This window comes from Quercus robur, chromosome 12, assembly GCF_932294415.1.
Source record: "Quercus robur chromosome 12, dhQueRobu3.1, whole genome shotgun sequence".
Classification (NCBI taxonomy): domain Eukaryota; kingdom Viridiplantae; phylum Streptophyta; class Magnoliopsida; order Fagales; family Fagaceae; genus Quercus; species Quercus robur.
Window position 1 is genome coordinate 10913307 of NC_065545.1, and position 72089 is coordinate 10985395.

The 72089-nt window shown below is 33.4% G+C and overlaps 3 protein-coding genes, 1 long non-coding RNA gene and 2 other non-coding genes across 9 annotated transcripts; 4 read left to right on the plus strand and 2 right to left on the minus strand.

Moving 5' to 3' along the window:
• Positions 1-4441: 4441 nt before the first annotated feature.
• Positions 4442-6388, minus strand: LOC126710150 (uncharacterized). The gene is made up of 2 exons (XR_007649584.1): positions 6297-6388; positions 4442-4629 (listed from the first exon to the last, which is right to left on the minus strand). It is a non-coding gene; the product is annotated as an uncharacterized LOC126710150 (long non-coding RNA).
• A 23607-nt stretch (positions 6389-29995) lies between these two features.
• Positions 29996-33143, plus strand: LOC126708834 (BTB/POZ domain-containing protein At1g63850). Its single transcript, XM_050408797.1, has 2 exons — positions 29996-31234; positions 31927-33143. Exons 1-2 carry the CDS (start codon positions 30284-30286, stop codon positions 32863-32865), a joined length of 1890 nt encoding a protein of 629 aa, XP_050264754.1. The 5' UTR covers positions 29996-30283; the 3' UTR covers positions 32866-33143.
• A 3843-nt stretch (positions 33144-36986) lies between these two features.
• Positions 36987-37059, plus strand: TRNAA-AGC (transfer RNA alanine (anticodon AGC)). The gene has a single exon. It is a non-coding gene; the product is annotated as a tRNA-Ala (tRNA).
• A 3933-nt stretch (positions 37060-40992) lies between these two features.
• Positions 40993-41065, plus strand: TRNAA-AGC (transfer RNA alanine (anticodon AGC)). Its single transcript has one exon. It is a non-coding gene; the product is annotated as a tRNA-Ala (tRNA).
• Positions 41066-48418: 7353 nt separating this feature from the next.
• Positions 48419-57089, plus strand: LOC126708973 (uncharacterized). Of its 3 annotated transcripts, none has more exons than XM_050409027.1 (6): positions 48419-48951; positions 50149-50219; positions 50369-50692; positions 50808-53458; positions 53570-54828; positions 55775-57089. In XM_050409027.1, the coding sequence occupies exons 2-5, from the start codon at positions 50217-50219 to the stop codon at positions 54825-54827; spliced, it is 4236 nt and encodes a 1411-aa protein (XP_050264984.1). In that variant the 5' UTR covers positions 48419-48951; positions 50149-50216; the 3' UTR covers position 54828; positions 55775-57089. The 3 variants fall into 3 exon arrangements, with proteins under 3 accessions (XP_050264984.1, XP_050264983.1, XP_050264985.1); XM_050409026.1 differs by lacking the exon at positions 55775-57089 and adding an exon at positions 54927-55163; XM_050409028.1 differs by lacking the exons at positions 50149-50219; positions 55775-57089 and having other exon boundaries at positions 53570-55163.
• On the minus strand, positions 56063-57897 carry LOC126708974 (phosphoglycerate mutase-like protein AT74H). 2 transcript variants are annotated; one of them, XM_050409030.1, is made up of 5 exons: positions 57283-57897; positions 56969-57088; positions 56680-56893; positions 56502-56576; positions 56063-56388 (listed from the first exon to the last, which is right to left on the minus strand). In XM_050409030.1, the coding sequence occupies exons 1-5, from the start codon at positions 57836-57838 to the stop codon at positions 56295-56297; spliced, it is 1059 nt and encodes a 352-aa protein (XP_050264987.1). In that variant the 5' UTR covers positions 57839-57897; the 3' UTR covers positions 56063-56294. The 2 variants fall into 2 exon arrangements, with proteins under 2 accessions (XP_050264987.1, XP_050264986.1); XM_050409029.1 differs by having other exon boundaries at positions 56502-56582; positions 57283-57893.
• Between the last annotated feature and the right edge of the window lie 14192 nt (positions 57898-72089).

Genomic DNA, 72089 nt, shown 5'->3' on the forward strand with positions numbered 1-72089 from the left:
GTAACTCACAAAAGACTTGAGAGGGTGTCTGATGGGACAAACATTCGAGTAGTGGCCTGCATAATCAACAAATTGAGGGCTAAGATTAGCCAAAAGAGGCTATATAATGTGAGAGATCCTCTAGGGAAAGGGGGAGGTTCATCTGAGAATCTGAAAAATACTGGAACACACTAAGAAGAATATACTTAAGAGCTACTTTCTTCGGACTTTGCCGAGGAAGGATTTTTTTGCATAAAACCTGTTTTTCTGTGTTTTATTTCAATCTTTAATCCATTATAAGTGTTGTCCAACTCACCGAAACCTAGTTTTCAGCCCACTCTCTAAAAATTCTTTGTATTGGGCTCTTTGGACCTTAATCCTATTACCTTGTGGGCTTAGGATCCAAAACCTGCCTTTACAGATATAATATCTAAAACAACTAGAAATAGCTATGTTATTTCTAATACACCCCCCCCCCCCCACACACACACACAAACGTGTACATCTACCCATTTAACCTTAAAAATATAAGCAACATCAAAGCCAAATCTGATCTCACCAATTAATCATGGGGTTAATGTCAATTAGCTTATTAATTAGTTTATGATTGTAAATGTTACCAAGAAAAGGAAAAAAAAAAAGAGGAAAGTTTGTTTTGCTAACTATAAGGTGAGATGGGGGATTTGAAACTAGTTTTCCCTTCATGATAGAATTGGATAATGTAACTAAAAGTTATAAGGCTTTAGACTATAATAATGGAAGTTGAACTACCTCACCGTTTTGGGGAGTTAGAATACTAAGAGCTTATGAAGCAAAGGTAGGGGGTTGATAGAATGTTTAGTTGGTTTTAATTGTAATGTAATTCTTGTGGAGTGGGGGGGTTATGAACCCATGAGTAGAACTCACTCTTGAAAACCGGTTTATAAGGGAATGGTGCCCAAGAGCTTATAAACACATGGTTGAGCTTACACTTAATTCATGTGGGGCACTAAAATCATAACATATCACCACACTTCACAGCTGATGTCCATGATGGCCCACTCTAGTGACATTGACCCGTAATTTTAATCTAACCTTTAGGTCGCCCCTTTCGGGATTCGACCACAAAGCTATGCTTGCTTAATTAGGGTGGTGGTTGGCTCTAATACCAAATGTTACAAACTCATGGGTAGAACTTACACTTGAAAACTAGCTTACAAGAGAAGGATGTCCAAGAGCTTATAAACACATAGTTAAGTTTACACTTAATACATGTGAGACACTAGGACTGTAACAGGGGGGGGGGGGGAGGGGGAGCCGAGATTCAAGTGTTTAGAAAGGAGTTTCACGCATATATACCCTTATATTAGGTTAGGGTAGAATTTCTATCTTATATAAAAAAAAATGTTATTGCACAAATTTAAATTTTCCTAAAAAGTAAAAGGAAGTAGCCTTAATTTGTTTACAAATGCTTCTACTAGGTCATAGGTCGTATTCATTTGATTGATTTTTTATTTTTTTTGAAACAAGATAGAATTCTACTTTAGTCTAATCTAAATGTATATGTGTGTGAAACTTCCTTCTGGAGACTTGAACCCCGGCCCTTACCCCCCACACCCTACAAGTACTTATACTTGTGGAGTGATCGTCGCACCAAGAGTGTGCGGTGGTTTGATTGATTTAATTTAGCAGTAAACACTCACTTAATTAAGTTTAATTACTTAACGCTCAAGTTTATTGTCATCATACAAAAGATAAAAGTCTTATATCACACATTTAATGTTATATGTTATACTCTATGTATTGAAATATGCCATGTTTGGCAACATAACTCCTAAAGGTTCAAGCTTAATTAAGGATTCATTTTAAGTTCACTACTAAAGAAGATTAGAAAAATCCTCAATCTAGCTAGTCCGCGATTGTAAATAAACAAAGTTGTCTAAGAATAACTCATATTTAGTTTTTTTAATAAAAATTATTTATATTTGCATATTTGCTTATTTAACTATTACACAAGAAGGAGTCATTTTAAGTTCACTACTAAAGAAGATTAGAAAAATCGTCAATCTAGCTAGTCCGCGATTGTAAATAAACAAAGTTATCTATGAATGACTCAGATTTAATTTTTTTAATAAAAATTATTTATATTTTCTTATTTGCTTATTTAACTATTACACAAGTTGAGAACAAACATAATAATGCAAAAAGGGTAAAATAATAATAATAACTAGCCTCTGAGCACGCGCTCACGCGCGTGCTCAGAGGCTCTTCTATTTTTTGGGTAAGGATTAAATTAGAGCATTTATTATAATTTGGAATTATTATATTTTTCAATCACAAAAAAAAAACCTAGGAGTGTGATGAGTGTCATGTGTGGGAAAATCATTTTCCAATCACACCCCTAGATTTTTTTGTGATGAAAAATTATTGTGATTGGAAAATGATTTTTCCACACATGACACTCATCACACTCCCAGGTTTTTTTTTTGTGATTGAAAAATATAATAATTCCAAATTATAATAAATGCTCTAATTTAATCCTTACCCAAAAAATAGAAGAGCCTCTAAGCACGCGCGTGAGCGCGTGCTCAGAGGCTAGTTTAAATAGTACCTTTTCCATGTACTATTTAAAAAAATCGCACTTTAAATTTAGACCAAAGCATTAAACTAAGTATATTCTCCTCTCTTAACTTAATCTTTAATTTACTTTTTGAAGTAAATAATACGTTATTTGGTAATGAAAAATATAATCATTTTTACTGTTTTATCTTTTTCGAAAATTCAAAGTATTTACATCTTGTACTTTGTTTTTTTTTTTTTTTTAAATAAATATATATATATACATCTATCCATGAACTATTTTAAAAATCCTTTTTTTTTTTTAATCTCTTCCATATTTTGGAAAAAAAAAGACTCCTACAATAAAACTACTACTATAATTTCGCCTTCCATATCCTTATATTTAGGCACTAACATAATTGATTTTGAAAGAAAATAAAATGCTAAATTTTAGGGAAAAAAATTTTAAATCTAATATTCCATTCTTGTAAAGTCTCTCACGTTCTCTCTCTCTATCTATGTACTACTTTATGCCATAATATAATTTTTGTAACAATATGAAGTTCCATACATATATTTATACCATTCATAAATGTATATCATTCTATTTTATTGATTTATTGAAGACTATATTTTATTTCGTTTGAATTTTTGGCAAGATTTGTAATCACTAATTTTAAAATTTTTTAACTTTATTTTTTCACGTAAAATGTTTTTAATAATTTTCAATGATATTTGTTTAGTCCATCTTATAAATATGGGATGTAGACATGTGGTATTCTTAACGTTCATTTATGATTAAAAATAATAAAAAACCTGATCTTCTATTATAACCGTTTGTATCCATCACCACATTATGAAAAAAAAATAGAATCAAAAAATTATTCTTGGTTTATTTTGGATATAAATATGTTTCTATTATTATTATTATGAAAATGCGCAAGTTTAATTAAAGCATAAGTTTAACTGATAGGTTCGAGTAGAGAGTATTGTCAGATATTTACAGACTACTTATTAATTGCATAAGTTAAATAGTTTTTCTTTTTCTTCACGTATGATAGCATTCTCCATTCATTGGATGCCTCCCTTGATCAAGTTAATTGCAATTTTTGAGCTGAAGTGAAAGAGAAGAAGCAAACTTGTCTTATTTATTTATTTTTCCATATTCTCTGTGTTGGCTTTATTCTCTGTGTTCTCTTTCTTCAGTTTCTCTGTTTCCGTTCTTATTAGTCTTTGTACTTTGTGTCCTTTTACTTCGATTTTTCTGTTCTCTTCTTCTATAGTTTTCTTTCTAGTTTTAAACCCACACTTACAATGTCTCTCTTCTTCTCTCACGTTCTCTCTCTCTATCTATGTTGTTGTTGTTGTTGTTGTTTTTTTTTTTTTTTTTTTTTTTTAAATTTTATGTATGACAGTTATCATTTTTTGTCTTTTCCTAAAATGTAGTTTTTTTTAATCCTAAAATTTAGTCATTTACAACACATCCATAACATAAGTAAATAAAACTTAAATTGGAAATTTTATGTGAAGAGATACATGTTAATTGTATACAAAATAAATCTCACGTTTTTCTCTTTTTTTTTTTTCTTTTTTTTTTAATGTCGTCCATATTTCTCCATCCATATCCTTATATTTAGGCACTAACATATCTGATTTTGAAAAAAAATAAAATGCTAAATTTTAGGGAAAAAAAATTAAAAGTCTAATATTTCATTCTTGTAAAGTCTCTCACGTTCTTGGTGTTGTTGATGTGGGTTTTTTTTTTTTTTTTTTTTTTCAAATTTTATGTATGACAGTTATCATTTTTTGTCTATTCGTAAAATGTAGTATTTTTAATCCTAAAATTTAGTCATTTACTACACATCCATAACATAAGTAAATAAAAGCTTAATTTGAAAATTTTATGGCAAAAGATACACGTTAATTGTATACAAAAGAAATATAGTTTCTATTACAAAAGAAATTTTTTTACAACAGTTTCTTAGATAACAACCACTTTATGTGAGGTTTAATACATATAATAATTCTTGTAAAGTCTCTCACCCGAACTTATCTAATATTCCATTCCAATGACTCCTCAATGCAATCCAAAAAGTTTGTGCGTACGTGAACCTGAGAGAGATAAAAGAATTAGGGTTAAACTAAGTATTTTTTTCTTTTGCTTATCCAGTTTTTATTTTATTTTATTTTATTTAAGTTTCATGTTATATCCTCCTTCCTTTTCATCTTCTTCTTCTTCTAGATATATCTAAATTATCCAACGTGCATGTTATTAAAGAGAAGTTAAAATTTTTAAATTTGATAGTAAAGTAGTTTCTTAGGAGTAAAACATGGGAGAGTGGAATTCAAACAATTTGTTAGGAGTAAAATGTGGGAGTGGAATTCAAACGTGTTAAGGGTTTTTTTTTTTTTTTTTTTTGAATTTGAAAAGAAAAAGGGTCGGCCATAGTTTTTTTTTTTTACAAAACGTAGGATTCTTTTTCTTTTTTTTATACAACGTGGCTTTTTTTTGTTTTTAGTCACCACCAACATTTCAAAATTAAATTTAAAAAAAAAAAAAAAAAAAAAGTAAAGCAGTTTCTTAGGAGTAAAACATGGGAGAGTGGAATCCAAACAATTTGTTAGGAGTAAAATGTGGGAGTGGAATTCAAACGTGTTAAGGGTTTTTTTTTTTTTTTTTTTTTGAATTTGAAAAGAAAAAGGGTCGGCCATAGTTTTTTTTTTTTAGTGGAATTCAAACAATTTGTTAGGAGTAAAATGTGGGAGTGGAATTCAAACGTGTTAAGGGTTTTTTTTTTTTTTTTTTTTTTGAATTTGAAAAGAAAAAGGGTCGGCCATAGTTTTTTTTTTTTACAAAACGTAGGATTTTTTTTTTTTTATACAACGTGGCTTTTTTTTTGTTTTTAGTCACCACCAACATTTCAAAATTAAATTTTAAAAAAAAAAGAAAAAAAAAAAGTAAAGCAGTTTCTTAGGAGTAAAACATGGGAGAGTGGAATCCAAACAATTTGTTAGGAGTAAAATGTGGGAGTGGAATTCAAACGTGTTAAGGGTTTGTTTTTTTTTTTTTTTTTGAATTTGAAAAGAAAAAGGGTCGGCCATAGTTTTTTTTTTTTTTACAAAACGTAGGATTTTTTTTTTTTATACAACGTGGCTTTTTTTGGTTTTTAGTCACCACCAACATTTCAAAATTAAATTTAAAAAAAAAAAAGAAAAAAAAAATTAAAGCAGTTTCTTAGGAGTAAAACATGGGAGAGTGGAATTCAAACAATTTGTTAGGAGTAAAATGTGGGAGTGGAATTCAAACGTGTTAAGGGTTTTTTTTTTTTTTTTTTTGAATTTGAAAAGAAAAAGGGTCGGCCATAGTTTTTTTTTTTTACAAAACGTAGGATTTTTTTTTTTTTTTTTATACAACGTGGCTTTTTTTTGTTTTTAGTCACCACCAACATTTCAAAATTAAATTTAAAAAAAAAAAGAAAAAAAAAAAGAAAGAGTTAACGTGATACATATATATATATATAAAAAAAAAAAAAGTAGAACTCAAATTTAGTGCAAATGCAGTTAGAAATAGATAATTGTGGTTAACCTTTTGATAAAATGAAAAACCTTTTTTTTTTTTTTTAAAGAAATAATAAAATTAAAAACCTAATAAGAGAGTGATGGACATTGTTGACCTTATTTTTTTTAAAAAAAACTCACTATCTATTCATGAGGTGATCATGGTTATAATTTCTTAAAATGTAAACAAATGCTATTAAAAGAGGTAAGGGAAGTCACACTGTTTAACTGTTGGAGAATGATTTTGAATACTTCTTTTGTAGCATAAGACAACCCTGTCTTTGGATCACAATACCTACAACATGAAATGACAATTCATTAAGAAGTACAATAGTGGAGTATATGAAGGAACCATTTATTTCAAAATTACATTTTTTTAAAATAAAGAAGAAGGGGAAAAAAAAAAAAAGAGTTAACGTGATACATATAAGGAAAAAAAAAAAAGTAGAACTTAAAGAAAGTGAATCATAAACAAAAGAAAAGAAAACAAACAGGAACTTGCAAAAGATAGAACCTGAAAATTTGTTGAAGCCTCTGACAGTAAATATCTTTAATATGAAGAAAAAGAGAAGATGATGTAGAGCTAAACTAAATGTCTTTAATTTGAAGAAGAATAAGAGAGAGAAAGTGAGATAGAAACTGTAAAGCGTACGTGAGTTTGTGGTTTTAAAGTGTAGGAGATTTAATTTACATATCTATCCTCGGTGGTTGAAAACTTGTAAGTGGGTATGATGAGGGTATCTTAGGCATGAAAAATGTGGAATCCAAACAGGGGAAGCCCCTTAAATAGTAGTATAGATAATTACATAGTTCGTAAACAACTTTGAGCTACTTAATTAATCAAATTATATAATTTTTATTACAATTTAGCTATTGATTATTACGCTTTGTTTGTTTCATTGGAAAACCTTCTATAAAGATAGTTTTTCACATTTTTCAGTATTTGGTAGTACAAAAAAAATTGGTCAACGGAAAACTATCTTTAGTTAATGGAAACCTCTAATAAAAATAAGACTTATTTTCTATAGGTTGTTTTCCAAAAAAAAAAAAAAAAAAAAAAATTGGAAAACAATCTCTCTCTTAGGCCTCTCATCTCCTATAAATATTACATTCTTCTTTAGCTGCATGAAACATAAATTTTTTGCCGCCTTATTGTCATCTTTAATTATTTATCATTCTATTATTATTTTGATTTTGTAATCTATTGTTAGTTCTTATCGTTGTTATCACCATACTCATAGGAGTGGTTGGTTAGTTGCCGAATAAGTTTCCAATTGAGAGATAATTGTTTAGCTCTAAATATTAGGATCTAAGCCATTAGGAGGTCATGGGATGAATTTCAGATTGTACTGTGGGATGAATCTCTGTTCTTTATCTTTTATGGACAAAATATAGCTTTTAATTATTATTATTATTATTATTATTTTTAATTCATGTATGCATGACACAGGCATATATAAGCTTGATTTCTTGTTCCAAAGGACTTAGAACCATCTAATAAAATTTGGTCATCAAACTAGAATAGACTGTGCAAGCATAAATTTCCTTCTGTCTGAAACATGTATAATAAAGTGATATGTATCCCTGTGTAAAAACTAAATCAATGGTAACAAGTCCATTTCCAATCTTCGTCCTGGTATACATAGTGAGAAGAAGTATATTGTGGGTACTCTTCTTTCATCCACTAAATATATACTATTTGAGATATTTCTGTCCACAAGACAGATAATAGGCTGTTCTCCAAAAATGTTGATTCAATCAACCACAAATATATGTTAAGAATATATATGCATCCCCAGGTAAGTTTCCCATGTGTCTGACATTTAAGTTTAACCTCTATTTACTTCCTAATTGCAGATTACTAAATTGCCCATTAGTCCAATATCTAATAAGTGTAAGTTATACTTATACATTAATGTTGAAAAATGACAAACTTCGTAGACAATGGCTGAACTTCTTTAACAACTATTCAAGCCAATTTTGATTATGTAGGTGAATTTTGTTAGAATTTGGACGTGTCAATTTGGACAATTTGGCATTTTGGTGGTTATCAAATTATTTGTACTAGATTATTTTGTAGCTTAAACTATTTGGCCTATGTGGCGTTTTGAACTATTTAAAATGGAGCTTATGGTTATTTTGAATTATGAGAATTACTGTTCATATATATAAGCAAGATGATTGGTAGAGATCATGAAAATTGAACAACTATTTTTTATGTATTTATTGTCAAAATTTTAGTATGAAAACCAAATTCATTCTTGGTTTTTTATTTATATTGATTACATTAGTTGGTTTACATAATACACATGTTTTAAATTATACATGAAATGTTATAGAAATTTTATGCATACCAAACACCAGAAAATATTCTCAAGCACATTTTCAAGCTTGTTACTAAACACCAGAAAATAAGATAGTTTTTTAGAAAATGTTCTTTGGGAAATAAACCATTTTCAAGAAAACGTTAATATTGAAACAAACAGAACGTTATAATAGATTTATGAAAGGGGTAATTTTTTTTGTTGTTGTACTATTTATTATTGTAGGGTCTCGTTCCGCGACGAACCGCAGTAGTGTTGGGTTCGCACGTGAATGGGCCCAAACAATATCATTTGTAGAGAGTGGGTTCGAAAGGCTAGGCCTTAGTTACCCAGCGGTGGGTTTTGTGGTGTTCATATGTGATTAAAGTGCCTTCACCCTTGGAGTCTTTCTCCTGAAGGTGGACTGGAAGCCCTTCCTTCTTGGCCAGTCTTCCCAGCCCCTCTTTTTAGATTACTTATTTTTTCTTTTATATTAGCCTGCATTCACTTTCCTTCGTCCACGTGTAGGGTTAACATTTCCAACACTGATACTTGTCCCGTTAGTCCAAGACAAAAATCGTAGGGAGTGGTTGATAAAGCTAAAGCATACGGCTCTGTTAGGTGCAGAGCTAGGTATGGGGCAGGTAGTAAGGGCAGCCTTTCCTAGATATTTTAGATTTTCTTTCAAGTTTGTCCCTATACCGTTTTTGCCCTTCTTCTTGGTGGAGCTTTGGGTCAGCCGAGGACTGCACTGTCCTCGGCTGCTTCTCCGGGCCAATTTGTGCTTCACGTTATTGAATTTGGATTGTAACCCTCTTCGGCTTGGGCCATAGGGCTCCCCATGAATAAATGGGCTCGGCCCATAAACTGCTGGGCCCCACAATTATATATATGGAAAAAAATAAATTAATCAAATAACTTGTGAATAAGCTTATGTAGCTTGTTTGAAGAAAACTTAAACAAAGCTTGAATATGTAATCTAATTTGATGATAAGCTTAAGCTCAACTCTTGTAAATAATAATAATAATATGGACAAAATTTAGCTACAAAATTGGTTGTAGCCTAAGACTACAACTTTAGTCAATAAAATAAATATTGCTATATATTTTGAAAATCTAACCGTTAAATTGCATGTTTTTTATGCTTTTAATACACATGTCAAATTTTGTGTCATTTAGATATTATTTACTATATTATCTATAAGCTTATATTTTATGCATAATTTTAAATCACAAAAACTTGCAATTTAAAAAATTTATTGATGATATAGCTATTGATCTTTAATTTTCTAGTAATTTTGTAAGTATGAAGGATATAAGAAGAAAATGTAATCCAATGGTAGATTTGTTAAAATTCACATCTAATAAAAAGATATTGAGTAAGGTTGTAGTCTTAGGCTATAATCAATTTTGTAGTAAAACTTTATCCTTTTTAATATTCGACTTGGCTGGATCAACTTATTTACTATCCTAATCTGGTAAAAAAAAGAAAAAAGAAAAAAAGAGGAGACATATAGGGATTCATCATAGCCTTCCTAATTAGTACCAAGTGCATTTGTCAGATCCACAGGTGACAAAATTGTTATACAAATTATCCCAAAACTCTTCCATTTAACTAACTTATTAACCATTAGCATTTGACAAATCCAAAGGTGACAAAAATTTTCTTGGAATACAAAGTACAAACGGCTTCGATGATTTTTTTTTTTTTTTTTTTGGTGTGACTAATTATCACGTAAATAATTAGATCCTATTCGGTGGCTTAATTTGTCGATAGGGTCCATGTTATTAATTCAAAAAATAAAACTATGATCCCTTGAAAAAGAAGTCAGTAACAACCGAATCGTTCGTTTAATCAAGACATAGGTATATATATATCCTAAGTAATAATTGAAAGTTGTAAAAATGGACAGGACAGCCGAAGATTAATTATTAGCTAGGGATCAATCATCAAATAAAGTAGTGGGAAAAAGAGAGTCATGGTGTTGAAAATGAAATGTCCTAAACATGAAGTGTGGGGGCTGATAGTTCCACCAAAAGAAGCTACACATATATAAAAGAAAACAATGGCAAAAGGAGGGCCTGGTTATATTATGGCTATTGGGTGATACTAATTTGGTGTCTTCTGACATATCATGGTGCCATTGCCCATTCTTAATAAGTTGGGGGCACCACTTTTGAACATAGCAAATGGCTTTTATAAGCTTGTTTGAGACAACGTTTTTAGGTCTCTCAATTATAGATTGAATCACCACTAGACATGTCAAATTGCACTTCTTTATTTGCTGAATCAAATAGCCTAATTTGAGAGAGAGACACACACACACAACAGTTGCAAAGAAAATTGAGGTGCACAAAACTTAAAAATGCGAGTCATTAAAGAACACTAATTGATTAGAACTTCCCACATGATACTATGTTAATTTAAGAAAAGATTACCCAAGTGTTTTGATCTATGATAAGGATTAAAGAACCTTTGGACCCTAAAAAAAAGTGCATTATGCATGGCTTTCAAATCATAATACATTGATTAATGCAGGTGATGACTGGATATTTATACACAAAACAAAGATACGAAGTTCATTTACAAGTCAATTTTATGAATAATGTCACGAAAAGCATTTATATACAAATGATGCTGACCATTTTTTTTTGCTTTACTAACTTTTACGTACTAAAGTGAAAAGTGGATGTAGCGACCCTCAAACGAAAAGCATCTAACAATATTAATGGTAGTGGTAGACATAAAACATGTTCTCATGAAAACAAATAGTTCATGAATAATTGATTTCTCCCAAAAAAAAAAAAAAAAGTTCATGAATAATTAATACCTCTCACGACTTACGTTTGATTTATGGGGCAATTTGAAAATTTAAAAGAACATTTTTAAAACTTAAAATTTTGTTGTGCAACCGCAACTCTTTATAGTTTTTATTATTGTTTTTTTATTTGTTTTTAAAAATTCATTTTAAACTCAAAATATCGCTTCCAACAGTTTATACAATCGCACCCTTAGTTCTAATTCAATCACTATATATAATTACATATAGATTACCATTTTACAAATGAAGATGAACATCAACGCTCTCATTAATGACAATCATGAGAACTCTGACTCAAGACCTAATATATATATATATATATATATATATATATATTTTTTTTGTATAGTTTTGAACCAATCAACAATTTGAACGAGAGAGATTGGTGAGGCCTAGCCAAAACAAGAAAGGAGTATGGATTAGAAGTTGGAAGAAGAGAAGGGCGTGGCAATATGTGTGAGCACAACGTGGGTAGCGAGTGGCATATACATATATATGCTTAGTTGATGCTGATCATCACCATGCAGCACCAAGGTCCTATTACCAATTTTGCTCTGACACATGTCTGAATACAGCCACAACATCATTGCCCCACCCTATAACAGATTCACAGCCCCATACTTGTTTATTCTTTTAATTCTAACATCCACTCCCAAATATATATTATAGTATTATAAGCCCTACGCACCCACCTCCCGACCACCAGGACCAGACCTCTCACCAGTCACCACCACCTTCTTTGTCTCATTCTTAATTTGTTTCTGTGTCCATGCCCTGGACTCCCAATCCGAATCACATTCACATTCTTCACTATTTTATGTTATCAAAACTGGCTTAATATATGTAAGATACTATTCATAAAAGACAGTAGCTAGTCTTATTTTTATAAATATTGTGTGTATTCGTAATTTTCATTTAAGTAAAACAAATTTTCGGTCACTTGTGTGTGCGCGTTTGAATAAGTCTTTTTTTTTTCATTAGTTTATTTTGTTTATAAATTTATTTTCAGACAACTATGAATGTATTAGTGAAGTGCCATTATTAGCTAATGTGGTTGCGAGGATACTTTCAAAGTCTAATGGGAAAGTGATTATCTTTGTTTTGAACTCAAAATAGAAGGATTTGAGAATCCTAATTAGTCCATAATAAAATTTATTTGGTGAGTTTTGTCTGCATCTCTTTTGATAATGAATCACCTTTTTCATTAACTTGTTTGCATCTTCATCTTTTGAGCAGTGCAAAATTCTTGAGGCACATGCTTATCGTGCTACCTTAATAGCTTAATTGCCTAGAAGGACCAGGTTGTGAAAGCAATTTGTAAGTAAGTTTAACATAAACAAAACCACAAATTCAAATGAGGCACAAGTTTGAGTATTTGCGAGTACTCTGGCATTTTGGCCCTATTAGGATCAGATTAACAGGTCAGCCAGCTAAATCCAACTGTGATTTCTTTTTAAACCAAGGTGTAATGCTAATATCTTAAGCCAAAACTATTCCAATGGTAATATTTAATCCAATAAGTTCAGAGTTCTGGCTTCTTTTTTACTCTTTGCCTAGACATTTTACTTGGAAAGATGAGATTTGTACGGAATTAGTTCTCTACTTTTCCTAAATTAATAACTAGTAATCAGAAATTGCCTGCCATTATGTTGAACTAAGCATCACAATTCGTCTACTAATAAGTTAAAAGATCAAATTCTGTCCAACCTTGCTGATCAGATATTGTCTATGCTTCATAGCAATGGCCAAAAAACATATGAATACTTAGTGGCAGAATTAGCAGCCGCAACTTGTATTGTAAAAGCATATGCAAAATGGTTTGCTGGGTCATGCTTAATTTTAAGGCAACATGTGAAAGCACGTTGATCACTGCCTCATTGGTGATATAAACTGTCAAAACTGACAAGGACCACATGGCTTTTTTTCCCTTGTGTCCTTTTTTTTCCCTTTGTTTTGGGAAATTGAAGTACTAATCATTGTTTGTGAACATTTTATTCTCCCACTAGTGTGAGCAGTCCTTGCCCCTTGCGTACGGGAAAGAAGTAATAAGCTTATAATTAACAAAATTTATGGCTTAACTAATAACTAATAAACCCATAAATTGGTTTCCTCATTAGGGAAATTTCCCTTCATTTTTTTTTTCTTGTTTGCATTTCGCATTAGCCAAATGTAGAGAAAAACATGGAAAAACACTTTTTGATTGTACAACAACGCTGCAACAATAGATGCTTGTCGTTGAAAAAGATAAGTATATGCATGTTATGTCCTTGTATTGTATTTGTACCAATTAGATAACTATGAAGATATTCTTACTCATTTATAATCTATCGATGTCATAGGCCCCAATAAGTTTTTAGAGTATGACCTACTTTGTGATGATAAATGACCTACTTAACTCAGTGGTTAGAGTATTGCTTTCATACGGCGAGAGTCATTGGTTCAAATCCAATAGTAGGTATATCTTATTAGATACCTGAGTCAAGGGTATGGTATCTAATAAGTTTTTCTACTCATCTTCTTTTATTGATTTTGTATCTTTTTCATCCTACTTTATTTCTCTATTTTTTTTTATTGAAATTGGTTTGTCGTTGCATTAGAATTTAGTTACTATGGAGACATTCCATATTTTCTCCTAGAAGTGGCTTTCAAAATTTTCGGTAGAGTTATTCTAGGATCACAATCAATACCTTTCATAACTATTCTATGTATGTGGTAACTAGCTATGTGTAATTTTCACGTAAATTTTTTTTTTCTACTTCTCATAGTCAGTTACATAAAATAATTGTGAAAAGGGTGAGAAATTAGTTGTGACCCTAGAATTTTTCCTAAGAATATTCTCTCTTTTACATACACATAAGCATGGTTTTGAAACTTGACTGAACCGTATAGTCCGACCCGGTTAACCATGAACCCCTCATTTTTGCTATTCTTTTAACTTTAAGAACCTCTTTATGCCAAAAAAGCATGGACCGGTACGAAACCCAGTTGAACGGCACAGTTCTTAGAACCGTGAACGGTTCTCGCAGTTCTCATGGTTCTTTTTTGTTTCAGCCCATGCTGGCCAAAATTAAAGATTTGGCCAGCATGCACTTTAGATTTTTTTTTTTTTTTTTTTTTTTTTTTTTTTTTTTTTCCAGATCTTGAACAAAAGAATTTGTAAGGAAAAAAGAAAAAAGAAAAAAACCTAGAGAAGAAGAAGACAACGAAGCAGGGCTGCACCAAGTTGAGATAGCATATTGCCAACACAGTTGCTGGTCACGCTAGGGGCAACACCACCTTATGGCCAGGGTGGTCCTTGAGATAGCATATTGCCAACACAGTTGCTGGTCACACTAGGGGCAGCACCACCTTATGGCCAGGGTGGTCCCAGAACCACCCTGACCTGAAAAAAAAAAATTATACATAATAATTTAAATTTTATATTTATCTACCTTTAAAATAAATTTGGGAACAACCTGAATTTTTTTTTATGCCAATAAAATTAAATTTTGGTCCATAATTTGAGCAACTTAACAATATATTAGGGATATTCAAGCAAAAAGAACCACATGCTTTTATATTCTTTTAAGCCTATATTACGGCTTTATTTTTAGTTTTTGCTTTACTTGACACACTGTCATTGTACAACTATTTTTCCTCAAAAACATTATAATATATATTATACAACTAATTGGTCAAAGTCACGTAAATTTAGCTTTTTTTTTTTACTGTGCAATTACTTTTCTTTTTTCTTTTTCCGATAATTTTGATTATAAAAAAATAGTAGTTTTAGTTAATTAAGTGAATAAACTTAAAAAGTTACTTAATTTTTATATAACATCAATTAATTCATTATATATATAATAAAATTTTTATTTTTATGATTATAATTAAACATGTGATTGTCCATTCTAAGGAAATTTGATTAAATTTACATGAAAAGTGTCACTAAATATTATGTTTTTACATTTTGCTATCATATTATTAGTAATAAACTTATTATATTTTTATTTATATAATTTAAAATTTTATTAATTATATAAGGACTCAATTTGTAACGACCCTAAACTGGTTTATTGGGTTCGAACGTTTAAGGCCCAAACAATAAATTTGTAAAGAGTGGGATAAAAGGCTAGGTCTTGGTCACCGGACAGTGGTTGGTCATGGTGTTCATGGTGGACGCACAGAGGTGAACTAAGTTTGTCCATGGACCTTGTCCATTGAGTTTAATGTTCTTATTATTTCTTTCACTTTTTGGTTACCAATGGTCCCCTTTTTTGGTGCATGAATCCTTACATTATATAGCCCTTCTCAGTTGATATTGACATTCCATTTGTCGATCAAGCAGGTAACTACTCGAGTGCCTGTTCCATCAGCTCCCATCAGCCGCCTCCCCCCACCTTCAGTTAGTTGCAATAACTGAAACCACACTGTTCAAGGGTCTTTTCCCATCAATGTGGCTAGGACGTTTGTTGGCGCATTCAATGCGGAGGTGACGTCTTTTCCTTGAACCACTCCCACACTGTACCCCTATGCGAGTCCCATTCTACTCGCCTTTTCTTCGGGAGCGTTTTGGAGGCTGCCTTTGATGACGTGTCGTTCTTCCCTTTTAGGCCTTGGGATGCCGAGGACAGGGTCATCCTCGGTTGCATCTCTAGGCCATTTGGACTTTCGCTACTTGTCCTCGGCAACTACTCTCCTCAGCGCGGGCCTTGGGCCCTAATGGAAAGTGGGCCGGGACCACAAATTCTCTGGCCTCACAAATTATATTATTTATGATGTCACCAATTCAACTATCATCCGACCAAAAAACCAGTAACCAGTCTCTTTTCCGATTCTTTTACTGCATTGATTTATAAAACCATGGAAAAAACCCAAAAAAAAAAAAAAAAAAAACTTGAATGAAAATCTGGAAAAAAAAATTATAATAAAACCACTAACAAGGCCCAAACCAAATGCCAATAGAAAAGCTCAGTACAAGATCAATCTCATCTCCGACTAAGATTATCACTACTCTAACACCAACACGATTACGTTTTTAATTCAACAAATATTAAAAAAAAAATCCACACTGCCTCAGTGCCTCGTGGATTCACAAGTCATTAAACAATTTAAACTAAAACTAAATCAAACCTAAAGGCTAAAAGGAAATAAGAAACTCACTAATTCTCCCTAGCCATCGCCGTCCATTCCTGTTCAACAACAGTAACAACAACCACAACTGAACTCCACAAGCTTTATGTTGTAAAATTTTATGTATTTGCGTGTTTTTTTATTGTTGTTGTTATTGTCGTCAATACATAAATTTTTATTTTTATTAAATTGTGTAATTTATACTTGTTAAGGAACACCCTGAAAAAAATTCCTGAAACCGTCACTGGGTCACGCCTTTGTCTTTTGCTGCTTCTTCTTCTCTTTCTTTTGTTCTTCTCCATCACTTAGTAATTTACTCTCTTTTTGGTTGAATATTGCTGTGACTTACATTGGAAATGATGAGTGCTTCTAGTTTTTGAATAAAAGCAAAAAATTACAGCCATTAGATTTAGCTTTTTTTTCAGCTTAGCCCAATATGATGTGACGTGTGCAATAAATATATTAACTATTTTTAAGAGTAACGTTGGAACTATAATTTTTATATAATTTTTGTCGTAATTTGTTGCTTGGTGAGATATGAGTAGTTAAAATGTGTGAAAATTGTGTAAAATATGTAGTAATAGCATTACTCTATTTTTAATTAATATTTATAGTTTTTTAAAAATGAAATAAATAAAATTAAGTATATAATAATTATTAAATTTAAAATTGTTAAATAATTTTGAATAAAATTTTATTTAATGCAAGTGTCCTTCTAATTCTTATATAATAATAATAATAATAATAATAATAATAATAATAATAATTATTATTATTATTATTATTATAACAAGTTTAATTAATCAACATATAAATAAATACTATATTTAAGTTTGCATAAGATAAGGATTTGATATTTTTTATTTGTCTTGTGAAAGTTATGATATGAAAAAATATATATTTAAAAAAGATTTATTTTTATATTTAATTGGATTATTTTAGTTAATTTTTCTATTTATACTAATTTTATATATTTAAATAATTATTAAATTAATTATGACGTCATTACAGTTCGACCTCAGTCTGACCTTAAAAATCTTGAATCTATTTCTTTTACGGTTCATTGAATCATCCGAATCTAAAAACCATGCACACAAGCATGCATGTTAGTAACAACTAATAAAGCAAGGCATACAGTAGTGGTATAGCTTGACAAATTGGGATCACAAAAAAATGAGCTAGCTTAGCACTTTTTCAGTTTTTCTACAAGTTGCTTATGTATCAATTAGCATTTTATATTTCTGTAAAAAGTGAAAAAGCAGTTATGTACTGACAGGTATCAGAGACATGTAATTGATAAACGATATAATCACAATACATTTACCCATATATTATCCCCCCATTTGTTTGGTTTCCAGTCCAGACTCCAGAATTCTGTACAATTGCTTTTGCTATTGAACAGCTCACTTATTAGAGCCTTTACTGTATTCCCACGTTTTGTTTGTGACAACAACAGAACCCCCTGAGAACTGAGTTTAATTTATTGGGGAAGGTATCTAGCTAGCTACAAGCCTATAACTAATCAAAATGATGATTAAATATTTACATTGTCGACATTCTCGCATCAATTATAAATATTGATATAAACAAGTATAAGATGATATTTTTCTCAATTATATTTACGAACACCACAATCATATTGTCCGTACAATATGATAGCATTATTACGTTATCTTCAACGTGAGTATGTCCCTTCTTTTGACTCTTGGTTTGGATTCTCTCTAAGTATGCCATTATATATGTAACCCTGTCCTCTTTTTTTTTTTTTTTTTTCAAGAACTAATTCATATATCTTCTGATTATTTATGTTACATGATTATCGCTTTCGGTAGGTTCACTTTAAGTAATGTTCCTTTGCTCATGCCATTTATTATTATTTTTTTCTCGAAAGTATTAATAACTTGATATAAAGACATACATGAACATAGGGTTCACACTAGGATGCGTCAGCATACACACAAACTATTGACATGTTTTGTAGAGAATTTTTTTTTTTTTTTTTTGGGTCATAAATATGTTGTTTGGATGTTTGCTTCTCAAAGATTACTCAAAAGTGAGGCTTTAGTTGGGAGAATATATTTATAATTAAGAGCATAGTGTATAGGATACTTTTTATTTATTTATTTAAAGAAATCATATTTTAGAGAAAAATATGGTTAATTGAACTGCAATTTATTAGTACCATAAGCTGATTTTTTATTTAAGTTTAAAGTCTGGTGGGTCTGAAAAGTAGTTTTATAGGGCTTTGTAGTTGGATGGGAATGGGACCCTAGTTGAGAAAATCCAAGTGAGCAAGAGATTTCCAGAAAGATAACGATATTACCAGAGACATATGTCACAATGGTGGGTCATGTTTGCATGTGGGGATGTCTGGTGTTCTTGTACCTAATCAAAAGTGCTTGTAAAGCCACTCTTATCTCCATATATGATGTTTACCTTACTGTCTTCACCATCAACCTCTCTCTCTCTCTCTCTCTCTCTCTCACACACACACACACACACACACAAAAGCACAGAGACACTCATACACATGCACACGTACAAGTTGTGACTTGTGAGTCACGGGGAATGTTATTTTTTGAAGCTCTTAAAAAGTCTTAATGCATGGCAGTGATAGAATGAACTATGAATGAATATTGATCAGTGTACTGTAATTGCTTTTTTGCTTGTGTGCCCTAATAATTATTATAAATAATGTCATCATCTGTCCCATCTGCTATTCTTAAGTTTTGGTTTTTGTCTAGCTAGTTGTTCAACGCGTGTTTGAACAATTCTCAAATTGAACAGCTATACCCAACTCTATTAACAAAGACATGATTAACACAGCAAAGCAATTACAGGGTTTCATTAATCATGCTCTCTGCCATATCACTATGTAAGTGTGTCAAAAGCAATTGCTACGATGACCATTCACATAATGAAAAGAGAAATAATAAGGAACGTACATGAACAAATTAATGATTATGCTTACGAAACGAAACGAAACGAGTACTACATAGTATACGGCTGAAATCGTGATAACAAATCTATTAAGAATCATAGTTAATCTCAAAAATATATCATTATAGTTAGTGTTGTTGTTGGGGTCATTTTCGTCGCCTTGCCACAAGTTGAGTTTTGATTGACTTGATTTTGGATGTGGGTTCAAATTAGGGAAGTCAGGCCCACTACTTATATTCACACCGAAAATGAAGAAAAAATAGTGATGCATCTTTGAAGTCACAATTTTTTTTTACTTGTGAATAAAAGGGATTAGATTGGTCTTAAAATATGACAAATGCTTAAATTGTAAAGTTTGTCCTAACACCTCGATTAGGAGGTATTATGAATTTGAACTAATATGTCAAAAGCAAAAGTTGGAAAGGCAACTTAATAAGTCTTATTCAGTAAAGCCATGACTTTTGTTCTATTATTGGTTTTTAGGTGATTTTTTTTTCTTTATTTCAATTTCATGTAATTTTTTGGTATCTATAAATAGGAAAATAGCAAATAATTAATCCATGGGGTGATATGAGTAACAAAATTTAGAAATACATAAAAACTTGAGATGAGTTCAAGTTATACTCAATATAACTTTGTAAGAGTTACAAATTTTCTAGGCTATTGATTTCTCTTAAATTTAATTGCAAAAAAATACTTGTGGCCATGTCATTAACATTCTAGAAATAAGTGATCTAATAGAATTAAAACTCTCCAATAAGTATAAGTACTTGTGGGGTGTGGGGGACAAGAGCCGGGTTCAAGTTTTCAGGAGGGAGATTCACATACATATACACTTAGATTAGATTAGAGTTGAATTTTCATCTTGTAAAAAAATAAATAAATAAATAAACAAAAAAAAAAAAAACAAAAAAAACTATCTCCAACATGTGAGTTTCAATTACCTTAACTGGTGAAGTCTTATATTGATGAATAAGAAATTCGAGGTTTGAACCCCACCTACACTAAAAACCAATTGATATATTGGCTTGATGATAAAATGCAATTATCATGAAGTGGACGTCATTGGTTGAAATTCTATTATATCTATAAAAAAAAAAAAAAAAAATTCCCCAGCTATGTCATTAATTGTTTTATCCCTTTACCCAAAATTCATTATTGTTGAGATCAATTCCTATGTAGAAACTTCTGTGAATTATTGAGATCTATATTATTGCAAATACTGAAGGTGATTAGTCCAATTTAACGATATCATATTGATAGGATAAATTATTCACTCCTATGGGATGAGTCCTTTCTCCTCTCACCCTATTCCTTCCATAGGAGCTAATAAATTTTCTTTTGAGAGATATGCTAATTTACATAAGGGTTTTACTAACGTATGCCTTAGTAAACCATTTTAAGAAACTTTTTAATGGAAATATGAAAAAGTGATGGACTTTCTTGACAGTTTTTCAATTCCTCAAAAAAAAAAAAAAAAAATCCTAAAATGAATGATTAATGTATGTCCTAAGGGTACACATTCTTAGATCTGTGATATACAAAAATAGGAAAAAAAAATATGCGCCAAAGAAAATAATTACACAAGACAATATTTACGTGGTTCAGCAATTTGCCTTCATCCACAGAGCTAAAGTGATTTTACTATTATCAAGTCAAATACAATATCCTCTCAAGTTTATGCCTAACTTAAGATTCACACCAAATACAATAATATCTCCCAAAGAATAATATAAATTCACCCGAAATCTTCAGTCACACTCTGAATACAACAACTACCCTTGGTTTTAGTACTCAAAATATATCTCTAGAGAAAAACTCCAAAATAATCTTCTCTTGTTTATGTTTCACAGCTAAAAAAAATCTCTCTCCAATCATACCTGACAGCTCTTCTTTTTCTTTTCCTTTTTTTCTCTCCAGAGGCACTCTTCTTTTTCTTTTCTCTACTATATGCAGCACAAAAAAAAAAAAAAAAAAAAAAAAAAAAAAAAAAAAAAAAACCTTATTTATATCATTGTTATTAATACCGTTTCGGACCCCGTTTCAGTTTGTCCAGTGGAATGAAATATTTCGGTACCGGTCGATTTCGGCGTACCGTTTCAGGGTGTTTCGGAGTTCTTAAAAAATAATTTATATATATTCTTGTAGAACATAAAATTGTCAATTCTAATAAATAAATAACTAAATATCAAATAATACAAATCATTTAGTCTTAACTCTTAAGTCTTAAACATCAATAACTTGAAATATAACATCAATTTAACATCACACAATAAGAAGATTACAAGACAATAACTAAATATCAAATAATACAAGATTTACTCCTCCTCCTCATCATCATCCATGAGAGAAGGATCAAATTCATCATCAAAAGAACTCCCAAATAATTTTTTTTTTTTTTTTTTTAAATTTAATAATAGGCCAAATCCGGTACCGGCCGAAATTTTCATCTCGGCTGGAATTGACCGGAATGATCGGAATGGACCGAAACGGGCCGAAATTTGACCCGAGGTGGAACGTGGGGTATTTCGGTACTAATTTGCATACCGGAACGAAAAATTTCTACCGTTCTGACTGGAACGGAACAGAATTAATAACAATAACTTATATAACCCAGCCGCCATACAATCCTGGTGGCACACAAATTTTAATTCCACTTTAATTAGGAATTCTAGCTCCTGTTGACCACGCGAATAACAATACAAGCCCATATGTGGGCTGGACCCTTTGGTGCCATGCACCCAACAAGGAGTCCTCTCTCCTCTCACCCTATTCCTTTCATACGAGTTAATAAATTTTCTTTTGAGAAATATGCTAATTTACATCCGGGTTTTATTAATGTATATTTTAGGAAAATTATTTTAAAAAACTTTTTAATGAAAATATGAGAAAGTGACTGACTTTCTTAATAGCTCTTTTAATTTCTCATAAAAAATTTCTTAGAATGAATGGCTATGTCTACAGTAAAGATATACATTAACTGAATCATTTACATATTGCAACAACTTTTGTACTAAAAAATATTATTTGAAAATATCTCTTGGGTTAAAAAATTAATAATAATGTGTACTTTTTTTTTTTTTTGAAAACAATAATAATGTGTATTTTTATACTAAACAATACGTGAAGTTGTCATATTGATAAGATGTTCTCAAAATAAAAACAAAAAATATGTGACCCTAAAAAGCAACCTTAAACGTCACATCAAATATTAATGCGTATCAATCATGCATGCTTAGGAAAACAATAATTGCTAAAGAAATTTATATAAATTTAAAATTTGAAATATGGAAAAAATTCATAATTTTGAGAAAAAAAAATCTGATTTTAATTGGTATTCATTTGAATATGGACAAATTTTAGCGACAAAATTGGTTGTAATTTAAGGTTACAATCTTTTTTAATAAAATAAATATTCCTATATATTTTAAAAAGCTAATCGTTGAAGACGAGTTACCTAACCCCAACCCTGAGCTTGGATCCCCTGCTCCTACTTTGCCTGAAGATCTTGCACACAAAGTAGATCAAATTTTGTATCAATCAAATATTATTTACTATATGATCTATAAGCTTATATTTTATATATAATTTTGAACTACAAAAACTTCAAATTTAAACAATTTATTGATGACATAACTATTAATTTTTAATTTTCTAAAAATTTTACAAGTATAGAAGATATAATAAGAAGATGTAATTTAATGGTAGATTTGTCAAAATTCACCTCTAATTAAAAGATATTACGTAAAATTGTAGTTTAAGGCTACAATTAATTTTGTAGCTAAACTATATTCTTTGAAGATTATACTTATATGTATTTGTAGGTAGATAGTAGGAGAGGGGCCTGGTGAGATTTGAACATAAAATAGAACACTACAAAGATTTTACTATCATCACTAAGTTATCATTTAAAGTTTTGAACCCCCATTTAAAGAACAATTAATTTAGAGATAGGGTATAAGATTTATGGTTCAAAAATAGCTATGGAACCGTAGCACAGGCCTTGTTTGATGGGCCAATCTCATTATGTCCTAAATCCTTTGCTAAATCCATTAGTGGCCTAAGCATTTTGAGTCTGACCTATATAGCCATTCAAGGCTCAGGCCATAAAATCTTCAAAATGAAAGGCTAGGGTCCAAATCAACCGATTATAAAATCCACCAAGAATACATATGAGCCAGCATATGCTTCTAAACTTTTTTTCTTTTAACTTTCAGCAAGCAAGACTAGAAGAATTAAATAGGCAAATTGTCCATGACTAAACTGCCCAATCTATGTTAATCCCTAATTCCTAATATGAATTACTTTTGTTAGGATTGGAAATAAACGAAATGGATTATGAACAACTTGAATTTGACTCGAGAAAATGCTCGATTATTAAATAAACCAAGTTCAAACATAATGTTCATTTGGTATCCTGTAGTTTCCTATTGCTTATTTGCAAATATATATAGTTTTTGGTAGTTTTTATACTAAACGTGTGATAAAAAAAAAAATTAGAAGTTTGCATATTTTCAAAAATACTGAGACAAAAAATAAAAACTTTTTGTCCAAATAGACACATAATAATGTGTTTGTGAATAAGCTTATGAACATGAGACTTGATTTAATATAGAAATATATAGACTTGAAATTTATTGTGTAAGTTTGTAAATAATATAAATAGTCAATTTCCAAGTGAAAATTATATATTTTTAATAATATATTGTTAGTGAATCTTTTGTGTGTGTGTGTGTGTGTGTGGAGAAACTAGTGAATTTAGTATTAATAAATTCATGATCATAAATCATTCTTTCTAATTAGCTCAAATATTATAATTTCAATTAAAATTTAGTCATTAATTATTGGCATATATTTATCAAAAGATAAAAAAATTTAGTCGTGATTTTTACTATATATGAGAAACAAAAATAATCAAGTAGATGTTTTTGAATATGTTCGAGATTGTTTGAAAAAAAATTGAACTAAACCTAAGGATGTAATTCATTTTAATAAAGAGTTTGAGCTAAGCTCCTGGTTGAAATAAAATAAAATTAACAATCAGAAACATTTGATACTCGACTTTTGCCTTGGCTCGTTTACACTCTTAAAATTGAGAGTGAAATCATCGTGAGGTGAGATCAAGCACCGACACCAACAATAATAACAACTCCTAATCCTGATTGTTATAGATATCTTAGCCTGATAGATTAGAAGCCCAATCCTACCTCGTGCATTAGAGCTAATATTTAAGATCGGCAAAAAAATTTCCCACATATATAAACTAGTTGAAATTTGGGGACCTTGTACCGTACCACCACGACTATGCCAAGCAGGCCGCTAGGCTCTGAGCCCATAGGCGCCACCTAGCCCAGCTTGAGAGTGAAGAACAGTGTGGCATATCATACGATCCATCACAATTATTCAACAAAATTATTGCCTGTGTCTGTATTTTGGTTGAGATATATATATATATATATATATATTTATTTATATATACACAATTGAAAATTCAGAATCTACAGTGAGACTAATATGCTTACATAGCTTTTTCATGTGCACCATCCTAATTCCTACAGCAGAGCAGGCTGTTATCACTGCCATTGATTAAACTAGGTCTGCATAATTATGTGAATTATATGGTGTCTTAACTTAATAATGTCCTCTGCTGCAGGTTTGCAATTATTTTTCTTTTAACACATTTCTTGCATATATTTGGTAAGCATGGATAGTGGATACATGAGTATTGTCGATTTCTCATTCATATGACATCAAACAAAATTTTATAGTGGCATTTAGCTGCCTTTGAAATTTTTTATTTTTTAGTCCCTAAATTTTATCAAAATTTTTTTTTATCCCTAAAATTTTAATTTTTTTCATCTCTAAATTAGTGAAAAGTTTTTTTTTTCTCTAAATTATTGAAAATGTTTCACTTTTTGTCCTTAAACTTAAAAAAAAAAAAAAAAAAAATTCTTCCCCAAACTATTGAAAACAGTTTTTTTTTTTTTTTTTCTTTTTTCATCCCTATTTTTGTCTCAAACTATTAAAAAAAAAAAAATCATTACAAAGTTTGGGGATGAAAAAAATGAATTTTTTAAAATTTAGAGATAAAAAGATAAAATTTAGGGACCAAAATAATATATTACCCATTAATTTTAGTTTTTTTATTTTTTTATTTTATATTTTCACATGGAAAATTGATTTCTTTACCTTTTTTTATTTGATGAATCTGAAGGAAGGGACGTGGCATTGGACTAGGTCCAAATTAGCTGTAAGGGGTTGAATACGTGGTGCTTTATTATACAAGAATGCTCATGGGAGATCTTAGTGGGTTATTCACTACATATGTTTATCACCGTACTACCATCATTGGTTGTTTCAATTAATGTTTCGTAGAGTTGAAGCATTTTGAGATATTACCTAAACCTTTTGGCTTTTGCTAATTTGTATTTAAGTTGATGGATAGAATAAACTGATTGGACCTTCAACGCGTATATTTTAATGGTTGCATATCATAATAATATTATTATTACTATTTTTCAAAGGGGAAAAAAATAGCAAGTGTGATTTATTATGGAGCATCAAGTTACATAATATTATGAGGTAGATGTACATCAGTATATCACTATGCATGCTTCTTTATTTGTATAGTGTGTGAATATCAGAGTGCATGCACAAATACACATGCAGAGAGTGAAGGAGAGACACCAACATGTTTTGGCAATTACCAAATCCAGAAAGTAAAGAGTAGAAAATAATTTCACTGAAAAGGTTTGGCTATCTTGTGTTAAGAAAATTATATCACATCCTGTTTTTCTGTGTCAATATTTTATAGTAAGCAATAATGGAGAGGTTTAGATGGATCATCTGAGATGGGCATATCAAGGATTGCTTGATGCCATTTTAACCTACAAATATTGTGAGAAATGTGCAAAGCACCATAGGCATTTGAAAGAGTTTCAAGTGTGAGAGTTCAGAGTTGAGTCAAATTGTTTATTAGTAGTGAAGAGGGCCCAGAATTTCCAAGAACAAAAAGAAATGGGAAGAGAGCCTCTATTGGCTTTTTATTGTTCTTGCTTTGTCTTTGAAACCTATTGTATTTTCTTCAATTTTCTGAATGTAAAAATTATCCATTTCTTTATAAGAGTTGCCAAAGTCATAGTACACACCACATGGAATTTATGTTTTACAATGTTGTACTCCTTATAGTTGAAATTTTTTCCTTACCAATGATGTCAGGGAAGCTATAGGAAAATAAACACGTTACTTTTAGAATGAAAAAAGAAATTAAACACGTTGGCTTCTGAATGAAAACCTTGAATTCATGAGGGGTTTCTTGAATCCACAAGGTGATAGGGTTCTGAAATCCACCAGAGAGAAATAGACCAAGTTTGTATTTTTTTTATAAATCTGAAAAACTGAATTGCCCTAAAGGTTACAATATGTTTAAATAGTAAAAGAAATCCTAGGGCGGCTAAGGTAACACCCAGAAACCCTAATTCGCGCCAACCACGTAATTAGGTGGCAAAATAATGATTTTTGCCAAAAATAGCAAAATTGAAATGATTGTTGAAATTGAAAATATTGTCTCTAACAGATATCCCAAAATAGACAAGACTTTATTCTGACTTTTAAACAAAAAGTAATTAAGAAAAAACAAATATTACTATAAATAGCAAAAACACTGTTTTTAGGGCCTTAATGAAGGAATTTGCTTAAATTTAGGCGACGCTTGAGTTTGGATCAGAATGTTGTTTTCCTTCAAACTACCAAATTTCATGCAATTCTGACATTGTCACCTCGATGGCCTCTATTGGCACCCCTTGATTTTGTGCTGTGACTTCCGGCGCTCTTACTGCTCCAAGAAGGCCTGTGCTGTCTATTCTACATCAATTGACTAATTGTATTAAGAACAAATATTTTAGCAGAAGTGTCTATACTTATTGAAAAGATGAAGATGTTCTGTCCTTTTGATAATCAACCTTGTGAAGATAAAGATAATGGCATTATTGTCATGTTGATAACGCAAGTTGTGCTGTCATTTATGCTGCCTCAGTTTGACTAAGGATACATAAATCTTGCAATTTCATTCGAACATGTATTTGAAGAAACTACTCCTAAATTACACGTGTTGACATAAAGTACATTATGAAATACATGAACACAACACATCTCTTACATAATATGGGATCGACATGCGTAAACTTTACATACATATGGTGTTCCATATGTATACCCATTACATAAGATATCATTTTTTTTTTCTCCAACTGTTACTATCACAAAATGTTTCTACTAGCAAACTAAGCGCCTATATATGTAGCCCAATTCACCTGCCTGCAAATCCAACCAAATTCACCCTATAGACATAGTTAATATTTTCCTGCTAGTGCTTCCTTTGAAATATTCTAAGATACCTTGGTGCTGATTCTTCTTCTTCTTCTTCTTCTTCTTCTTCTTTCCTGCTATAACAAATGATTAGTGCTTCTAAACTCTGATACTGACGGCAGGGCAATTACAGCTTTTTAGTTTTATTTATTTATTTTATAATGGTTGGGGTGACCATGAATACAAATGTGGGTCAGGACCAACCACTATGGTATTAGCCCAGCATTTTTGTATTAGGTTATTTTATAGGAGGCCATCAAGATAATTATATGTGCTATAAGTTGGAATGCCCTACGCAGGAAATATATAATGATTCTAATTTATACTGTAAAGGACACAAGACAGTACATTTTAGTGCCATGTGACATTATTATTGTTCTCCTCTAGGAGGAGAATAGTGTTCAATTTGCAACTATCCCATTTTTTTTTTCCTCTATACATTGTAACTATCCAATTTTATAAAAGCAAATCTAGTTGATAGGATCTCCTAGGATATGCCACATAGATAGTGTTAATCTTTTTTTGACCTAGTGCTAGCATCTTTCAGCTTCTTTTTATAAATAACTCCAGGAGAAAAAATAAACTATGGGAGAGAGAGAGATTCACATGATACCCAAAAAATGGCAAGGTATCAAAATAAAAGTGAAAGGGAAGCAACAAAACATCACAGCCTGTAATGAAAAAGAGAGCTTATTATAATGTTGTTTTACCAGGTGATTTGAGCGAATTATCAAAAAAAAAGGGGAAAAAACTAGGTAATTTGAGCTCCCATTCACTTTTGCAAAATTAAGGCACTGTACATCTTAAATAGGATTCTGAAGTCTGAAAGTAACAGAGAGTCAACTTCTATTCCATCACTTGGAAACAAATAATACCTTGGTTCCATTTGAATCATTGTGTAGTCCCACCACATAGAAGGGTGCCCACCATGGTGAGACCCTGTTCTACCACTTGTAGAATCATACAAAATGGTGATTAAGTCACATCCATTTTGTTAAGGTAATATTTTAGTGATAAAAAAAAATATATGCTCAATTCATGTTCATGTCAACCTCAGAAATTAATTATCATTTAAAACCCAAATGGATTTCATGCTCTATTTTTGTATTGAGCATACTTTTTCGTGAAGCCAACAAATGTGAGATATGTTAAACCTTAAACAAACGAAATTATTGTGAAGTCTTATTATTTTTAAGTATTGTTGCTTTTGGTTTGTAATGTGAAAGATTTTAAATAAAAAAAAAAAAAATTCTGCTCAGCTTTAATGAAGTCCCTATGCCAACTCAATATTCCATTGGACCACATATAATAAAAATTAGCCAAAGTGTATATCAGTACATAAATTGTAACTTCAAAAAAAATTTAGGGAGACAAAATAAACTCTATGCAAAGTTTAAGAACAAAACAATATTGTACCCCAAAAAAATTACAATTATGTGAGTAAAGAGGCATGATATTATTGAGGTAATAACTGGTTTTTAGCCACACTTGACAAAAGGAATGCATGCTGATAATTTGCTCATTAGACACTCAAAGTGGTCACCAACTTTGCATCTTTGTGAAACTTACGTTTATGTCATAGAAAATGGGATTATTGTTGCGTGCAGAATGGATTAACCACGTAGAACAGATCCACTTTTAATCGAGTGATGACACTTGTAAAACTTTGAGTGTGTGACACTCACTATCATCAATCTATTAGCCATTCTTTTTCCAGAAGTATAAAAGTTCACAACCTTCGATCAATCATAGTGCCAAAGTTAAAGGAATCATTATAACCGTTATCAAGCAAGTCCAATCAATGGTCTACATTGACCTAGAATACTTGTGTGACTGTCAAAGACATGAAAAAAGCAGGTCTTAGTCTACCTAGTTTTCAATTTTATGGTCACTAATCAAAACATCTTTTTGGAATTAAGAGCACCCCCATTTGGTATTCACTATTCAGGACTGAGAGTGCCCCAAACCCAACAACAGAGGCCTAAATAATCCAAAGAAATCAATACAAATACTTCCAAGTAGCACAGCACATTCCCCGCCGATTGAAGCAAGAAACCACAAAAGACATTATCACAATACTTCGCTTCTGCATAATGCATAAAACAAACAAAAAAACACTGTGCACTTGTGACCTGTGGGCCTAATCTCTGTCTCTCGCTTGGTTTGAAAAGGTATTTCATGCATTATGAGATATAGGAGAATATACATAAGGTATAAACTTTGTGATTATATAAATCTCTCGCGTATTGATATATATATATATATATATATATATATATATATCATACATGAGATAGTTACAATTCGAAAGACACTAGCCAAGCCCACAAGGGCTCAAACTCCCAAAAGCAAACCCAAAACCCATCACCATTACACACACACATACAGACACAGCCATACACGTCATCAAACAAACAAAACAAAAGTAGATATTTTTAAAGACTCAATTGTTCACTCATGATCTGATCTCCAACACACACAATAAATGTTTCCTCAGTACCTCTGTGCTGTTCTCCTGTCTTTTACTTGAATCCACATCCAACACTGTCTCGTTTCTACCGCCATTTTTAATAATCCTTAACTCTCTTTCTCTCTCTGTGTCTCTGATGCCAATGCCATAAACAAAAAGACAAAAAAACCACATACTCCACACACCTACATTTCATGGCAGCAGCAACTTCAACAACAACTACTAGTACTAAACTCAAAGCCCAAACCCAACCCACCAAGCCCAAACGCCGTAAGTACCGGGAAACCACTATCTCAGCCTCTGCAACTACCACCACTGAATACCCGACCCGGAAACTTGACCCGCCCACCATTGTTTCAACTGACAAAAACAACCCCTGGTGCTGTCCAAACTCAAGACCCCCACCACCTCCACCTCCCCCATCTCCACCTCCTCACCGTACTCCGAATCCGAACTCGGAACCCGAGTCTTCGTCCAGCTTCAGGATCCGATTATCGCCGGGTAGTCTATCACCCGTAATGGATTTCACATCCACTTCAACAACAACGATGAACGGTCACGATTCGTTTCCTTCAAGCTTCACCAAATTCAACTCCGCACTCACAGCGGGTCTACTAAACCCGATGTCACCACCTCCGCCACCCGATAAAACCCGATCCAGCCCGACCCTTTTCGAAATGATGGCCAGCGAACCCGATATCCATCCCAGACCACTGTCTCAGATCCCACAATACCAAAACGCGACCGTTTTGGTCCCCACAAAGTCCCCATTGCCACAGGACAAACAAGCTCTCACCTTGCAACGAATCTCTGAAATCTTGGCCACTCGGAGCCCCGGGAACCAGTTCAACGACTCGAACTCCAGCGACGTGAAACTCACACTGAGCTCCAAAGATGGTGTCAGCGTGTCGATGAATCTCCACCGTCAGATTCTGGTGGCGCACAGTAGGTTCTTCGCGGTCAAGCTCTCTGAGCGTGGGTCCAAGCAACAGAGTCAGAGGCCAACTGGGTCACCCTGCATTGTTGAGATTGCGGACTGTGATGACGTGGAGGTCTACATCGAGACCTTGAGGTTGATGTACTGTAGGGATCTCAGGAAGAAGCTCATGAGAGAGGACGTTCCCAGAGTTCTTGGTATCTTAAAGGTAACATTTTTGTTTATTTTTGGAAAAAGTTTTGTCTATTTCTGTTTGATTGCTGAGAAAGTGAAGGAATAGATGGAATGTGGTTAAGAATTTATGGGTTTTTGGAGTTTGGGGTATGGGCATGGGAAACTATAAGCATTTGGGGTTAACTTAGGTGGGTTTTCTATTTTTGGAAAGTTGGTGAATGAACAAGATTCGAATTTGTTTTCTTTTTATTTATTTAAGGGAAATTTCGTTTGGGGATTTTGTTTTCAGGGTTTTTTGCATTGTTCTGTTTGATTGCTGAGAAACTGTAGGAGTTGTTGGATATGCTAAAAAAATTTTGGGTTTTAGGAATTGGGGTTTGTGAGTTGAGAAAACTTTAGGCTTCTGTTTTTGGAAAGTTGGTGAATGAAAAAGAATCCAATTTGTTTTCTTTTTTTAATCTATTTATTTTAGGGAAATTTAGATACATCAGTGTTATATCATATATGCATTGCTCTGTTTGATTGCTGAGAAACTATAGAAATAGTTGGATGTGTTAAAAATTTTGAAGTTTTTGGAAGTGGGGTTTGGGAGTTGAGAAAAATTTAACCTTTGTGCGTAATTTAGGTGGATTTTCTGTATAGGGCAGCTGGTGAATGAAAAATACTCAAATTTTGGTTTAGGGTTTTGGGTGGTATTGAAATGGCTCCTGTTTGTTTTATTTTTAGGTATCAGCTGCAATTGGGTTTGATGCTGGCGTTTTATCTTGTTTGGAATACTTGGAAGCTGCACCATGGGCTGAAGATGAAGAAGAGAAGGTGGCTTCATTGTTGTCTGAGCTCCGCCTTGAAGGTGTTGGAGCAGGGGAAGTTTTGAAAAGGGTTTCAATTGAGGTTACTAGTGGAGCTGAGGATGGCAATGACAATGAAGAAGTGCTGCTGAAACTCTTACATGTAGTTCTTGAAGGGAAAGACGAGAAGGCGAGGCGAGAAATGAAAGGATTGGTTTCAAAGATGCTTCATGAGAATTCGTCGCAGAATGATCTTCGTAAAGAGTCGTTGTACTCGGCTTGTGATGGGTGTTTGCAATTGCTTTGCCAATATTTTTTGCGGGCAGCAAAGTCAGACTTAAAGGAAGTGGGTCAGATTGCGCGGCAAGCAGATAATTTGCATTGGATTTTGGATATTCTGATTGATAGGCAGATTGCTGAAGATTTTTTGAAAACATGGGCATCTCAATCTGAATTGGCTGGGGCACATTCTAAAGTGCCTGCAGTTCATAGGTTTGAGGTTAGCAGAGTTACAGCACGGCTATTTGTTGGGATTGGGAAGGGGCAGCTATTGGCTTCTAAAGATGTGAGGTGCTTGCTACTAAGGACATGGCTAGAGCCATTTTATGATGATTTTGGGTGGATGAGGAGAGCAACCAAGGGCCTTGATCGGCACTTAATTGAAGATGGACTTAGTAACACGATTCTCACTCTGCCTCTTGCTTGGCAGCAGGAAATTTTGCTCACTTGGTTTAATCGTTTCTTGAACTCTGGCGAAGATTGTCCAAACATACAAAGGGGTTTCGAAGTTTGGTGGAGGAGATCTTTTTGGAGACGGAATAGCGAGCAGGAAAGGCAACGTCCATTACGAATTACAACTGCTACCATCGAGAACTGAAAGTCAATAGTGACATGCTAATGGGTCTGTTTATCTCCCATTACCTTCTCGTGATCACTTTGGTCATGATTCTTTATTTAGGGTGATTTTGTTCTTTTATCTTCTTCCTTTCTAAACCAGGATGGACAGTATTTCATGGAGTGAACTTTCATAGAGGTGTATGGTGTATTTGCCTTGACTGAAAGTAGCCAGGTTTAGCCTGGAAGAAGATAAAGATCTATGTTTGCAACTCCCACATCTTGTTGAGAAATATACTAAGAATTAGTTATCTTGTCTAATTTGATAGTTAAATTCTTTTTTCCTTTCCCTTACTATTTTATCTGGATTGGTGTTTCAATTAGTCCAGTAGTTGTAATCTTTAGGGTGTGTACGGGTTGGTTTGGGTCCGGTTTATGGGTGCTTATTTTAGGATTTTTTGAACTTAACTTGACCTTATTGGGTTAAGAAATTTCCAACCCAACTCACATGGGTAGGTAGATTGTGTATACATATCTCATCCCTTATAAAAATTAGGGTTTCATCAACTTTTTAAGCTCTTTTTTAATAAATTATTACAATTCACATGATAGATAAAATTAAATTCTAAAATTTCAAATTCACCAAAAATATTTTTGAAAATACTAAAATCAAATCAAGTAAAAGTAAAGTTCATAAAATAAATTCATATATAAGATGGGTCGAATTGGGTCAATGATGTTGAAAAAATTATCAATCCAAACCAGGTTCAACTTGAGGCTTAAAATAAAATTCTAATCCAACATAACTTAGCCTATCAGCCTGTGATAAACCAAGGTGTCGGGTTTGGTTGGATTAGTTTGCAGGTTCGCGAATTTGAAGAATATCCCTAACTATCTTATTATTTTTGTCATCTTTTTGGAGAATTGACTTTCCTCTAATTGAAGAATTAACTTTCTTAATTAAAAGAACAATTATATTGGTAAACTGGAATCTGTGGTAGTCAAGGACTGGTTGTTCTTTCACGAGGCTGGCAGGTAGCTAAGGCATCCTAAAAAGTATGATTAACTAGCTCTTGTCCCCTATTCCAGGTTCAAGTAACCAGTTCACTCCCTGTCAGCACTAGAATAAGTTTGGACTTATCAGATTGAAGATACAGCTTGATTTGATTAACTTACAGACATTCGATTTCAATAAAATATATTTGGAGGGCAAATGGTGAAAAAATTGACTAGTCACTATTGGAGTCATAATGCGATATGCATGTGAGTTATCCAATCAATTACCTTGAATAATAAGGCCTTAGGCAAATCACATCTGTTTTTTTTTTTTTGAAGGGCAAATCACATCTGTTGACACATAATATCTATGCATATCTAATTTATGGTCATAACTTATATGTCGGACTTCATCATCCAAATGAATGCTCTTGTTTCCATTTGCTTCATTTAAAAAGTTGATTCACCTAGAGTTCCAAAATTTTCTTATAATTTTTTTTTTTGTCAAGGTGAGATTCATCTTTCTTTTGTTCTTGTATTTCATACACATTATTCTTCATTGACATGTAATTTCTAAACATTGTGGTCACAACAAAGCTTGTAGTTGTCCTTACCAATGGCTCTTGCCAAATTTATGAATTACGCATATTCTTTGTAATTCATGTCTCGTTTTATAATTGCTATTTATCTGCTATATATTGAGTTTTTTTTTTTTTTTTGAATAATGCTAGAGATATAAACTATTTTACAAATTTTTTTACAAACTGCTGATGTGGTGAATGATTATTGGTAAATAAAAAAGTGATATTAATGGTGGGTCTAGATAAAAACCAATAAAAAGTTAGTCACATCAATATTTTGTAAAAATGTTGTAAAATGGTTTGTGTATGTAGCATTACTCTTTTTTTATTAGTTTAGATTTGGGAAAATATGATGCTGCAATTACATTCTGTTGTTATTAAGTGTTGGGACTTTAGAGTCTACAATGTTTGCAGAACTAAGAGCCCGTTTGGTCACCTTTTCAAAACACAGTGTTCAGTGTTTAAAAACTGAACACTAGTGTCCAAAATTTTAAAAAATGTGTTTGGTCACCGTTTTCAAAACAGGGTTGTTTGAAAATTATTGCTCCAAAACGTATGTTTGAACAGCGTTTTTTGGAATGTGCTCGGAGCTGATTTTAAACAACAAACAGGTGTTTCCAGTGGCATTTCGGTAATAAAATTGAACACACTTAAGAGCCCACCTTATAAGCTTTTTTGAATCTTTGTCTCCTCTTTGTACTCTCATCTCTTCACGCCCCAAACCCAAATACCTGGTACAAAGAAGATCACACAGTCCGAACTCTCACCCACCTCCATAACTCTCACCCACCTCCATAACTCCCCTCACCCAGCGCCATTCCACCTCACCCCTCACGGACCCAGCGCCATTAATCCTAACAGTGGCTTCATAAACGCGTCAAAATCCCACACACTGCATCACCAATAACCCCTATCAATCTCACACAAGCAAGGTGAAAGTGAGATTCGAACCTGGATAAAAAAATGGGTTGACGACGGCAGCGACAAAAGCTCGATTTCTTGCTTGGTCTTGGAGTGCTGACAGTGGAGATGAGATGCTGAGGAACGTGAAGCCCAACCGTGGACCTTGTTTAGCGTCGATGGAGATGAGGACTACACCGTGGGTTTTGTTTTCTGCTCTCAGGGAAGAGAAGATTTGAAGAAGGAAGAGAGGAGCTGGGAATATAATGCATGTTCTCTCTCCCGATTAAAAAAATAATATTTAAGTACATTGGTCAGCTTTTTTTATCATTTAAAACACACGTACCAAACACATATTTTATATTTTTTGAACACTGAAAAATGTTGTTTAAACTATGATACCAAACACTTTTTTTTTTTTTTTTACTCACACTAAAAACACGTATTTCAACAACACTTTTTAAACCATAGTTTTCACATCTTTTTAAACAACAATTTTTGAAGACTATGACCAAACGGGCCTTAAGTTCTCAGCCTCTTTTTCAGTCCGAAGATCTCAACCTGTACTTGTTTCAGAATAAAACGTTGGGCTTGCAATTTTGGGTGTACTGGCCAAGGGTTCGGGTTATACAAATATTTGAAAGGTGTTTGCCCTTATTAGCTAAGGTCCATGATTTCCTAATCTTAACAATACTCCAAGCTAAGATGACACTGCGAGTATGACTGGTGTACAACTTGTTGGTTAAGAATCAATAAGGTGTGCAAAAGAACAAAGATGATGGGTGCTTTTATGGGTGGCCTGATAAGATTTAATTTTTTTTTTGTTTGTTAGAACGTGGCTTAATACTTTTTTGGACTATGTATATTGTATCCTCAAGAATAACTTATACATGGGTTCTTCTGTGGGAATATAGTCTTACTTCTTCATTGATCAGGAATATAGTTTTGCTTCTTCATTGATCTTTGATTCTGTAATCTAATTCTTCAAGCTATGGGATTCCCATTCTGCTAGAAGCTAATCCTTCTCTTAAGTCAAAAGTAATGCATTTTTGAGACAAGAAGTGGATGTACAGTTAGATAATTAATGGTGTGGCTCTCATTGGCTTGGGAATCCTTCTCTGTAAAGCCCAAACTACAATCTACAGAGCACATTAACAATGACTGGAGCCCCGGAAGTCAAGTCAACAAGCCTCTTCGACCAACCCCACTTCATGGAAAACACTGATTTGGATAATATTTTATGGTATACAATTCAAAACAGGCAACAATTCAATGGGCGCAAAAGAAAAAAAGGCAACATTTCAGGATAAAAAAGGAAGAAGCAAATAAACATTTGGGCCCAGTAGTAAGAAAGTTTGTGGATAGGTATGTTGAGTCTACACTCCAAAGGGACATTACAAACTAGAGGCCATCTTCAAGTCAACACTTGCTGCTCATTGGTGAAATTTTTTCCACAAGATAATGTTTTCCAAAAGCTCTGTGACATTACCCTCACCAGTTAAATATCAATTTATAAGGCACATTTGAAGTATAATATTAACTCTAACAAGTTCTAGTTTTGCACCTATATTACCTTCCTTAATCCTTTTCCTGTGAACTCTCTGTTTGTGAATGAACTGGCTTCAACTTCAGCAATTGCGATTTATATGGTATAAGTAAAATAAAGTTGAAAGCTGGACATCAACTCGGGGATGTAGCTCAGATGGTAGAGCGCTCGCTTAGCATGCGAGAGGTACGGGGATCGATACCCCGCATCTCCACATTGTTTTTCTTTTTCCTTTTTCCCACGCCTGTTTGATAAAATGCCTCAAAGAATGGATTTTCCCGTGGTCTGTTTGATGAAATGCCTCAAAGAATGGTCGTTGCTTACAACTTACTAGACAGACAATCTGAAAAGATTGAAATTTTGGAATTGTGAGCGTTTGTCTGTATTAGCAAGAATGCAATATTTTCTAGTGGTTCCCTTTTATTTCATAGAGAGAACAACAAATTTTACTTCCTCTTTGGAAAATTAAACATTATTTTGATGCTTGGAGTCTTGGACGGCCATGACTATAAATGAACACCATCGGGTGTGGAAGGTGACATAGATCTCAAGCCTTGGAGCTCTCTTTGATTGAGAGCTCATGGACCAAGTTCTAATAATGTCCGACTTCGATTTGTAGCCTTATTGCTTGCATGCAATAAACATGTGGCCAGTTATGAGGAGCACTAAAACGTGGACTCCTTTTGAAGAGGAGAAAGTGCATAGGCAACATTGTGGTTTACTTTTTAGTGCCTCTAGCATCATGCTTTTGCTTTTGCTTTTGCTTTTGACATTAACGAACGATGTGAAGAACAATTCCTGCCAAAAATCAGCTCCAAAAGTTCAGCATCTGGATATATATCTTTTTGAAATTTTTACAAATATTATCTTCCAACTTTGAAGTGAGAATATACAAATAATAACTAAATGAATGACTATTACATCATTTGTCAACCCTTGTCAGATAACGTAGGGACAATTCCAAGTGAACACTATTCATTTAAAGTGGAGAATTCCAAGCTTTAGTTTTCTATATGCACTATTTTATCCTTTAATAAAAACAGGACTAAATTATGATTTTGACGTTTAAAGTTTGGATTTGTTTGCATTAAGGTTTTTTTATTTTTTATTTTTTTTATTTTTAAATTTAAATTTTATACTCTTCATTATGGTCCATCCAATTTGATTTTATTTTCAAAATGGTCAAGAGAGAGAGATGTTGGCCGTTGGCACTTTAAGACCAAATCGCCATTGAGAATATTGAAGGGACAATTTTAAAAATGAAATCAAATTTAGTGAACCAAATAAAAACACTCAAATTTAGTGGACCAAAATCAATACAACAAAAAATGAATTCACAAAAGTACTATGCGTATTTTTTTAAATGATATCCAATGCCCACCGTCTTGATTTTTGAGAGAGAATAGTAATGTGGATACAAATATCAATGCTATTAATATTAATTTAAAAGCTAATATTTTTTTAATATTAATTGAGTTAATTGGATTCAAAGTATGAAAAAAATATTAGATATTAATTGAGTTAATTGGATTCAAAGTATGAATACTTTTGTTTCTTCATATTTTATTATTTCTTATATTTTAAATTTTTTTTGGTGGATTTTAAATAACTAAATTGGTAAAATCTGTTGTCGTTAAATGATGTCTAATTTTTGCTTACACTAAAAACCTAATTAATATTTTTGATCATGATAAAAACAATCAACGAGGAGTTTCTATACTGCTTATATAAAAAAATATATATAATTTTTTTCTTTCAAATTAAAAATTATAAAAATTCAAATTTTCATATAATTTATAGGGCAAAATATTATTTTGGTGCCTAAATTTTACCAAGTTTTTTTTTTAATCCCTAAACTTTATTTATTTTTTTTTTTTACTCTTAAACTTTGTAAAGAGTTTTTTTTAATAATTTAGAGACAAAATTGAATTTTTTTTCAATAATTTAAGAACAAAAAAAAACTTTTAGAACATGAAGAAAATTATTTTCAACAGTTTAAGAATTAAAAAAAAAAAAAATTCATTAGTTTAGGGAGAAAAATAAATTTTTTAAAGTTTAAAAATGATTTTTTTTAAAAAAAAATTTAGGGAGCAAATATTATTTTACCATAATCTATAACACTAAAGAAAACACTTTCCCAATTTTAAAATTTTAAAATTTATGCAAAATTTTCATCGTTAAGTGTGTTTGTTTCTTGCACTTTTCGAAAATGGAAGTCCAAATTCAGAAGTCTCATATTAATCTTTAGCAAAAAGAAGCAAAAACAACAATGGAAGAGGAGATGGAGATGGAGGAAAGAAGCAAACCAATTGCTATCTTCATGGCCTTCGGTACTAAAGGCGACGGCTACCCCATCGCTGTTAGTCCCTCCGTTCTTTCTTTGCATTTCCTGTTTGGTTACTCAGAAAATAATTATAGAAAGCAAAAGGATACCCAGATTTCATTGTTATGTGATTATCACTATACAGAATACACAAGAATATAAAATGTTATTCTTTCTTCAGTTTTCTTAGCAATTAAAAAATGAGCTTGATATTAATTTTATATTGGTTCTCTGGGAAGAAAATTACAAATGAGGAAGTGGGCACTGGCAATGTCATCAGAAAAGAAATTTACTTTCACTTTTCAAGTCAAAATATAGTCTTGGTCCTTGAATTTAGCTTAGCTTATTAGAGATTTCGGTTCTTGAAGTTTAAATTGATCACCTTTAATTCCTAACATACTTTAAGTCCATTTGGTTAGGCGTTTTGGAAGCTTAAAAAGTATTTTTAAAACCCAAAATCCAAAAATTCATTTTGCAATAGTAACTCATCATAACTTTTTTTATAAATGCATATTTTAAACTCAAAATACAGTTGTGCAACAGCCTATACAAACGTACCCTTTAAGGTGATCGATTTTAGTTACTAAAAAACTTAGAGTGATCGCTTTTAGTTTCAATGAAATGATGACATGTCAATTTTGAGTTTGATCATGTCATTTGAGGGACTAAAAATGATTGCTATAATCACCGAAGGCTATCATGTTATTTGTTATTTGGAATATCAAATTTACTTTAAATCTAATACCAACTAATTATAGAGGTTTTTTTTTTTTTTTTTTTTTTTTTTTTTTTTTTTTTTTTTTTGGAGGAAAACTAATTATAGAGTTAAAAGTACCTTACAAATACTACATTAAAAAACAATAGGGCATGACCTGAGAGTCTGAGACAACAACCTAGACCTTTCCAACGCACGACGTAGGCCAAGTCAAAGAGACCATTGTGTGGACAGGAAGCAAAGACTAAACAGCAAATGCAAAGAATTGAATCAATTGATAAAGCAATAGGGGAAAAGTTTTTTTTTTTGGTGTACAATAGGGGAAAAGTTGGTAAGAAGAATTATCTATCAAAAAAATTAATACTTATAATAGCAAGAATTCTATTAAATAAAGAATTTTTTTTTAATAAATATTAGATGAAGAATTTTGAATCCTCATCAAGTTAGGATTTTTAAATAAGTTATCATAAGGCAATTTAAAAAATTATCATACACCTCCCTAAAAATTCTTATATTTGTTTTTAATAGCAATTTTATGATATGTGAGAAAAAAAATTTTGATAACAACAACTAAGTTTTTGTGTCCATCTAAAAAATCAATAAAGCGAGGAAACATTTTTTATTTTTTTTTAATACGAAAAGTAGATAAGAACAATCGTATTGTTGTTTCTTAAAAAAAATTTCTTGGTGCAACCACTTGACAATTAAATAGAATATTCACTTAGCGCAAACATTGCTTCTTAGTCTAATTTTTATTATATAATATATGGTGTCAACGGATCCCTTAACCTTTTATTTGAATAAATTACTCATTAATATAAAAATCCAAGAGTGAAATTTGTTATTAAAAAAAAAAAAAAAAACCCTATCTTTTTAATTGATTCCAAAGCAACTCCCCCTACACCCCTGCTTCCTTAATACAGTACAAGATACATATTGAACCAAATATTAGTGTGTGAAAATTGAAGTTTGTAAAAGAAAAGGTTCTAACTAATTGACTAGGCTTCCTAATCAAGCAGAAGTAGAACGTTGCCGATATGAAGAAATCCATTATCCCATTATTTACTCTCAATAATTAGTTTCTCAAGTAAAAGATAAAAAACCCAAATGGGGATGTAGCTCAGATGGTAGAGCGCTCGCTTAGCATGCGAGAGGTACGGGGATCGATACCCCGCATCTCCAAAAATTTTTGAACTTTTTATTTTAGTTAAGGTTTTTTTTAGATAGTTACAAAATACTGTTAACTCTGTAACTCGAACTATTTTCTCACCTAAACTCCCAAATATTTTATGCATGGAAAAGTGTCAATTAAGTTACAAGACTTTTGGCAGAACTTAATAATGAAGGCATATACCGTATGATGTTTTAGGAAAGGCTATAAAGTATAAACAATATAGTCTAAATTTTATCTATCTTCTTAGCTTTGACAACAGGGTTGGCTTTTGCTATAGCAGCCTTAGCAGCAGCCTGATAATCATAGGTGCAGTTGTGTTTATCACAGTACCTATGAACTGCACAAAAAATATTTCCACACCTACATTTGAACCCTATTATACCAACACTCTTCTTGCAAGCGTGGCACCCATTTGGACTGCTTTCCTTTGCCTTTTCCTCCTCATCCTTCTTGTTCGACATTTTTGCTTTGTTTCAACTCGATCTAAAAAGGATTTTTTTGCGTCTTGCGTGCGTGTGATGTGATTATATATTGTCTTTTAAGGGTTCACAAATGGTAGTTTTCCTTGTAATTCAATGATTGGCACGTATTATGATTATGATGATCCTATGAAAAGTTTTAAATTGGATGCATGAGTGTGCAATGTCCTTGTTTACATGCGTAAGATTTTCTGTGACATGACATGATTCAATATATATATATAACATTTATTGCCTTCACTACTACATGCACTTGTGCATGCTGGGCTAGTTGTTAGAGTAACTCCAAATTAATATTTTCAAAGTTATTATAAAAGTATTTATCAGAAGCAGATGACATAAGATGAAATTCTCAATAAATAAAAAGAAGAAGTTATTATAAAGGTTTTGGCTTTGTGCTAGTAGGGGAGCAGTCTTTGCTTCCACATTCCAATTGCTCTATGTTTATGATGGATTGCTAAGTGATGGGTACTAGTTTACTATATAGAATAGTCATAGGGAGAGCTAGCTCTTCCAATTTGATCCTTAAGTATGCGAGAATTGCTTAGCTCACAATATTTCTACAACAAATCTTAGCTGGTAAATTGTTACTGGTTTTAATTTAAACATATTACTAAAATTAATTTTTGCTTACCATATTAACTATCAACAATAATATGCTACTTAAAATTTGTTGTGGAAATGTTGTAAACATAACATTTCTCTAATCTACAACAATTCTCAAAATGTTACAAAATCAACTTGGAGTAGAATTCCCAAAAGTCTAGGGACACACATTTGGGTACACGCTTTACAACTACTTGTTTAGGTGTCAACTAATTATCTTGTTTGAGTGTCAACTAATGATTAGAGTATTTTAAGTGGTAAACCCATGTGTAAAAATGTAATTCAATCATTAATTGACATTCAAGCATATCAGGATATGGTTTGGATTACACAAAAAATTCGGGCTTTTGTGATATGGTTTGGACTTTGGATTACACTTAATCTATTAGAATTCAAAATTCAAATCTAAATCTAGAGATTTTTATGGAGATAATATCTAACTAACCCTAACAAAAGCCTAAATTTTCTATCAGACTATCTCAGGATCCAGGAACCAAATCTCTACTTTCTTATTAAGAGAAATGATATGTTCACAACATTTTTACAACAAATCTTAAGTGGTAGGTTGTTATTGTTGTTATTGTTGGGGCAAAAAAGTAATATTAGTCTTAGGTTCAAATTAGAACCAATAACGATTAACCACCTATGATTTGTTGTGAAAATATTGTAAAAATGTTGTGGACGTATCACCTCTCTTCCTATTAATTACTCTAGATATGATGCATTAGTGATCCAATCCCTACTATCTAGTATCTACCTATCCTTAATTTTTTTTTTTTTAAAAAAAAAAAAAAATCATCTTATGGTACATTCTTTAAAATTTCACATTTTTTTTTAAAATGTTATTGTGGGGTTCGGTTAATCGATAAATTATTAAAGTCTAGTTAATTGGGCCTGTGGCCCATCTGAGGACGTAAAGCTGTCCGAGGAGGCCCATATCAGGTTGTAAGGGTAACCAAACGAAAGGAAGAGTAGATATCACGTAAGGTGAGTTCAGTATTCATCCGAGGACAAAATCCTTCTCAGCAATATGAGTCCGAGGACGACCAGAATGCTACCTTGTTACAAACGTACTTCGGAGCTACGTTACCACTAAAAGTGGGATATGGGACTAGGGGTAAGAAAGAAAAGGCAAACAAATATCTATAACAACAGCTGCCTCCGCATTAATTGCCTCTCAACCAACTCTCTGGCCGCATTAATGTGGAGGTGATGCCTGAACAATGATGAAGCAGCTTTACAGCTGCTAGTTAGAGGTTCCAGAAGGTGTTAGAAGGGACAGAAAGAGATCCCCCGAACCCAACTTACACGTGTGTGGTGAAGATGATATCAAAAGGGCAGTATATAACATGAAAGAAAGCATTGAGAAAAGGAGATCGAGACACCAAAAACAAAGAATACTCAGAAGAAAACCTTATGAACCAAAGAACTGAACTTGTTTCAAGGATAAATTGATCGTTATATTTGTGCTAATCTATCTATAAACGTGAGGTTTAATCGTTTTTCTTTTTGAGTTAACCTAGTTCTTGGACACCCACGCTCTATAAATTTTATTGTTTGGACCTTTAATGTACGAACCCAATATCAATTTGGGATCGTTACAAATTGAGTCCTTACAGTTATTCATTCAAGTCAAGTTATATTTTTGTCCAACTTTATTTTTAAGCAGAAGAAGCCAATACAAAATTAAAAATAAGCTATTCTAAACGCTCGCATCAGTGCATTTTAACAACACTAAAGATCCTTTTAGCTCTCATAAAAATAAAAATAAAAGACCTCAATCTATCAAGGACCTTTGGATATCTGAAAAGTACAACATGATCAGGAATGAGGTACATCTTCACGTTTTTCAAACAAAGATGTAAATATTCATGCTTAGCAACAAAAGAAGAATCAATTGTTCTCATCTTTGTTGTTTGACAACTGAGAAGTTATTGTTCATCAGGATAAGCTTCACTCCACTATTTGTTGGCTGAACTATAGGGATTTCTACCAGTTTGATTTACTTAAAGAGTTAAGACAATATTTCGTTGACATAGTTAAAAAGAAAAGGTGGTATGGTTAGGTTATATAGATAATGTAGCCGTAAAAGGAGTTATACATCAAATGGAACAGATCAAAACTGTTTCCCTGTGTGTTTAGGTTAATTAAATTATAAGGATATTGTAATATACATCCTAATTTAATATTAATTTGCAATATCAAAATTAACAGTTTAGTGGGTAATTAGTTATCTGTCTTAAATTATATCTGCCTTAACGAGTAGGGCACATTTGTTGAACATAGTACAATTACCAAGCGGTTGCTAAGTAGTAAGTACTAAGTTATAAAAGGGTTGTAGAGAGGCTTGTTTGGTGTGATGATAGTGCAAGATGGCTATAGGAAAATTCCCAAAGTTTGCAATAAGTTATAAAAGGGTTGGTAACTGTCATTGAATATTATTTATTGCATTTTACCTTGAAAATGTTGGGGGTATCAACAACAATTTAGCATGGTTTTAAAAACCGAACCGGTCATAGAACCGTTTTTTTTTTTAATTTCCGGTTGGACCCCGGTTTTTGACCGGTTTTTGGCCGGTTTTCCGGATGTTGACCGGTTTTGGAGCTTTTAACCGGACCGGATTGGCTCCCGGTTCCCGGTTGAACCGGTCGGACCGGCCGGTCCGGTCCGGTTTTTAAAACAGTGCAATTTAGTGAAGGAATATAGAGGGTTTGTTGTGTTTGGGAAAGGAATGTATTTTCTTGTATTTTGAGCAATGTATTGTAGCATTGTGACCTTGAGTGAGTATTTTGTGTTAAGGGAATAGGAATTTGTTCTTGTTTGTACTTTTTGGGAAAGTAATAAAAATTGGGAAACTTCTCTTGTAAACTTCCCAAGGTTGTTCTATGTTCCTTTGTGTAATTTTAGTCTACGGTTAAAATTAATGAAAATTTAGTATTATTACCGGTTAGAGCATCGTATTATCATATACTATATAATAAAATTTGAACTTAAGAGCTGTGATTGTAATAAGTGAATATGTCAAGTGGTAGCACCAAATTACATTAATTTTTTTTTTTTAATATGAACCATAACTTAATTGTGTTTATCAATTTTTCCTTTACTACTTTATCAATTTTTGTTGGAACGACGTAAAATCATAATTGTTGATATCAAATTTCACTTTCGTGAGTTGAAAGTTGAAACATCTTTTGGATTCTAAAAATCACTTCGGTCCAGTTTGGGCCCTACATGTGTACATCAACATCAAACGTGTAATGGGCTCATGGAAATGTCCTTCTTTTCTTTTTTCTTTTTATCTTTTTAACAATTGGACATGACCTTATTTCATGTACACATATTATAGGTGCTTCCATTCCAGCTTCCTAGACATCGAATAGGAATATCCGAATATGGTGATAGTTCAATTGGTGTTTAAATTTACAAAAAAGAGAAAAAAAGAATAGTGTGAAGAGGATATAAAAATATTTTACGAAATAAAAATAATGTATGGACCAATAAAACAAACATTGATCCCTTGTGGATTTTTTTTTTTTTTTGATCAGTGATCCCTTGTGGAATTGACGACAGAATTGACTTGTGATGATATGATATTTTACCAACCTTCCTTCCTTAAGAGGGTAATGAAATTGCTGATTGTTTTTTACTCTTTTAAGTGATAAAAAATATATATTTAGTTATACCTTAAACGTGTTTTTAATGGTTTGTAGTCTTGTAGGCTAGGAATATATATATATATATATATATGGTTGGGTTCAAGCTACACCTGGTGTAATTCTAAGTATTGTTACATCACTCAATAACTTGTTATTGAATTTATATTTTGAAAATCCAACCGTTGAATTAGATGTTCTATATGTTCTTAACATGCATGCCAATTTTCATATCAATCGGATGTTATTTACCATTTGATCTATAAATTCATCTTTTATGCATTATTTTAAACTACAAAAATTTAAATTTTAACAATTGATTGATGACATGACTATTAATTTTTGATCACCTCGAAATTTTGCAAGCATGAAAAATATACAAATATAATGTAATCTAACGGTAGATTTGTCAATATTCGCATTCAATTAAAAAATATTGAGTGGTGTAATCTATATATATATATAAAACCGAAGCCTCTGCTGGCACCACAATTTTCCACGTCAGCACAATATTTAAAAAATAAAAAATAAAAATAAAAATATTATAACACCTCAAAACCCTAGCAACTTTACCCTCAAAACCCTAGCAACCTTACCCTCAAAACCCTAGCAACCTTACCCCTCTCTCAAGTTAAGAAATATAAAGCCACAGTTTCTGCAAACTCTCTCTCCAAACGTAAATATCAAATTCAACCCCTTTAATTTATCTTTATATTTTTGAGGATTCTATAGAGTTATAGTGAGTTATGCTGATTTTGTTTTTTTTTTTTTTTTGTGCGTATAGATGATCATAATACTCCGATATTCCAAGAAAAGTTTGTGTTTTCGTTAATTGAAGGCCTTAGAGAGATAAGTGTTGCAGTTTGGAACAACAATACAAAAGACGATTTCATTGGCAGCGGAAAGTAATTACTTTGTCTCATATTTTTGTTTTTTGAATTGATTTTGTGTGCTTTTTAGACCCTTTTGGATCAATTTTGTTAATTGGGTGTTTTTTTTTTGTTTTTTTTTTATTTTTTATAGGGTCCAATTGGGGAAGGTTCTTTCAAAGGATTACGACGACCGCACTTGGTATCTGTATACTAATAGTGGGGGGTAATTGCTATAAATTACTAATCCTTTTAAGTGTATAATCTGTTTCTAAAATTATCTATAATATTTTGTCCTCCGAAAATTTTATCTCTTTAATTTTATTATATTTTATCTATAGACAGATTTTCTTTGTTTCTTATTTTCAATAATAAATCATTTTATTGCAATACCGGTAATTGTTTGAGAAATCCAATATGTTCATATCTCTATAGAATAGAGAATAGTAGAAGCCAATTTTATTACAACTACTTAAATTGAGTTGACTTAATTTCGTACAATTACAAAGTATAGCATGAAAGATAATGGAATTAATTATTGTAATTTTTATTTTCTTTCCATGTTTTGAATTTCCATGTTTTTATTGTTGATGAGAAATTAAGGCTCAATTGCACAATATGTGTAAATTCTTCAGAAGGCTACTTTAAATAGTAAGTCAATGTGTCTCTTACATTTGGGTATTAGTTAGAATTATTTTCAAATGATTGTACCAATAAAAGTAAATGTGTATAAATTTTGTTTAACTATCCCGTGCATCGCACGGGTTAGCGACTAGTATAATGTAATATTATTCCATGTTCTAATTGGATTAATAGCACATAACCTGAACTACAAGTCTTGTAATCAAATTTGAGAAAATTATTTCTAAACATATTTTATCGATTTCTACCTTAGATACTCAATTTTACCAAAAATAAAAGAAGTGACCGTATGATTGGAATAATAATAATAAAATATTTGTATGCAATGCAATTGTATCAAAGATATGTGGTCCTTGTAATATAAAAAAAGAAAAAAGAAAAAAAAGATATGGGATCCTTCATTTGTTTTTTTCCTGAATAGAGCTGAGAGATTATGGTAGAACTAGATCATCTATGATTTGTGTCCCTAAACCCCAAAATTTTCCCGTATTAGGCCAATTGATGATTGACTTATATTTCTAACCCCCCACTCAAATTGTGGTGTAAAATAGTAATGATGATTTTCGGTCAATGTCACTAACACCCCCAATATATATATACAAATCTTATAATAAATCCCTTTAATTAATAAAGAAAAAGCCAATAGTTTCAAAGCAATGAATTAAACTTGTCACTATCTAGAGAAAATTGGGAATCCAAAGGAGCCTTTATTAGAAAGAAAGATCTATCTTCTTTCGTCCAAAAAAAAAAAAAAAACATAGGAAATATATTTTCAAATAAAAAAAGGCAGCCCCAATTGCCCATTGCCCTTTGTATAGTACATGGAATAATATCTAAAAAATGCCTTAATAGTCAAAGGCGAAGGGATCCGGATCCGTTGGATTGCCCAACAGTCATAATCGGCGTGTGTGGGTGTCGAGTTTGACTCGTGGTGATTGAGTCCTAAACCAAAACACAATACAACAACTCCTCCACCAATTAGCACCGTTTTCGGCAGGGATAGAAAGGGAAACAAAGGGGCAAAAATCGGAGGGTGATTTGGGAATGAAAGATAGCATAAATACGTGGTCAAGGAACTCTGCTTTTGCGTTCATATTAACACACACACACACAAAATAAAAAGGGTAAGAGAGGAAAGGAAAGGAAAGGAAAGGAGAGAAGGGAAAAAGGATCTCTCTCTTGTGCTGCGCGGCGTTGGTTTGGCGTATTGGAAAAGGAAAACGAAAAAAACAAAAACAAAAAAATGATTTTGTTTTGTGGAAGGAAATAGCAGAGGAAAGATCCAGAAGGGAAAAGGGGTGCTCTCTCTCTCTCTCACAAATCACAATTCGATTCCATAAAGGAAGAAGAGGAAGGAAAGGAATAATCTCTCGCTATAAAAGGAAGAAAGGAAAGGAAAAAGAAGAGGAGAATTTTCATACATACAAACAAACAAGCCCTAAGTCTCGTGCGCCTCTCTCTCTCTCTCTCTCTGACTCTCTGTCATTGTTGTTGTTGAAGATTGTTGAAGATTGATATTTTGTTTTTCCACGAGTGCCGTTCGGTTCGATTTGGTTGGATTCGGCAAAAGGATCTGTGGTTTTTATTTGTGGTTGATTGTGTTTTCAAGAGGAAGAGGTGGTGATTTTGTTTTTTGATTCTTCAGGTAACTGAAACCCTAGCCTTGATTTATAGTATGTGTTTGTTTGTGTGTTTCTATCGTGTTGTTTTGTTGTTTGGATTGCCGGAAAAAAAAAGGTAACCGTAGCGCCGATGGTGCGGTTTTGTCTTGACGAAGCCGCCGAACGCTGCAAGATCTACCGGACTAGAGAAGAAAGTATTGGATTTTGGAGTTTGAAAACTCGTTGAAGATTTTCTGAAGTCTCTCATATGGGGGTTTTTAGGGTTTGCCTCTAGATCTATCTAGGGCCCTTTTTGTGCGAGTGGACGACCTACAATCTCTGCGGCGTCGTTTAATGTGTCATCTATATCTTGCACTCTCTCACAGCCGTTGGATTTTGAAAAACGTTGATGATGAAATCCAAATCAAATCAAATCAAATCAACGCTGATTGATTGTTGTAGTATGGAGTAGATTTAATAGGGTTTTTGTGGGTCATAAATTAAACACCCCATTGATCTGATTAGATCTGCACGATTCTCTTCTCATTGAGCTTCAATTGATTCATTGATTTTCATGAAATTTATGTTAAAATTTTGTTTGAGAAATTTTCGACCTCGACTTCAGTGGTAGTAATGAGGCCGCCGCTACCACCGCCACCGCCACGATCCAGGGTTGCTTGATCAAAAGATGGAGTATTTGGTTTTAGTCCCTGGATGGTAGGCTAAAAAAAATCAAATAGGGTTATTGTTTTTATTATGCATCTAGCAACTTTGATACGAATTGAGAGAGAGATAGAGCCCCTCTTTGTGTTCGTCACAATGTTCAGCTCTGTCTCTATCTGGTTGGTTGTGAATCAAGGAATTGTTATTCTAAAACTATGTCTATGCTACCTGCTGGTCTTTCTCAGATTCAGCACTTTATCGGATAGGAAATTTGTTGATAATGAAAGAGAAGTTTCTTTCAGGACATGGGTGTTTGCCCCTGTGTCTATGTTACTTGAAATTTGTCTATGGTCTCTTCATTGTTCATTCTGTAGAACCCATTATCCCAAATTGCAACAGTTGGCTGTGGTGAAAGCCAAAGTCTGCAGTTAAGGCGGCCATTATTGTGGAGTCTTGTTATCAAATTAATGTGCTCATTAGTGAACAATTTTTCTTGGACTGTTTTAAGTGTTTTAATATAAATTTCTACACTATTTTGGTGCTGGGTGGTGCTGACCTAAGCCTTGGATGTTTCACAGGCTGGTAGTCTGAGAAGCTTCTGGACTTTCTCCATCTCTGATTAGTCAACAATGAGTGCTCCCTTCTAATGGTGGGCATTAAGGATCCTTTTTTGTCATTGCATCGTGACACATTGTCATTCAGATATAAATAGAGAAACTTTATATGGATTTACAATGATTGTGGATGTGTTTAAGGGTTTTCAACACATATATGGATGAATCTTGTTTTGCCTTGCAGATTAGCTTGTGTTCCTGCACTGGGGTGTCTACCTCTACTCTTGAGATAAGCAAGAAACAAGGCGCGACGGCATCCTGTAAAGCCTGCGGCGGAAAGCCTTTGGTTAATGGGAGGGTGCCATCAACCAGTAGCATGCCGGGTGCTGTTGGTTTGGAACTTACTAGATTTGTCAACTCTGATTTGACTTGGGCAAATATTACGAAAGGAAATAGGAGTTCATCAAGGCGAGCTAGGAAATCACTGACAAGAAGCTTGAAAAATATTGCAGAGCTAGTCAATAAGGACCCCAAAGCTGTGGACATGCCTGTTTCTGAATCTGAGAAGGTGAGCCTGACATGCTAAACTGTTTGTTTTTCTTACATTCTTTCAGCAATTTATTATCAGCAGAAATACCCATGTGATAAGAAGTGATAATATCTTTTCCTGATCTATTTGGCAGCTTGGTGTAAGTGTTCTTGGGTGCCGCTTCAGTGAAAAGGTAGAACATGTACCAATCAAGAAAAGGAGATTTATGTTCAGATCGCCATCTCCGCCACCTAGAGTCCCTTCTCCACGTTCTGAGGAGAATGGACTGCTCTTGAAGTGTAAAAATGATTTGCGTGAGGAGTTTCATCCCAATCCATTGGTCAAATCACGATCTGTTGCAATTAAAGCTTCTAGTTCCATGAATGATTTGGGTCGAATAGTTGATACCGAAATTGATATTGGTGCAAAGAACCTGGTCAGGGCAAGTGATAAACCTGATGAAGCCGAAGATTTCTCTGGTATCTCAATACTTGCAGCTGCTGCCTGTAGTAACAGTTTTGGAGGAGATGATGGCCATGTTGAGGAGGGTTCAGGAATGGAAGAATCCTTTGTGTGTGAGGGTGCTTTTGAAGATTTTAAGAATAGTGAATCATGTTCTTTGTCAAAGGGAATTTCCAAGGAAGACCAAAGTTCTGCTGAAATTTCTAAAGAAGGAAGTGGTTCTTGTACTTCCATCATGCCTGCTGAAGAACTAGCTGCCTCCTCAAGAACTGCCAATTCATCCTCAAATTGTCTGCCTCAAAGACATACAATGGAGGGTACATCCTTGCAGGATCTTTCTATGGCTACGTCAAAGGATCTTTTGAGCAAGAGTGATGAGGGAACGGTTGGAATGCAGGAATCCTCTTCACGAGATGGTAGGTTGCATTGGGATTTAAATACAGTAATGGATGCATGGGAGTGCCCTTTTGATGGTCAGAGTTCTGGTTCTCAGACTGATGTTGCTGTTGGCGTCTCTGAATATGGGAAAAGTACTTGTAGTGATAGGACTGGGAACTCTGAAGACAAGAAAATTGGAAGCATTAAATGTGATGCTGAAAAGGAAACACTGTCAATTAATTCAAGAGATATGGAACAAGAAACAGAAAAATTAAATGTAGAGGAGCATAAATTGGATCAGTGCACTGATACTGATAGTGCTATTTGCTCGCAGAAAGGGCAACTTTCTTCTGAGATTGATTTGGCTCCAACTTTGGTTTCAGTTCATGGAACACAATCCTCTCATAGTTTAGAGGGTGTTAGCCCTAAGTCTGGATCTGTTGACTTGGTTCCAGTTGATGATGCACTTGGGCTGCGAACATCTGCTGATGCAGATAGAAATGCTTTAGCCCAGTCTGTAACGTCTGGCTCTTCAGTAAGCAGTGAAACTTTACCTTTGCATCAGGTTGGCAGCTTGGATCTTTGTTCAGGGTTCACTCATACTAGACCAAAACATTGTACAAGCACATTTGTATCTGAAGATAACAGCAATGCAGCTTCTGTTGATATTACTAGTATGAAGAGTGTAGATGACAACACTGCTGGTTTTCAGACAGGTGAAATTATTTCCCCTGGTACTAAGGTTGATCTGCAGGAGCCCATAGCTTTGCCTTGTAATTCTACCTGTGAGAATGAGAATATTAATGGTGTAGACGCTGAGGGTGCTGAAGGAGCTTCCATTCTTGATAGTAGGATTGCACCGACCAATGTAGTTGGCTTGGAGGCTGGTCAATTACAAGAATCTGGGTCTTCTGATAATGCAATGAAAATTTCTGCTGTGAACTCCGATGAAGTGGGTCCTCAATCTTCTGACATTTGTGTAGAGTTGCCCACCTCTGCTATACTGGTTGGAGGTCAACCTGCAGGGATTGTGGATGTTAAGGTGCAACAAGGCAAAGTTTCTGTTGAAGATAATACTGAAACTGGTTCTCAAATGCATCTCGATAATGGGGAACCCAAGTCCTCTGAAAAAAGTGTGGCAGTGTTACACGCTCCATCTGGTTATTCTGATGATCTTGTTAATGTTTCTGATAAGGTGGCTCCAGAAGAACCTTTGGACAACAATTATGTTTCTGACGTATGTCATGATGACGGGCATTTAGCTGGAATTGAAAAAACAAGTGAACTAGACATGGATTATGATTCCCAGTATGAAGATGGGGAGGTCAGGGAATCCATTTCGCATACTTGGGAAGATTATGATGGTGAAGATGTAGAAGCTGAACATGTGGACTATGGGTCTGACAACACTAACACCTTGAGCTGTGAAGGTGATCAAGTTATGAAGAATACCCTGGAATCAAGCTTTCAACCTCATCCTAGTGTCTCATTATTGACAGAAGTTACTAAGGCAGGATCTGGAAAGGAAAGCACAGTCAAAACTACCATACCTTACTTGCGAGGACAGTTTACAGGGAAAGATGCAAGCAATGTTGTTGGGACAAGTGACAGTATGGACGACAAACCTGGTGTAAGTACCAGCAAGGTGACCAGAATTGATGAGACTGATGCAAGGGGAGATGATATGAGGAAAGCAATCCAATCAGCTAGTATAAACTTCAAAATGTCTGGATGGGAGCAGTCGGAGTGTCATAAAAATTTTTCAGATACGGAGACTGGAGTTAGAGATGGCAGCAGCTGGAAGAAAATTGATGGTGATTGTGTTGATGGATTTGATGCTGAGGATACTGAGGCAAGGATGGCTGAATCTGGAGTGTTTAAGAGGGATCTGCGGTCGCGTATTGAAGTACGACCATCACGTGATATGCTTTTTGGAAAAGATAGGCTATCTTTGCAAGGAAGCAGGTACTATCTGTGACTTTTTACTTTCATATTAGCTTGGTATTCCATTTAGATTAGCTGGTATAGATTGATTTTTTTTTGGCTAATTTCTTATTTTTATTTATTATTTCCCAGATTCAGTGATGCTGATGGTTTAACTCCTAGATTTGAAAGGGAATCTGGATCTGCCGAATTCTTTGGTAGGGGTAGATACTCTCGGCATGCTTACAATAGAGATCTGGGAGGTGACCGTTGGGTTGATCCACCAGAAAGCTATAGGGGCCAAAAACGTCATCATTCTCCTAATTATCATGCTACAATGAATTTCCGTCATGTTGTGTCAGAAAATGGTTCGCATCGGTCTCTAAGAAGTCGTTCACCAGTTGGAAGGGATGAGGCTTTTGGTATGCGTGTGGATGTTAGACCAGCTAGAGAGATCAGCCCATATAGACGCATGACTCTTGGCAGGGGCAGGTCTGTAAGATATGGTCCTCAAGTTGATGGGAGGGGACCTAGGGGGAGATATGGGCCACTACCTGGTAATTTCCGTGATTCTTCTTTTAACCATTCACATCCTCCAACCAGGAGAGAGAGAAGCTTTTCTCCTATTGAAAGAAGAGGGAATACTCATGCGCATCAATTTTGCACAAAATCTCCATCAAGATCTAGAACTCGGTCTCCTATTTCTGGTAATTCAGGTTTCAGACAGAGAAGTAAATCCCCTAATTTCAGATCTGAGATCAGGATGCAGAGACAGCGGTCACCTTACCAGCGGCCTGGCTTTTTGGCAGATCATGTGGTAGGATTTAGGTCAATGCGAAGAGGTCGTGGTTCCCCACCTCATAACTCAAGATGGATTGGAGATAGGAGGGAAGGAGTCGGTCATTTCAGGGAGCATGGATACAATCAACGTACTTCAGTTATAGATAGGAGATTTGATCAACATGACAGGTTTGAATTGGTGGATGCCCCGCGGAGCTACAGACCTTTGTATTCTGGAAGATTGTCAGATATGGATGGAGTTGGTAGAGGCAGCCTAAGGTATGGTGGCAACAATGATGAGAGAAGGAAGCATGTTTATAAATATCGGTCAGGTAATGTTGGAGTACGTAATGATATGGATGAACCTATTAAGCGGATTCGTTATAATGTTGAAGGTTTTGTGGCGGCACGTAATTCTCGTTATCAGGATAATGATGATTTCCACAGCCGAGGGAATCCTAAGGATTTCAACAGGGGGGGCATTGACAGCCGAATAGGGGACATACCTAGAAGATCTGGAGAAGGAGGCCCATATGAATACCAACGAGAAGGGAAATATGATGTAAAATCAAATCCTTCTTCAATGTGGGAAGGAGAAGAGGATTCATCTCCTAGGAAAAGACCTTCGTAACGTTAGTACCCAGTGCCCCTTTTTTTTTTTCCATCACATTGGGTGCGTCTGCAGGTAGACAGAAATATGTTGGACCTGATGAAATTTTTTCATTTTCAGCAGGAAAGCATCCAAACCCTGCAGTTCTCCTTGTATTCCAGCACTTGTTGGATTTGCATTCTCTCATTTGTTTTTCTTTTTGAATTTTAGGTGAAGTCTAGTGGTTGCTTCTCATTTTTGACTTTCCATTTTAAATATATGTTTTCTTGTGGCCAATTCTGGTCGATGTAGCCTCTTTTGTTGGCCGTTGAAATATATTAATTAAATCAATGAAAAGTTTCATTTTTTTTTTCTTTTTGTTATCGTTTTCTTCAAGTGAATTTGATTTTTGTTTTATTTACGAGTTATACCTGTTTTTGCCGAAAAATTAGAACAATATTACAAAAACCAGTATTTGCCTATTATAACCACCAAGTCTCGTGTTCGAGGCCATGTTATTGCATAGTAGCATCAAACCTCTGAAGTCCGTCTATAAGGAAGATTTGAGTTTTACATTATGGTCATGCTATACTGGTGCCTTTTTCTTTAGGCAAGGAAGGATTGAAATTTGTAAATTCCCATTGGACAAGGCTCATATAGTCATAATTGTAGAAGCAAATGCAGGTAAGTGTCATTCTTTTGCCTGGTTTTGCTGGTTTGGTTAATTTCTGAGAACTTTATGTGAATTAATGTTTCTTGAATGACACTTCAATGCTGATGAAGCTATACATTAAAATATGGTACTCCTTCCATTGATTGCATTATGTGTGGAGCAGATGGATTACTTGCGCGGCGCCCCCCCCCCCCCCCCCCCTTCTCCTCTTTATTGAATAGATTACTTACCTGTTTTACTTTGTAGAATGTTTACAATAGACTGGTAGATCTAGTCTTTTCTGATTGTTATTGCAATGCACTGAATCATTTTGTAGGAGACATCAGAATATCATCTTGGATCCTGTTAGTAGGGTGAAATAGAAGAATGCAAATTACGGTTTCACTTGACGGTTAACATGTTTATGCTTGCCTCTCGTCATCTGAACCTAATTGAGTAGCCAAAAGTAAACATGATTTAATGTACTTGAGCGGGGAATCATTCTTGGAAGTTTCAATTCAGGGACTTAATCTCTATGTTGTTTAGTCTACCACTTGCTGGTATGGTCGTTGATGCCACAGGGGCGAGTTATAATTATCAAAACGCTAATCAAAGACACAAGGACTTGATAAACTTCACAATTTTCTGAGCTAATGCTGTATAGGGGGGAAGAATAGAGAACACTAGCTTTCTGGTTTCCACACAAGACCATTGAGGAGATTCCCTCTTTTACATTGAGGTAGTGATTTAACCGAAAACCTAGTCAGCTATGCTTATCTATTTTATGTTATAACGATGTAAAGCTCCTGCTTTCATTTTCTTGTGACGTGCTAATAATTTTGTTACTGTACCGTAACTCAGGTCTTGCAGCCCTCATCAGCGAAGTGGGTGAAGAAGGAATTCATCATTGGGCAATCGTAGTTTAGTTCACCTGGTCTGGCAAATTTTTGCCTTATCAAAAGCCAACAAAGACCAAGGTTAGCCAAAATAGCTATAATAACCTGTAATATCTAGGATTTTATCACCAGTCAAGAATTTGGGAATGTAAAGATACTAGTTTTTACCATTCCTGATCCATTAGCATATCATCTGATAATCCAAAGCCTCTTAGCTCTTCTTCAGAATGATGCATTAATAAGCTGTACCTATAGATAATAGGAGATATATAGCAACTGCTAAAGATATATGGAATTTGTAGTATGTAAACATGGTTTAATTTGTTGACATGGCAAAAGGCATTACCTTCCACCATAGCCTCGTTCCATAACAATTATTTTTCCATTGCCCAAATTATTTAGCTGCTCAAATTGCTCTACTGTCCATTTGTACCATCTCATTAGAAATACTCGAAGTGTTAGACCATGGGAGACTATCACTAAGTTCATGCCTGGATTTTGGTCGCCTGGAGGCTGAAAGCGTCCAATATCAATATCTGATCTCAGTGTTTCTCTGAACCCTGTTGCACTGATACAGATAGTGAAACCTTTTCTTGTAATTTGACAAGACGATGATTGTCAACTAACAAAATTACCTGTTATTCTATCATAAACATCAGCTGCGGACTCGCCATTGGGAAAGCGGTAAAAGAAACGGCCATAGAGCATGCGGATAGCTTTCTCATATCGCATCTTCTCTCTATCCTGAAAATTGCCTATCATGGATAAGCGCAAGTGAAACATCAATTACAAGAAATTTCTCTTTGAATTGAAAAAATTACAGTTAGAAGGTATGTTCATGATTGAATTGGTAATACATGTTTGAAAATCAAACTATACTTTCAAGAGTTCTAAAGAAGGTTTGAAAACATGGTGTTATATCTTTGCTTTAGATGATATGATTAGATACCAAAATCTTGTTCTCTTAGGCGAGTCTCTTCTCTCACGCCAGCAATTCTAGTGCGCTCAAATCCACGAGCTAGGCTCTTTAAAGTTTCGAGTGTTCTTCTATAGGGAGACACATAGAAGTAGACCTTCCAATTTTCTATTTTGTCTCGCTCAATCATCTCTCTAATTTCTAACCCACATGCCTCAGCTTCAGCTATTCCTTTCTCTGTCAGTGCAATCTTTGGATCAGCAATTCGTGTGTAAGCAGTCTCATCAAGATTCCCTTCACTCTGTCCATGTCTGACCAGGATTATCCGGCGAGGCCTAGGAGGTCGAACAGTAGCAGAAGCTGAACTACGAAGATCATTCTTCTCAGGAAAAGTAGCCAACCCATTATTGGACAGCTTAACAGTCTCCCTTTGGTTCTCACAGCATTTGATGGAGTTGGAAGTAAAGGTTTTTGGTTGCAAGATTGGTAGTGCTGAGGCTGAGGGTAGAGTGTGAGAAAGAGTGGCCATGGCTTGAGAGCCAGTCAAAAAGATAAGTGGACCGAGGAGTGTGGGAGAAAGATTGGCCATAACTTGAGAACCAGCCAAAAATGATAACAAAGTAGCAGATGAAGAAGTCTAGTCGAGTCATCTAGTGTGCAAACCTTAACCGTAAATGTTACGGTCATTTCTTTGGTATGTTTCGGTTTAGTTCACTTTGGAAAAAGACGGTGATCGGTAAAAACGTGCTTCTTGATGCTAAAGTGGCCCTACCCACTCTCAAGTCTCAAGTCATAGAAAATACCTTCCAATTTCCTTGCTGGAACTTTGTGCTCTCCCATAATTATCAGGAATGAACTTTATTTGATGGTTGTGGATGTGTGGTGCAAATTGAAAGGGGACCATTTCAAGCTTTATTAGGTTCATAAATTCTTGCCTAAAAACAAAAGTAATTGACATTATCAAGGAAATGAAGTTAGGTGCATTTACTTGACCAACATTTTTCTCCTATGGCTTAAATAGTCGAGTAGGGACCAATGTCTTTCTGGGTCCCAAATATTTTTGTCTACTAGAATGAGGAATCTCTCTCAAGTATGATGGGAATTGATACTCTAATGTAGTCCGTGAATTTCAGGCCCTGTTTGGTAGAATTGTTAAACAACTCATTTTCAGTTTTTAAACAACATTACACGTATTTTTACACAATTTTTCACTCACACGTATCTCAAAAAAATACAAACAATATTACTCAAACTCCTCTACTAAACGGGCCCTCAATATGCGTGGCTATGGTGTGTTGATCTGTTCATTGGTCTTATAAATTTGGTCCATAAGTTAATTGGGCCTGTCATTCTGGTTTTCACGATAAGCATTTTGTTTACAGCTCAAGTTGCAAGAGAGTAGTGGTCCATACAATGGCAGGCCATAGTTTGCCTATCCAATGCATAGTGTGGGACTTGAAAGATTTTGAATAAGCCTGGCCCACACTCATGAAACTCAGAATTCCAACTTTATACCTTACTAGTTCGAATTCTAAGAGCCTCCTAACTTAGTAAGTAGTTTTGCTTCATTCTTTTTATGAGGAAAGTTTGTGCTCCAATAAAGAGGTCATTAGCCTTTCATCAATCTTTAAAAAAATAAAAAATAAAATAAAAAATAAAAAAGCAAATGAATATTGCTATCTGTATTTGCCTAAGAAGTCAGCCTTTCAAAGTAGTTTTAAATTTCTTAATTTCTTGAGTTTCTTAGAATGATGTTTTGTTGGTGCTTTATCATCTACAGAAACTGATTCCCTAGTCAACAGATACATGCTACATCTTTAGGAGACCATGTTTTCCAAATTCTTGAAAGAAAACTGAAATATGTCCCGAAATTGAATATTTATTTGGCAATAAAATCACCTAGAGTCGTGTTACAATATAATTGAATTCATGCTTTTATAACTTAAGATGTAAGGGGAAAAAATTATATGTTTTCTTTTATTTTGTATTATGACCAGCCTATAGTGAAGGTTTGGCTCATCATCCTTTGGAGAGGCCTTGGAGAATCAAGAACTGTTTGGCTTCTATTAATTCTACCACCACTCTTTGTTTCTCTGGTCGTTCATTTTGCTGGATATGTAGAGAGGCCAATAGAGCAGCACATGCTCTGGCACAGTGGTCTCTGCATAATTTTGTTTTGGGGTATTTTGATCCTCTTAGAGGTCCCCCAGCCTTTTGTTAATGCTATTTTTCAGGACCAGATCGGTGTTCTTCCTGTTGTATTTAGTTCCTGACTTATTCTGCTTCTAATAAAGATTTGGTATTTATCTAACAAAACAAAACCAACCTATTGGGAAGGTTGCAGAGAAAGATCGCAAATTGCCTTGATAGGCAAAAGTTGATTAAAATGGGAGGTCTCAGTGTGATTTATGACAAAGTTTACGGTTACAACAAAATCCTACAATAGTATTACAATAACCATGTTTTATGTTGTGGTGGGTTTAGGCGTAATCGTTTTTTTTTTTTTTTTTTTTTTTTTTTTTTTAGCTTGTGGTGAGTTAAAATTTCACCTTGTTGTGAAAATATTGTGAGATTTTCATGTTGTGGTCATAGAAAGAACGTTTCATTTAGGGTCAACCAGAAGCGTCCAATAAAGCTTTTTTAAACAACTAAATGGATGGTCTTTGACAAGGAGATTTCAATTATTTTGAGGTATATGCATGTAGGAAACAAGTGAGGACAATGATTGAGTATTTACTATTTTAGTACTTTGGATATAATATTGATGCAAACTCCTAGAGAAAAAAGAGAACCCAAAACAAATGGTCCTTGAGATTTAAGGAGTTTTTTAGTGGCAATTGGCTTAGGGACGGAAATTCATCTGGGCTAAAGGGGGCATCCCCCAAAATTTTTTAAGAACTTTTACTATCTATATGTATTATTTATCAATATGAAATTTTTTAGGAGTTAGGTCCCTCAAAAAATATAAATTGACTCCCCTAAAAATAAAGTAGCCCTCTAAAAAACTTTTAAAAAGAGAGTGATGTCTAATTAAAATGCTAAAAAAATACCAAGACCACAAATATATTTATATAAATTTTATTTAAATAATACTTGTGGGGGCCGGTTAATCAATAATTATTAAAACCGAATTACCTGGGCCTATAGTCCATCCGAGGACGTAAAACCGTCTGAGGAAGCAAATATAAGGTTATAAGGGGAACCAAATGAAAAGAGGAGTAGCTATCACGTGAGATGGGTCCAGCATTCGTCCGAGGACAAAATCCTTCTCGGCAATATGTGTCCAAAGACAACCTGAATGCCATATTGTTACAAACACACTTCAGAGCTACATTACTACTAAAGGTGGGACATGGGATCAAGGGTAAGAAAGAAAAGATAAACAAATATCTTGAACAACTGCAGCCTCCGTATTAATTGCCTCTCAACCAACTCTCTGGCCGTATTAATGTGGAAGTGATGCCTGAACAGTGATGAAGCAGCCTTACAGCTGCTGGTTGAAGGTTCCAAGAAGTGTTGGATGGGACAGGAAGGGATCCCCCGAATCCAACCTACACGTGTGTGGTGAAGATGACACCAAGAGGGCAGTATATAACATGGAAGAATGCATTGAGAAAGAGGATCGGAACTTCTAAACAAGTAATGCCTAGAGGAAAATCTTGTGAAATAAAGAACTTAACTTGTTTCAAGGAGAAATTGATCGTAATTTTTGTGTTAATCCATCTAGAAATGTTAAGTTTAATCGTTTTTTTTTTGAAGTTAATCTAGTTCTCTTATATCCACGCTCTACAAATTTATTGTTTGGGCCTTTAGCAATCGAACCCAATACCAGTTTAGGATCGTTACAAATTGAGTCCTTACAATACTCAAATTCATTGTTATTGTGAAATTGAATAACACATGACAATTCTTTAAGTGTCTTTGTACAATTGTATTTAGTGCATGTGTCTAAATAAAATTCATCATTAAAATCCAAAATCAAATTGTCTATTGGATAGACTTTCTTCTCAAAGGTTTTTTCAAACATCAATTTCTATTTTAGTTGTTCAGTGACAATATCATCATTTTCGGCCCCTCCTTTGACCTTGGAAAAGGTATCCCCCTCTCTAATTGGTATATATGCAATTAAAATGTATTTGATCCTATATACTAGGATGTATAAAGTTATAGAATTTACCAATTGGTTGTTGGTATTAATAATTAAATTTTGTATAGGGAATTTATGTTTTATTATATGTGTTCGATATACTAAGTTTTTGTAATTTTTTTAAATACTCACATTTTTTTTTCCTTCAAATTATTATTATCTTTCTTATGTTCTAGTGTACAGACTCAAAAAGAAAAGCTCAAGCTCACTTAGAATAGTGATGCCCAGTCTTTTAAGCTAAGCCCAAAACAATGAATTTGTAAAGAGAGTGGGCTTCGGAGTCAATTGCAGTACAAAGAAGATTACAAGCCTAAGTCTAATGGAACCAGAGTAATTACTAAGCATGGAAAGGACAACAATTCAGTAAAAATTCATCCTCGGGCGTGTCCAAGGATAGGTTTCTTATTGATGGACAAAGATGATATTTCTTTTACAAAATCCTCTTTAGTTTTCACACTTGATACTTTTTTCTTGGAAATTGTTCATCCTCTCTTTTTGGGGGGTTCCTTTCCTTATATAGCCCATTTCCCTGCATCCTAGCCCTCCATTTATACGTTTCAGGGGAACTCTCTAAATGCTTGTCCCATCATGACCCTTTTGAAGGTAGTAGAAATAGTTGTGAGCTGTAAAGTCACTGTTTAGGAGTCATTCATTCATTAATGCAGCTAGTTAAGTTGGTGCAGAGTATTAAATGCGGGGGTGAGAGGTGTATTCTTTAGGAAACTTCCTCCCTCCTTTTGCATGTCTTGTACCTTTCCTTTGCCATCTACTCCCTTATCCTTGAGTTTTTCGGGGGTGCCGGTTGCCATTTGGCTCTTTAATTCTCCTCGGATGGGTGTAGTCCTTGGAATTTGTTTGCCTTTATTTGCTTGGATTGGTAGATTTATCCTTGGATTGGGTTCCTTGGCCCTCGACCCTCCCATATCTAATATTTTGTTGATCTTTGTGACAAAAAATAGTGCAAAGCCTTATAAGGTTTGTGATTTGAGTTTTATATAATAGCATTATGATGCAATAGCTCGTTCCCCAAAGAATAATTCCTGATTCCTAACTTGAGAGTTGGACTGTAATAAAAGTTAAAACTCAAAAAGATAAATAAGAATATAAACGTTAATATTATCTTCGTTTTTCTAGCCATTTTATTTTTGGTGATTGTGTGTGTTTGTTACTTGAATATGAAGCCCTAAATTATTCTTGGGATTGAATGGAATACACGATGAAAATTGACGGTTCTTTGTTTTACCTCCAAACTACAACTTGCATTATTATCTTTCCCTAACTCTTTCCTCTTATAGAACCACCAAACCAAGATCCTTGGGTCAAGGTAGCCCATTTAGTTAGAAAAATTAGTTCGCACTATTACATAATCATATGCCCACAAAACAATAGTTTTCATGGGATTTGTCTCGTATAGAAATGGGTTTTCTTGACTATCCAATGAAAATGCAATCAAGGCCTCTAAGAAACTTCTTGTAATTGACAACACAAAAAGATTATTCTATTTGAAGTATACGTGCAAGTTTAATTAACTTGTTATTTAAAAGAAGAGCTCGAGCGTGAATGCTATAGAGCAAATAAAGAAACCAAGAAGAAGAAATTCATTGTTGAAGAAACAATTCCAATGTCAGACAAAGAAACCTAGGCTTTTAGTTCTTTTGGTTTTTGTCATTTGCATTGACTTTAGTCCCATCAGTGACTCAGCTTTCGTGCAAGTGGAGGAAATTAATTAAATAAAAGGGGATAGATAGATAGATATCTTGCAATTTTGGGAACATTACTTAAATCTTTACCCCTTGGATTGTTTGATTAGTTGGTGGCATATGGATTATCTCTATAATTCAATTGAATTATTCACTATATTTTCATCGTATGATTCACATTCAAAGTATCAATTCATGTTTCCAATAATGAAAAAAATTCATTTCGCCAGTAAAGTCGTCAAAGAAAAGTGGGTGATGAAATAACATAAGATATGAATTAACTTCATTTTAATTGTTGGGGTTCTAATTAAATCAATTAATAAAAATTTTAGTCATTGAATAAAAAACTTGGATTTGAATCTTGTTTACATAAAACAGATCATTGATGTCTTAACTCACTTGTAAAAAACAATAATTATGAAATAGATACCATAAATTCAAAAAAATATTATTATATTTATAAAAAAAATCGTTTTAATTAATTGTATAATTTTGATATTTTTATTCTTTCATCTTTGCTATAATCTTTCTAGCCCTAAAAGTATAATGGATTAGAGTAATTCGATTTCCCTAGTAAAAGTAAAACCAAATGCCCTAAAGCTTTGAAAAAAATCCAATCAAAACGTACGTTTTGATATTATTATTTTCACTGCACTAAAACTTGGATGGAATACTTGACTAAGTCACTGAGTTTGGTCATTGCCGAAGGATCTTTTGTCTAGTTCCACATATTAGGTTAAATTTGACGTAGTCCTTGGCTTGTAAAACTTTCCCTATAGAAAATTTTCTCACATACTCTGTAGCTTCCACACTTATTGGTGTCTAAAGTCCAACCATGCATTTTATTGGTGAACCTTGAGGCTTGATCATTTGTAGAGGTCCAATAGTCCAACCAATACCGTGCATTTTTGGTACGTGGTGACCTTTCCGTCGTAGCTTGTCAAGTTCCCACTCTCGAACTGTTCTGTATATGGGACCATCCTATTGATGATATACTCATCTAACTCATCTAAGAATCACACAATCGAACTGTTCTTATATATAGGGAGTCCACAAAGTACGCTATTTTTTTTTTTTTTTTTTTTCAAAAGAAAATTTTGATTTTTTTTTTCTTGTAATCACTAATATTTATTTTTGTACTCTTCTGTAAAGGGTGCAAATTAAGAATTATCGTAAGAGAGACTGAAAGAGAAAGAAGATGATTTTATCAAAGAAAAAGAAAAAGAGAGAGATGGATGAATGAAGTTTATAAACATAAATCATTGATCCTGAAAAAAGTATTCTAAAAAGGGGGAAATTATGATAGGCCACCTCCCCCATCAACTTCCATAATTATATGCTTTTTATGTATAATAATTAATTACATAGGTAGACAGTTTTTTAAGTTTATTTTAAATTATGGAGTAAAGTGCTCTATTTTTTATATTCGTACAATGAATATTTTGTACATATTAGAAAGATGTGTTTCAATATGAATCTTGTATATTTTATTTGTATTTATGTGAGAGGGATGTATAATACATTGGGTGTAGGAGATAATATCTTCGAACATGAGTGTCTTGCAGCAATACGATGGAAATGACATTTCCAAGAATAATTATAATAATTAAAAGTTTTTATTTCCTAGATTAATTATCCATAATATACATATTTTATAAAATAAAAATTATACTTGTAGATGATTAATTGTTTTATACCCAAAAATTTAAGGTGGTTAGGTGTACTTTTATTAATATTTATGTTTGTTTGACATTTTTAGAAAAATTATTGAAAAATATTTTAATAAAATATTAGTATACATTAACATATATATACTTTTAGGACACCTATCAACAAAAGCCAATTACAATAAGTAAATGTTTCTAGACTTATCCTATTTGTGTTATGTGAAAACTCAACCTAACTCTAATAATAGAAAAAAAAATTAACTAATGTATTTCTAATTAATTAGGGTTTTTTACCTTGTCATAAAATGAAATTTTATACCCGTCAATTGGTCCAACTTACTCAATTTGACTACTAGATGTTATTAGAATCGATCGTGTAAAAAATGATGTAATCTTTGTATTAATCAAGCATCATACAACATGAACAAATTACAAGAATTATGTAATAATAGAAGAAATTTGTTTTTGAGTAATGCTATAAACACAAAAAATTTCACAATAGTTGAATTGAAAATTTTTTACTAATATCACTTTTTCACCTATCACTAACAATCATTCACAACAACGAAATGTGAAATTTATTGTCACTTTTTTATTTTTTGTGTGTCTTTAGATAAAGTGGATGCATGATGGGGGGAGGCTTTTAGTAGCGAAGGATGAGATTTTTTGAAACAAATTATTAAAGGTTCAAGACAATAAGAATTAAAATTAAAAGAATAAAAACGTGTAACAAAAGTTGGACCACTAAATTGGTCATCTTGCCTCACAAGTCAGTGGAGGAGACTTCTTCAATGGGGTCTGAATGTCTTGTGACCAAACATCCTCCTTCAATACACGCTAAGACTATCTTGCACCACTGCCTTCTCTGGAGTCTGGACTGTGTATATATAAGTATTTAAATATTTTTTATTAAAAAAAAGTATTTTTTCTATGTATATTCTTTTGTATATACCTCTCATTGTAAATTTTTTTTTTATTGAAAAAATAATAATAATAAACTGAGATCATTAACAAATGAGATAATTAAATGTGCTAATAATCCTATCATATCCTTAAAAAGAATTAGTTTAAGGATAAGGATAAATATGACATATAAAAGAGACTAATTTCCTTCTTTTTTTTTTTTTGATGAGAACTAATTTCCTTTTTTGTTTTTGTTTTTGTTTTTAAACGCTTGCTATTTAATTTTTGACATGCGCACTTGCCACACTGTACCTCGGACCTACATGTTATTCACTATTCATACCTGACACAAACAATTGTCGGCAGCTTGGTCTTTCCTCTGATTGCTATCACTTTTCCTTTCATAGTTATTGTTGTTGTTGATGTTGTTGTTGTTGTTGTTGTTAAACAATAAATTAATTCATACATGTTAATTACCGTTAGTGGAGTCAATCTATTTGATTCTTTACATTCAAAGAATATAGATTGAAATCTCTCCTATATATCACACTTATTAAAAAATAAATAAAAATCACTATCAGCAATAGAATGTCAATTGGGGTACAATTGATTCACAATTTATTAATTGATACTTACTAACTTCTGTTGTTCCCTTGTCCATAAAACAAAAACAAATAGTTTTTTTTTTTTTTTTTTTTTTTTTGTTAATGGCAAATTAGTCTCCCTGGTATGTATATATTTATTCACATCTCAAGGTTACACCTTGTACATGCATGGATAAAGACTCAATCAAAAGGACTATGATAGAGAGTGAGAGAAAGCAAAGAAATGAAACTAAAAATGGTTGAAATTTAGTTAAACTAATTAAATTCAAATATGACTTTCTACTTTGTAGCACAAAATTTGGTTTGGCTGCGCTATCTATCATCAGTCACTGCATGTACATGTCCACTAAGACTAAGCCACCAAATGGTGATTGTAACTTGTTAGATATAGACTTGTGAGAATGTTATCACTGCCTATTGTGGCCCATGTAAGTGTGATATGCTTTGCTTTCTTTGCCTTCTCATGGTGGGGTTCAAGGCTTGTCAGACTCCTCCTCCCATATCGGCTTGGACTTCTTTGTACAAAAGGAACCAATGGACCCCCAATGGAATTTCAAGATTAATGAACATTCAATGAAATGTAGAAAATACTTCATCAACTATTTCTATGTTTCTTTCAAAGTTGTAGTCTTAAAACTAAGGGATTAGAAAGGAGAAGTATTAAAAAAAAAAAAAAAAAAAATTAATGATAGAGAATGTTGTTGTGGGAGAACCTGGCCTAGTCTATATGTGTGAGAATACTCGAAAGATATATATATATATATATATATATATGATTATGTAACTTTTGTTGACCAAGGCATATCAATGATGCTATAAAATTATCCCAATTCATGAGTCATGACAAAAACAACGGTTTATGATTAGAGCTATGAAAGACAAATATGCATGATGCCGTCTTCCCTAAAATCTTTGCTGTTCAATAGTACAAATTGGGTTACTCATTTCAAATCTTTTGGACAATGCCCTCTATGATATTCTTCAATTTAAAAAATAAAAAATAAAAATCCTCTACAATATTTACGTGTGATTTACTCTTAGTTTGAACTATTGCTTGACCTTGCTTTGGGAAAGCATCAAATAAGCCAATCAATTGGATTGTCATGATTATATGACTAAATTTGTTTCTTGACATTACAAATTTCTGAATATTATGATGAGTGATTATTGGATTATTATGCCAATGTATCACATCGTTGTGTCAACGGCACAATGCTGTGCCATTTTTGGTGATATTTAGTCAATTTTTGCCTAATAATAAGTGATCTACTAGACTAGGGTTGAAGGATGGCATGTGATAATGTTGAATATTGGAACTGCTTTTTCTTTTTCCTTGTATAACTCCAGATTTCATGCCATTCAATATGCCTTTTTTATTTTTTTATAGAATACAAAGTTTCAAACTCCCTTTCTTTAAAGGTTTAGAGTTTATAGATTGGGTGGATTATAGTAATTCAACCATTGTTCGAATTATAAAGGGTTGGTATCAAAAATCCACTTACATATAAAATAAAACCTTTTAATATCTTTACCTAATAGTAAAAATAATCATGATGAATTACACATCATAAATTCCAATCATATTATATATTTATTATATATATATAAAAATAGACATTAGATAGAATATCCTTATTCTACCCACAACTTCATTTCACACCCCCCCCCCCCCCAAAAAAAAAAGAAAATCCCCATATATACTAAGATCAAAGTTGTAAGCAAATTATGCTGGTGCCAAGAGTGGCATGTGGATATTTTATTTGGATATGTTTGTTCACTTTGTTGGAGTTCGGAAAATCTCTCATCTTGCATTATTAGCTTCTCATGAACTTGGAGGAAACCACTTCTTCAAGAAAAGAAAAAAAAAAAGAATAATAGTGATCACAACGAAACTCGATCAATACCTGTGGTGTATATAAGACATCCAAGGGTGTCATTATCACACCTACCATTTTTATTTTTTTCCCACAACTTTCAAAGTCAAAAAATCATATTAATCGAAGCTTGGACCATGATTTCTTTTTTTAATTATATACCATACTTTGCGTGGTCCTTTATAATTAAGCTCAATTTTAGAATAGAACCCTCACTTTGTATTAGTACATTACATAATGAATCAATGATAACTTTTATTATTAATTAATGGAAAAGAACATTTTAGCATTAGTGAAGATGCAAGCAAATGGAACCAGTTCCAAAAGATACATACTAGAAAAAATAATTATATAGTGAGATGTTAAATCTGTTCTTTCACTTTCACCTACATTTTTAAAGAAGGGCTAAAAGCTTCTCTTTTTGTCTCTTAATTGCCCTCCAAATGTTAAGAGTTGATGCTTAACAAATTGATCAAGACCGTTGCTTCGATGGATGACTTCTGGGATTGGTTACTTACTGAGAAAAGCATCAACCAGATCATGACAGTCCATTCAAGAATAAAAAATGGGTGAAGATTTTGATGTTGCTAAGAGAAACTAAAAGCTTAATAGGGAACAAAAGAGCCATGTTTAACTGATATTGTGGAATATGTAATCCATATCTTGGCGGCCCACCAGAACAAAAATTTACATATGGGCGGCTTTAATATGTGTTTTTAACCGTGCTTATCCCATATTGTAATCCAAAAAGAGGTGGATAAAAAAGAATAGAATAAGATATGGTTACTAGTGAAAGCATGAAAGTGTTATACTTCAACTCTTAAATTGACCACAAGGACCATATATGAGCAGAGAGGACTAACTTAGTAAAATATATCATTTTGAATAGGGCCAATAGCAACAACTTGTGCTATTGTTCTGGCTTTTTAAGGGTTGCTGATGAAGGAGGGAGCATGGTTTTTCATGCAGCCGCCATGCAGTTTGAACTCTTTGAAAAAAAATAAAAAAATTAGGGAAAGATAGGGACAAAGAAAATTTTGTTACACCAATGATAGGAGGCCAGGAGAATTAAGGTCAAGATAATAATATCTAGCAAGTTTCATTAATTAATTTGATTATTAGACTGATGAGGTATGCCGGCAACCTCTATTCTACGAAAACAACATGCCAATGCCATACTTTCCTTGGCACCAAAGTGTGTTTAAATGTATGGTAGAAAAGTATTAAGTGGGACAATCAAACAATGACTCATTTTGAGGTCCCTCAAAAATTTTCTTTCTTTTATCTATAAATGAACACTTTTTACATACACAAAAAAATAAAAAATAAAAAGTCTATACATGACCTTTGAAGCTAAAATACTTGGGCTATTGGCTTTCACCCTAATTCCAAGGAATTTGTTAGTCACTTCTGAATGATATATAGCAAAAACGTGACAAGGGTCTTAAAGTGTTGGACAGGATTGGCCATGCCAGCTCCTTATGTTTCACATTGTTAGAGCACTCACAGCAGTGGTGCTATATTGCTATAATGCTATAATTTAGCTCCACTGATACTAAAATTACGCTCCAGCAGTGGAGCTATATCTAAATTTTTTAGCTCCACATGAACAGTACACACCTATAAATAGATGTGTACTGTTCATCTAAGCTAAACAAAAATAATATTATTTAATTCTTTACCGAGATTAAAATAATACCGTTCCCTTTTATTTTCTTTCATCTCTCTCACTTTGTGCCTCTCTCTCACTCTTCTGAATTCTCTTCCTCTCCCCAGAACTCCCTCAAGCTCTCATCCTCTCTGTCACTGTGCAATCTCGCCGTTCCGACCAGCCGTTCTCAAGCTTTCATCCTCTTTCTCACTCCGGCCCGACCAGCAACCCTCAAGCTCTCATCTTCTTTCTCACTTCGGCAGCCGTCCCGACCAGCTCTCAAACTCACCGTCACTCTCCTCTCTCACCATCACTCTCTCAAGATCCCTCATTCCCCGCCGCCGGCCCAACCCAGCCGTCCCAAGCCGCCGATCTCAGACCCACGCCGCCAATCGCAGACCCACACCGCCAATCGCCTATTACAGAGATTTGGGTTTTTTTTTTTTTTTTTTTTGCTTCTGCTGTGGACTGCTGGTGTTGTACTTGGAGATTTGGGTTTTCCATTTTTTTTTTCTTCTGCTGTCGACTGCTGGTGTTGTACTTGGAGATTTGGGTTTTTTTTTTTTTTTTTTCTGGTGGTGGTGGTGGTGGTGGTTGTGGTTGTGGCTGTGGCGGTGGCTGAGGAAAAAGATTTGAGATTTGGATTTATTTATTTATTTTTTTCCTGCTGTGGATTGGTGGTGGTGGTGGCGGGTGTGGTTGGCTGTGGTTGCTTTTTCCTGCTGTGGATTGGTGGTGGTGGTGGCGGGTGTGGTTGGGACTGTGAATGTTTTTTTGTAGTAGAATATATTATTTTATTGTAGTGGTTATAATATTTTATTGTAATGTTTATATTATTTTATTGTGTTGAAAGCTAAAATAGATCCACTGCTGCAGCGTATGTATGTATATGTATAGGTAAAATAGATAAAGTAAGTTTTAGTGGAGCTAAATAGCTAAATATTTAGCTCCACTGCTGTGGATGCTCTTACCATGAAAACAAAATGAGAAGAAATCAATCTTTTTCTTCTATCGTCATACTTAAATCCCTTGAAAAAGTCACATACTTTATTTTAAACTTTTGCTTATTCTGATGACACTATAGCTACCGAAATAGCTTAAGTGCACCACCTTCTATGGGGGAGAACCAAAGGATGAGATCATTTCTCTGAAGAGTATGCACAAGCTTTAGTTTTGCAATTTCCAAGATATAGAAGGAATCTAAAGCTAAGTAAAATATATGTTTCAGCAAATGCCAAAGCCAATTATGATTATCAAGTTTATTAACCAGGCATACAGGCTCAAACAAAATTAAAACTCAAGCTCCATTAAAAAATAACCCTTTGTAATCAGAAAAAGGCTCCGTACTCTCTAAAGTACACCATTGATCAGTGGACCCTAAAAACATAATGGCAAATTAACAAGCAACAATTTGAAGTTTGGAACAATTGATCCACATCCTTATTAATTAGAATTCCAAAGAATCCCATTTCAATGTTCCATCCCTAGCTAGGTCCAACCCCTTGTAGATCCCAATCAAAAATCATCATCAATATGTTAGTATAGGTACACAGTCCCACGGGTGCTCTTTCATGTAGCTGGCCTATGTAGAATGGTCCATGCATGGAAAAAAAAGATTGTAAAAACAGGACCATCCTTCAATACCTATAATCCATAGCTACAAGTTTCAATATATAACTTCAAAATTGTACTACTGCTAGTGAGTAACAAAAGCTCAAAAGGGTCTCTCTCTCTCACAAACTCCTTTCACTCACCCCCGTCTTTTATGGGTGCCTAGGGAAAGTCATATATAGTCACATATAAGGCAAAGGAAGTTCAAAGTAGCTCATTCAAGGTCTGTCTTCGACAGAAACTAAATATGGGATTGTGGTTTTGCTAATATGCGCAGGGGTGCTTAGTGTACAACCCCTTTTTTTGGAGGCCTAAATAAGCAGAAAGTACAAGCATGGAAAGCCAAGAGAGAGAGAGAGAGAGAGAGAGAGAGAGAGAGAGAGAAATGACGTCAGCATGGTGTAGGGCATAGGTTATGAAAGAAGCAAAATGGCAAGCGGCGGAGAAAGCTCCGTTTATAGGACCACCTGCTTTAAACGGACAAAAATTTAAGCCTCTCATTGGTTTTGCTAAAGTCCCACTCTCATTTGTTGTCGCGTGCCTTCACGTACGTTGTTTATTCCATGTTGTTTGGTGTTGGGTTTGTGTTTTGTCACTTGTGTTTGGGTTGATGGGAAAGTGTGAACGCTCGTTTTTCTTTTATTTATTTCATTTTTACTTTGATAATCATAAAAGTCGTTGG

Coding starts and splice junctions, on each gene's coding strand:
- LOC126708974 (XM_050409029.1), bottom strand. CDS start 57,838: ATGGCCAATCTTTCTCCCACACTCCTCGGTCCACTTATCTTTTTGACT. Junction 56,894..56,968: donor TGTTTATGATAGAATAACAG/GTAATTTTGTTA, acceptor TCAGTGCAACAG/GGTTCAGAGAAACACTGAGA. Junction 56,389..56,501: donor ATGCTAATGGATCAGGAATG/GTAAAAACTAGT, acceptor GCTTTTGATAAG/GCAAAAATTTGCCAGACCAG.
- LOC126708834 (XM_050408797.1), top strand. CDS start 30,284: ATGGCAGCAGCAACTTCAACAACAACTACTAGTACTAAACTCAAAGCC. Junction 31,235..31,926: donor GAGTTCTTGGTATCTTAAAG/GTAACATTTTTG, acceptor TTTTATTTTTAG/GTATCAGCTGCAATTGGGTT.
- LOC126708973 (XM_050409027.1), top strand. Junction 50,693..50,807: donor CTGTTTCTGAATCTGAGAAG/GTGAGCCTGACA, acceptor TCTATTTGGCAG/CTTGGTGTAAGTGTTCTTGG. Junction 53,459..53,569: donor CTATCTTTGCAAGGAAGCAG/GTACTATCTGTG, acceptor ATTATTTCCCAG/ATTCAGTGATGCTGATGGTT.